The 72,089-nt window shown below is 41.5% G+C and overlaps 2 protein-coding genes across 2 annotated transcripts; one reads left to right on the forward strand and one right to left on the reverse strand.

Annotated features, from left to right (window-relative positions):
• Positions 1 to 9,761: 9,761 nt before the first annotated feature.
• On the reverse strand, positions 9,762 to 13,740 carry LOC147892669 (putative pentatricopeptide repeat-containing protein At3g15130). Its single transcript, XM_087387016.1, has 3 exons — positions 13,460 to 13,740; positions 13,206 to 13,282; positions 9,762 to 13,118 (listed from the first exon to the last, which is right to left on the reverse strand). The coding sequence occupies exons 1-3, from the start codon at positions 13,680 to 13,682 to the stop codon at positions 10,494 to 10,496; spliced, it is 2,925 nt and encodes a 974-aa protein (XP_087243142.1). The 5' UTR covers positions 13,683 to 13,740; the 3' UTR covers positions 9,762 to 10,493.
• Positions 13,741 to 41,873: 28,133 nt separating this feature from the next.
• Positions 41,874 to 43,883, forward strand: LOC147892670 (putative receptor protein kinase ZmPK1). The gene has a single exon (XM_087386763.1). The coding sequence runs from the start codon at positions 42,429 to 42,431 to the stop codon at positions 43,881 to 43,883; it is 1,455 nt and encodes a 484-aa protein (XP_087242889.1). The 5' UTR covers positions 41,874 to 42,428.
• The last annotated feature ends 28,206 nt before the right edge of the window (positions 43,884 to 72,089 follow it).

The raw sequence follows: 72,089 nt of genomic DNA on the forward strand, positions 1-72,089 counted from the left end.
GGTATAATCTTGCTTCATGTGCAAGTCCACCTAATGTTGCCCATAAAAAGCAGAGCTGGCCTCTTTACACCTAGAAAGAAAATCCAAATATACAAACAAGTTATCCCCAAAGTAATGCATCCTTGTCCAAATGCAGAGTAGCTAGTGCTAACTTCTCATCTTCCATACGCCAATCAAAAAGTAGTCCAATCAAGGAGTGGTCTAAATTCTTGGAAGAATTAAAGACGACATTTCTCCCGCTTAAGTATAAGAAGGACCAAATGTTTAAATGGGAGAAACTATGGCAATTTGATAGGGAGATAGTGAGCGAATACACTACAAAATTTTGGCATTTATCTCTAGAGTTCACAACGAAGACAGAAGAGGATAAATTATATAAGTATCTCTTGGGTCTTAGACCCAACATCTGACATGAGTTGGAACTCCTAAGTCCAACTAAATTAAAGGATGCCATTAGATTAGCCGAGGTAGCAGAAAGGAAAGTCAATCCTAGAAGGAGAGAAGTAACATATGAGGCATCAACTTCACAAAGTAGAGCCTTTGTTCGATCAGCTAAATTCAAATGAAATGGACAACATTTTCCTAGGTGAGTGGGAGTATGAACAATTAATAGCAAACCAATAGGGAAACCTACTCTAGGAGGATGTGTGAAACTTCCATTCATGTCTCCTCAAGAAAGGGATAGATTGTTAAAGGAAAGAAAATGTTTTGGATGCAAAAAGGCGACAGATCATAGATTCTATGATTGTCTAGAGTTAAAGAAGAATATGGGTAAGACCAATGTAACTAAGGCTTCTCACCGTAAGCAACAGGGTGAGCCTTCTTGTAAAAATATTGAAAATAATAAAAAGAGCAATAATGCTAGTTTGCATTACACCTTTGGTTGACACGATTTATTTAAGTTACATGGATATGTTGGGGGTCAACGTATCATCGTCCTCATGGATGATGGTAGTAAGTATGATATTATCTCAGATAGGTTGGCTAATATAGTCAAAGCTAAGAAATGGCCATTGAGGGATATGAGTATTAGTGGTGCATTTAGAGGTAATGAAGAGCAATGTACTAAAGTCAAGAACTTGCCCTTCAAGGTCCAAAAGTATGAAGATTGTAGAGATTTTCTTGTTGCTCCTCTGCAAGAAGTCGACATGATCCTAGGCAAGTCTTGGAGGTATGATTTCCAACCATCTATGGATGAAAGGAAACATACTTGTACCTTTGAGCACCAAGGTACGAGGATCACCTTAAAAGGTGAGCGAGATATTTCCCATATTCTGCTCATCTCATACTAGAGCTAAAAGAGAATTACGTAAGGGAGTGAGTTGCAGTGTGATATATGTTAGGGAAGTGAAGCCCAAACATAGTAATCAGGAACATCAACATTTAGAGTTCCTTAAGCAATTCGATGATCGATTTTCTAGTGATGATCAACATGAGTTGCCTATTTCTAGACCTGAAGATCATACTATTGAGTTGATTCCAGGGTCATCTCCTCCATGTAGAGCTCCCTATCGAGATATTTCCCATATTCCGCTCATCTTATACTAGAGCTAAAAGAGAATTATGTAAGGGAGTGAGTTGCAGTGTGATATATGTTAGGGAAGTGAAGCCCAAACGTAGTAATCAGGAACCTCAACATTTAGAGTTCCTTAAGCAATTCGATGATCGATTTTCTAGTGATGATCAGCATGAGTTGCCTATCTCTTAACCTAAAGATCATACAATTGAGTTGATTCCAGGGTCATCTCCTCCATGTAGAGCTCCCTATCGAATGAATAAGGTAGAGTTAGAGGAGGTGGAAAAGCAAGTTGTGGACTTGTTAGAAAAAGGTCTAATCAGGCCAAGTAGTTTGCCTTTTGGGGCTCCAGTATTTTTAGTAAAGAAGAAGGATGGAATCTTTAGGATGTGTATTTATTATAGAGCCCTTAACAAGTTGAAAATTAAGAATAGGTTTTCTATACCTAGAGTTGACAACCTGCTAGACTCCTTGAAATTTGCCATGGTATTTAGCAAATTGGATTTAAAGTCAGGATATCATCAAGTTAGGATGAGGGAAGAAGACATGCATAAGACTGCCTTTAGAACACAAATAGGACATTATGAATTTGTAGTTATGTCTTTTGGGTTGACTAATGCACCTGCTACCTTTTATAGGCTAATGAGAAGAGTTCTTCGACCATACATAGGCAAGTTTGTAGTTGTGTTCTTTGATGATATTTTAAGTTTTAGCCAAAATGAAGAACACAACCAACATCTTACACAAGTGATGGAACTACTTTGAGAGAACCAACTCCTCTTGAATATTAAAAAGAGTGAGTTCTTTAAGAAGGAATAGAATACTTAGGCCATGTCATCAATGAACAAGGAATTCAGGTTGATCCAACCAAGGTGAGAGCTATAAAGGAATGGCCTGTCCCTATGAATGTACATGAAGAAGATCTTTTCTTGGTTTATGTAGTTATTATAGGAGATTCATCTTGAATTTCTCTAAGATTGCATCATCAGTTACTGATCTACTTAAGAAGCAATCAATGTATTACTAGAGTGATAGACATTTGAGTGCCTTTGAGAATTTGAAGGTTGCTTTAATGACTAGCTCTGTGTTAGTTTTGATAAGCCTTTCTTTGTCATATGTACTGATGCTAGTGGTACATCTATTGGAGTGGTACTAACACAATAGGTGACAAAATATGTGTTCCTAAGGATCTATGGAGCACTCTAAGGTGGATGAAACCTATATGTGGAAACATGATGAAGAGAATGCTCATGACATGTACCTCAAGTCAATTAGGTTCCAAGATAGATTAGCTTGGACTCATAAACAGAATCTTGAGTGAATGTGCATTTCTCTTGTACTCAACAATACATGATAGGCCTCTTATATAGAGAGTGCCCTTTGAACAGTCAACATCTGTGGGATCCTCTCATCCACATCTCTCCTTGTGGATATCCTCAATCCACATCTCCACATCATGTAGTCCACATCCTAGGGTGGCTACTTTAATTCTTTCCTATACCATACCTCAGCCTTTAATCTATGTGCTCATGGCACCATATCTCAACACCTCCCCTTGGTGCCATGATCCTTTGGCTACTGCAAGGTGGTCAAATGTGAGTTACATTCCATCACCTCCCCTTAGTGCTTGCATTGCTACTTAAGGTGGTCAAGTGTGGCTTTTACATATCAATACCTCCCTTGGGAGCCTACATGGCTACTCTCAGGTGGTCAGGCTTGATTTACAAAATATAGGCAAGGTTGGCAAGGGTTTTTGTTTCTCAATACATTCCATTGATGTCACCATTTGGTTCATGGCTTGATGATGATGGCGTTTGCTTCTTTGCTTAGTGTAGCTTCATGCATGATGCTTTGTTCTTCCATGTGCCTTGATGCTTTATGTGTCGATGCCGTGCTTCATGCTATGGTCATCTCATGCACTTGAGCTTTTGGCATGCTTATGACAATGATGTGTGCATTCATGCTTTGATTTATCATTTGTTGCAAAGGTCTTACCATGAGCATTTTTGCTTCAATGGTAGTGTCTAATTGCTAACAATGATTTTGACTTCACAAGCATGTAGACCTCATTTTTCCTTTTTGGAGCATGTGCAAATTCCTCATGGATTGGAAGTTACGACTTGTCGAAGTTTTGCTCAAGAAGAGGGACCTTTGATGATGTGGCACAGAGATTCACATGCTACTTGTAGAACTGTGCTTGGCAAGGGGCCCTATGCCACTTGGCAATCTTCTGACTGAAGTGAATTTACCCAAGTTTAAGAAAACTTAACCATGGTCCGCACAACTAAACCTAACCATGGTGATCATTAAACTAGCCACAGTTAAATCCTATCTTGACACGTGTCCATCAATGGAAGAAGCCTTTGGAATTTCTGATGGAGATTTGAACTGTTTGGAGATCTCTATTGTAGGGCGTTACCGTAGACCGTGATGCCGTTTGGAGCTCTTTGGAGAGGAGTCCGAGTTGTTGCAAATCTAGAGCGTGGGCTGAGCAGGAGAGTTGGTTGACTACAAGTCTGAAGCTATGGAGAGCCAGCAGTTGAGGTAGGTTGTTGTGAACCCACCAGAGATTGTTACAAAGCTTGTGGATGAGGGATACCTTGTTGTTGGAGCCGCTAGAGCATTCAGGAGCTTCTTTTTGGCACAGTCTACATCAAGGGAGCGGTCGTTGCTTTGTTGTTGTGTTGGCTGTTTGAGTGTCGAAGGCTTTGCATGCTGGAGGCCGGTTGCCTTATCACTACTGTTGTGGTGATTGCATGAGGTGTTAGGGCTAGCTACTAGGTAAGCCTTTGCATAGAAGGAGCCTTCGTTGTTGCAACTGAATCATTGGACTAGGAGCTAGTTGCACTGGTGGAAACCGTGAGCCACTGCTCATTGATGGAGTTGCTTTGTAGTTTGTAAAGTATCTCGTTGCCTACGTTGAGGCTGTTGGTTGGAGCTTGGAAGGAGATGCGCTGGTTGAGCATCGAGATTGTGGAAAGATTGCAGGGTTGAATGCCGGCTCCATTCGATTGTTTTATGTTGGGGATAGAGCAAAGCACACGAATGCATTTTTCCTACAAGATGGCGTGCAGAGGCGAGACTGCAGTTGCAATAGCAGATGAGAGCTAATCTGACTTTAGTAGATCTGAGGCTATGGCAGAAGTAGTCATGGAATCTGGTGATGACACTGCTAGGTGGATTACTTTACAATCCTGTGTTGCTGGGTGTCGCTTGCTCTCATGAATTGCCCGTAGGGTGCTTGCGTTATAGGCTGGCTATAGTAGAGAGGCTTTGGAGAGGCTAATGTAGAAGCTTTCGATGGAGTAGGTTGAGTTGCTACTTGCCTTGTAGAAGGCCATGCTTTCCAAAGGCTTTGTTGAATCATAGATGTGCTCTCTTTTCCAAGTTCTCTATGAATAGAAGTGTCTCTTTGGAGACTCAACACACTCTCTCTCTCACTGAGAAGATGGAAATTTCAAGATCTCTCCTTCACAAAAAACATCAAGAAACCAAGAAGGAACTCTCCCTCTAAAACTAAAAACTAACCTAGGAGAACTCATGAGCTCCTAAGGCATTTCTATAACTGATCTAGGAGACTAGACCTAAGCTCTTATACCATGACAAAATGTGTTCCTCAGGATCTATGGAGCACTCTAAGGTGGATGAAACCTATGTGGAAACATGATGAAGAGAATGCTCATGACGTACCTCAAGTCAATTAGGTTCCAAGATAGATTAGCTTGGACTCCTAAATAGAATCTTGAGTGAATGTGCATTTCTCTTGTACTCAACAATACATGATAGGCCTCTTATATAGAGAGTACCCTTTGAATAGTCAACATCTGTGGGATCCTCTCATCCACATCTCTCCTTGTGGATATCCTCAATCCACATCTCCACATCATGTAGTCCACATCCTAGGGTGGCTACTTTAATTCTTTCCTATACCATACCTTAGCCTTTAATCTATGTGCTCATGGCACCGTATCTCAACACCTCCCCTTGGTGCCATAATCCTTTGGCTACTGCAAGGTGGTCAGATGTGAGTTACATTCCATCAAGAGGGACATCCCATAGCCTTTGAAAGTCAAAAACTTCAAAGTTTTGAATTAAGGTATAGCACGCATGAGAAGGAACTATTAGCCATAGTTCATGCTTTGAAGTTATGGAGACATTATCTTTATGGATCCGACTTCAAGGTTAAGACAGATCATCAGAGTATTAAACATTTTTTTTCTCAACCAATAGTTTCACCTCGGCAAATCAAGTGGGCAGAATATCTCCAAGGGTTTTGACAACCTGAGTTAGAATATCAACCTGGTAAGGAGAACGTAGTTGCAGATGCACTAAGTCATAGACCTAGTGTAAACTATGTCTCCGTAGTGAGAGAAGAATCTCTTAGTGCAATGAAGGATGCCTACAAAGGTGATAAAGAATTTGGGACTATTTATGATGCGTTACTTCAAGGACAAGGTGATTCCTTAGATGGATATGCAATTCATGAGGGGTATCCTCTTAGAGGATGTTTCATCTGTGTACCCTCCACTTTTGGTCGAATTTCCTAAGTGCTCAGAAATTAGGAATTTCTGGATAAATGGAGACCTCTAGGCATCATGATGCTCCCTATGGGTTCTTCTTTTCGACATCTAGCTTTTGAGCCATAATTCTCCAATGGCAAGGCACATTAGTCTAGGAAAGACTCATGAAAAGGTAAATCAGAGCTTCTATTGGCATGGGTCATGGAAGGAGTGTTAAACAATGTTAAAGGTCAACAAGAAGGTGTTGATAATGCTCACCCAACATGCCCGTTACATCCCTTGCCCATTCAAATAGTAAGTGGATTCATATAGGTATGGATTCAATCATTGAGAGGGGCCATATTAGAGATCATTATGTCATATGTAAGCCCCCAAATGAGGACAATGAAGAGGTAATTGATGATTCATATTTGATGTTTAGAGTAAAGCCAAAGTACAAAAGGATAATTTGATGAATCATCACATTGATTTGAGGGCTGACTCCAATTGCTAGAAATCAGGAGAAAATCAACCTATGATTGACACCTCAAATCTCGGATGGCAATCACGGAGAGATTTCGTAAGAGATTTTCCAGCCATGGAAGGACATCAAAGTAATGAGACACCTACGTTGGATTACTATTTTATTGAGATGGAGGACGAAGCTACATCGAAGATTATTCCTCGTAGACCTCATGACCTGTTTTTACAAGAGATGAATTCCTTGATGGATGAACTCTGGGCACAGCTCTTCACTACTATAAAACCCCTTAGTACCAGAAATATATTGAAGAAGGCTCATGCTACTCTAAATGTAGACAACTTGTTCTAGAGTCTTTAAACCACTTTCGAGTTATTTAGAAGCGATGAAGAGGTTGAAATCCTCAATTTTGACCAACACCCAATTATTTTTTGGCTCGACTGGATCTTTTGAACCACGTTTGGTTCAAGATGCTCCCCAATTTTTTATGAATTATAAACTTTCTTGTTATTAAGTTGACCAGGTTTTGGTTAATTTGGTTATGATTTGTAACTTGTGGCATCTATACTTTGATAGGTTTTGTTTTCAAATTATATAACGTGTACTTGTGTTCCATATATCTTGATGTTTTTTAGGTATATGTCTTAAACTAGACTTAACTAAGACAATTGGATTTCCCTTTCTCGAATCTTGGTGCGTAGATTCCTGTTTGGTTTCTATTTGAAGTTTTGATCTCGATGTGATTGTGAGTTATGGCGTTTCTTCGAGTTACCGTTTGGACATATGAAGGTTCCTATTAATTAGACTGGGATGAGTCTTGTTGGATACCTTCTTTGAATCATGTCCAAAGGTAGGGTCATTCTAATTCTCACTCTTTTAGCCCGAGGTCATGGATAGTCAGGATTCAAGAGTTGTTAGGGATGCTACCTACTGGTTTTCTTCTTTGACCTATTAATTGGGGTATTGTAACACAAGGGGTGATATAATCACATTAAGAAAAGGATTGAGAATGGATTTGCCACTCTGACTCAATCTAGGATCATCTGAGTTGAAGAGGGATTGGCTACCTGATTTACTCATATTGTCCACTGAGTTTTTTATTTGCAATGTACTTTGGTGGTATGGGACACTAAGGTATGTTACATTTAAGATTCTCTGATGTGGTGGTATAATCCAGCGTGAAATAATACCCAAGGACCTCTAGGGTGAAGTACAAGTAGGCTGAATTGAATTGGGGGCAACCTGATTAGATTTTTTACGAGGGCTGACTAAGATTCTTTACCCTGAGAGAAGCCATGTATTTTTTGGGTTCAACCCTGGAGCTCCATAGTCTAGACTCAATCTCAGGAAGGGTTACCACATCTCTTCTGATGATGGTCTGTCAGTGCCTTGTTTGGAACTTGATGTTCCTAGATAAGAGATCCTAAGAACTGGATGATCCTGTCATCAGAGCGATTTATTGTGCACAAGTTTATACAAGATATTCGATAGTGGATCTTGTTTTAAGAGATTTTGGATTGTATGTTTCCGTAGTCTTTGGATCACATAGGATGTTATTCCTATGATGGTTGACTATATACATGTCTAGAACAGTACCATTGACTAGATATAGCCAACTAAATTTTACTGATTATCCTCATGTAGGGGCATTTCGAGGATAGATCAAGGGGACCATATCTTTGGTTAGGATTTTGCCCATTGATACTTCCATGAAGATTCTTCCATCATGAGTTATGAACGGATACCTAATTGTTCTGCAATGGAAAGTCTGTCATGTATTTCAATCCAAGAATTTGAATTACAAGGGTATTCTGTTAAGGGATATTCTGAATACTGAGTAATTCAGGACATTAGGGTTGATAGAAATTGCAACCCAAAAATTGACCTCGAGGGGTTCAATTGATGGGGTTATTCGAACAATGATTCCTCGATCTCAATCTAAGATTTTGAGTTCAAGGATACTCAATAGATAAGGTTGATAGAATCATTTACCTTCAGGTACAAATTTTACCATGCTTGTGTACGGATATGTCAACGGAATTAACTCTGTGGATTCAAGCGTTACTTGATTTCTCGAGGAGACTACTCGACGATATGTAACCTTGTTTAGATTGAGAGATTTACTTTCCTTGGGTTGGTTATCACAGATTGTGGATTTGGCCTTAGATTCTCTTGGATTTAAATCTCATGGAAAGTATAGCACACTCAAACTGATAGTCAGAGTATAGTTATTGGCATTGACTCATCGTCACAAAGAGTTTTCGAGCTTTCTGGTAGTGAACTCAGGAGTGAGTTCTTAGAGGAAGGGGAGTATGTCATGTGCATGGTGTACCTAGGGTTGGATAGCAGGTGAGCATGGGTTACGAGATAGCATAGGGCTGGATGGCTATTTTTAGCCAAGATTGCTATATATAGAGATTGATTCATATATAGTGCTCGCTTTATATGGAGGGAGCTTCATAGCATTGTGCTATCTATAGCGGGTTTCCTTCTATATAGAGGGAGGGCTAGTGCTATTGTGTAGATCAATTGAGCGCTCCTCAACTGATGGATGGGGCTTGGACCCAAGCCAAGACTCTAGGCATCTACATGGCACATCATAGGTGGTGTATCGAAGGTACTCTGGACGGGCTCAGGTGGTATGGGACGCCTGGGTTAGATACGGACCTATGGATGAGTCGAGCTGTAGCCCACGTGCTCGAGGGTCATCGGGAGGATCGAGGCGCCTGCACTATGATTTTGGTTCGATTGAGGACGAGATTCTAGGTTAGTAATAGGGTCAGATCCTGCGGGGTCGTATCACCCGAGGCCCTCCAAGCCTTCCAACTTCCTTTCCAATTCCAGCAATCAACCACATGGCAACCAGCAGAGAAGCACCAAAGGCGGACTGTTGGTGGCATCTAGCAAAGAAGGAGAGGGAGAAGCAACAGTGAGGGAGAACGCGTAGAGAAGGGGCTGGAGGGTGGAGCAAGATTGAAGCCTGCGCGAAAGAGATTGAGGTGCCTATTTTGATTTTTTTAACCTTATCACAGAGTAATGAACACAGCAGACTTCTGCTTAGGTTAATTTTTCGCTTTGAGGGAGGGGGGGGGGGGGCACTAATCCTAATCAAAATTTTGACTTTTCAATGTTGGGGGGGGGGAACGAGCACAAATATTTCAATAAGAGGGACACCGGCTGCTTAGATGCACAGCACCCACAAGCACAGTTTCCTTCCTTGAAGACATGGAAGCAGTTTGGATCTCTAACCAAAATAGTTCGCTCTTCTATCTTATCAGCGCAGTAACTGCATGACAGTCATTACAAACTGAAAATTCTTCACAACACGTATGGGTGTCCCCATGGGTGTGTTGATTAGAGCACATGCTTTTCTGTCGATCTTTCTTTGCACCAACAAACATGTCTAGTGGCTACAAATAAGATATACCCTTCTTCCCTCACGTAAGCGAAAGATCTTTTAGCTCTGCATTTATTTCTTCACTTTGTGAATGTCTTGTATCCCAAAAAGAATGCACAATGCTGCCAGTGTCTGTCCACCCACTCTGTCCTGGCTTCCCCCATGCTTATTCTTTCATTCTCATTGCCTCAATCTTCTTCTCTTCCTCCAGCATGCAAGCATTTGCTTAGATACTAGACATCAAAACATAGGCCGCACCATCCTTTTCGTCCAACAGCACTGCATGTTCAAAGGCCAGCCTCGCAAGCTCCACATTACCCCACACATTCAAGTAGCCGACGGCATATGTCACACCACAAGATTAGGATGGAAAGGCATCTTTTTCACCATTGCTATTGCCTCGTTTATTTGGCCTACACGGCCAAAAAGATCAACCATGCCAGTGTAGTGCTCAATGTTTGGACTGATGTCTTAGTCTTTGACCATGGCCTCAAAATACTTCTGGCCTTTATCTAGAAGACCAGTGTGACATAATAGCACATCAATGTAGGGGGGGGGGCATACTAGCACAAACATTTCAATTAAGGCTGCTTAGATGCACTAGCGTCCACAAGCACAGTTTCCTTCCTTGAAGATATGGAAGCGCCTTGAATCTCTGACGAAAATAGTTCGCTGCTCTATCTTTGATATCAGCGTAGTGACCACATGACAATCATTACAAACCTGAAGATTCTTCACAACACGTATGGGTGTCCCCTTGGGTGTATTGATTAGGGCGCATGCGATAGCCAGCTTTTCTGTGTGACCACATAATCCATCTTTCTTTGCACCAACGGATATGTCTAGTGGCTTCCAATGCACACCTGGCATATACCCTTCTTCCCTCATTTTTAGCGAAAGATCTTTTAGCCTTGCATTTATTTCTTCACTTTGAGAATGTCTTGTTTCCCCCACCAAAAAAGAATGCACAATTCCGCCATTGTCCATCCACCAACTCTGTCCTGGCCTCTCCCATACTTGTTCTTTCATTCTCATTGCCTCGATCTTCTTCTCTTCTTCCTCCTGCATGCGAGCATCTGCATAGATATTAGACATCAAAACATAAGCCGCACCATCCCTTTCATCCAACTGGACTGCATGTTCAAAGGCCAGCCTTCCAAGCTCCACATTACCCCACATTCGACAAGCGGACAACAGCGTATGCCACACCACAAGATTAGGATGGAAAGGCATCTTTTGCACCATTGCTATCGCCTCATTTATTTGGCCTACACGGCCAAAAAGATCAACCATGCCAGTGTAGTGCTCAATGTTTGGACTGATGCCATAGTCTTTGACCATGGCATCGAAATACTTCTGGCCCTTATCTACAAGACCAGTGTGACTGCATACAGAAAGAACAATAGAGAACGTGACACCATCTGGCTCTATTCCTTCTCTTCTCATGCTCTCAAGCATATGGAAAACTACTTCACTCTCTCCTAGCTGAGCATATCCTGCAATTAGTGCATTCCATGAGACTTCGTTTCGAACTCGAAGCTCGTCGAACGCTTCCTGTGCTTCTGCAAGCGAGCCACATTTGGCGTACATATCCACCAAGGTGCAGCCAACAAAAATCTCTCCTTCCAGCTCCCTTCTAACAATCTCGGCATGTGCTTCTCTGCCCTTATCTATGGCTCCTATGATGCCACAAGCTTTCAAGCTGCAGCTAAATGTGACACCATTTGGAGAGAAACCCTCCAGTTGCATCTGTTCAAGACAGTTCAGCGCTTCCTCACCAAGCCCATGCTCAGCATATCCTGTCATTAGTGCAGTCCACGAGACCTCGTTTCGCACTGGCAGCGTGTCAAACGCTTCCTGTGCTGCTGCAAGCAAACCACATTTTGCATACATATCCACCAAGCTGCTACCAACAAAAAGATCTCTTTCCAATCCCTGTCTGGAAATTTCAGCATGTATTTCATGGCCCTTGTCTATGGCCCCTATGCTGCCGCAAGCTTTCAAGCTGCAACTAAATGTGACAGCATTTGGAGAGACACCATCCAATTGCATCTGCTCCAGACAATTCAATGCTTCCTCACCAAGCCCATGCTCCGCATACCCTGCCATTAGTGCAGTCCATGAGACCTCATTTCGAACTGGCAGCTTGTCAAATGCTTCCCGTGCTTCTGCAAGCCAGCCAAATTTGACATACATGTCCACCAAGCTGCTGCCAACAAAAGGATTTCTTTCTAGCCCCTCTTTAGAGATTTCAGCATGTATCTTTTGACCCTTGTCTATGGCTCCTATGCTGCCACAGGCTTTCAAGCTGCAAACGAATGTGACAGCATTTGGAGAGAAACCCTCTAGTTGCATCTGTTCAAAACAGTTCAGAGCTTCCTGCCCAAGCCCATGCTCAACATATCCTGCCATCAAAGCATTCCATGAGACCTCATTTCGTCCTGGCAGCTTGTCAAATGCTTCCTGTGCTTTTGCAAGCGAGCCACATTTGGCATACATATCCACCAAGGTGCTGCCAACAAAAAGATCTGTGTCCAACCCATTTCTGGCAATATCGACATGTATTTCTCGGCTCCTTTCTGCATCTTTCAGCCTAGCACAAGCCTTCAGTGCAGCCATAAAGGTATACCTGTTAGGCTGTACAGAGTCCTCTTGCATCTCCTGGTAGAGCTTAAGGGCATGTTGTAATTTTCCACATTCAATATAACCAACGATAAGAGAAGTCCAAGAATGTACATTTCGATCAGCCAACTTGTTAAAAACCTGCTGAGCATCACCCATGCTTCCAACTTGGGCCAACATTGGGACGAGGTAGTTTCCAAAACTTCTATGATCTTCCAGCCCAGTCTTGCACATGTAGGCATAGAAGCGCTTGGTAAACACCGGATCTTTCAATGTTCTGCACTTATGCAAGATCAATGTAAGGTTCTGAACTGAAGGTGGGTGGGGCATCCGTTCCATAGATAAGAGTGCCTCCTCTAAGCTGAGCACTTCCCAGCCAGTCTTCTCGGTCAATTCTTGTGCTTTAGATGCATTGCCCTTTACTCCAGAACTGAAGCCAGCCTTGTAACACTCTTCCACCAAGCCAGGGTCTTGGACGTTACCAGTGGATGCTTTGGGCCTTTTCTCCAGCATGTCTTTAACCCAATCTGGATTGTACCAGCTGTCTATCCATAGCAACTCCTTGGTAATCTTGTGCTTGAAATCTGGAGACTTTGGGCTTGTCTGTTGTTAATAAAGCGATTCGTCAGATCAGTTGATCTACAGTTTACGCGTGCAAATTTATTCTGTTCAGATTCTTAGCGCACTTACTTTGCTCTCTCGGTTGTCCCACCACTGGGAGGGATCCATAAAGTACTCCTTCCATAAGCGCTCGGTCCCCGACCTACCTGCGAAGCATGACAACAACGAAAGCCAATTGCGAGAAGTACATGTCACCAGAATTAAAAACATTTTTTCCCAACCGAAGGACAGCCGTCCTATCCGGTTTTAGAACTACAGTACCCCATGTAAAGTCGGAGGAAAAGGAAGCGATTTTACAAAAGACACAAAAATGACGGCAGTACCTGAACGCGAGCATTCCTCCACGACCGCTCTAGCGGAAGCCATTGGAGGGAGAGGGGATGGAAGCCTACGAAGGTGAGGAGGCAAAAAGTAGGAGAGAGGAACTGAGCTCTGAAAGAACCATGGGCGACGGAGCTGAGAGAGGAGGGGGCTATGTAGTTCCGTTGCGGTTGCATGAGGTGGATAACAGGGATCTCTGCCTCGTCCTGCATGGATATTGATCATCTTCTCCACAAGACCTCAAGGATGTTCATCATCTCCCCCTCCTTTCAGAAGAGACGCAATCTAGTTCACAACTATTAGTTTATGGCCTGCCCATCGGGGTCTGGTTTCCTAGCCCCCTGTGTGGGTATGCCTGAGTTCGACCCTTGGGTATGCCTGAGTTCGACCCTGGCTATGGACCCTCTGCCCATCAGAGCGACAGTTGAGGGTCTCGTATCCTAAGCCCCGCGTGTCATTATACCTGAGTTCTTGACCCCGGCTATGGACCCTCTGCCCCTCCGTCTTGGACACTGTGCCCATCGGTCCGACCATGGACCCTGTGCCGCTCGGTGAGTGTGACGCTCGTGGGCCACAAATGCGTGAGTGTAGGTTCACTCTGATTGTGAGGGTCCCAAGTGGGTGAGTGTGAGGGTCACTCTGCGTCCGATAGGTTTGGTGGGTTTGGTGGTCTGAAGTCGACTAAAAATACGCTCCACCCTTCGGCTTCATCTTGTGTTGCATCGGGAAGCCCGCGAGGCGTCCTAAGGAGGTAGGCTTCTATCATCAAGTATGGCCAATGAATCTCCCAGTCCCTTCTGTGACATGCTAGGTTTCTCATCTTTTTTCCCCAAGTGGTCCGGTGAGTCTAATGCTTTGTTTGTGAATTGCAATCTCACAAATGGTATCCCTATGTGTGACCTACTGTCGCCCTACCTAAGCCAATCATCACATGGGCACCCCATTGCTGTTGGAAATGCTTGACTTCAAAACCGTACATGAAGCTTCCACCTCATACAGCTTCTCTCAAGATCAAAGATCTTTGTTGGCTTTACAAACAAAGGTTTGAAGAATTCTGTGTTTTCAATATGCCAACGGTGGATGAGTGCAAGGTGGGTGCATTTGAAAAATGATACATGAAACTTATTGGATGATATAGGAACAAGGGAGTACTAACTAGTGCCTTTGACAGTAATGGAACATGGATAGCAGTGTGGCAATGGCAACATCGTGAGATCTGCTAAGAGGACACTTTTTCACAAAAATGCTTCCTCTAACAAAACTTCAAGTACAAGGGAATGGGCTCCAAGAGCACACTTGCTAGCCAAAAATTTTTCTCAACCAATCAGACTAAACATGACAACCAATTTTTGCATCTCAAAAGCTGTGGTTTTCCTAGTTTTACATTAAATTACCCAAAATCTTAACAAAACACAAGGTGGAATCTTAGTCAATTGCCAGTGGAAAATAAACCAAGGGATGTAGCACTGAAGGGCACTTTTCCTTCCAAGAATCTTTTACCAAAATGTGCGAGTGCAGGCCAACAAGAGGGTGAAATATGATGGTTTAACAAGATCTTTAAAAGGCTTATGAATAGATCTATGCATGAAAAGTGTTGTTAGCTATGGTAAGTTGATGTTGAAGCCTTTGGTGGTTGTTACCGGTAGGGTGTGCAAGTAGCAGTAACTTCTCTAGTGACATTCCTTCCATGCATTTGGTCTGATCACACAGCACGTGTTGCCTTTGAGTCAACCTTAGGCCTTTACATGTACCTCCTAATGGAGGTCAAGCTTCCAATTAGGGTGGTTGCGGAGTATACATAGTCCTTGCCCAAGGATTTTGTTCTTGAGACCCTGGATGGGGGCGAGTTCTAACTTAGGGTTGAGGTTTCATGACTCCCAAGGCAATGTGTTCCTTGTGAACAGATGGGACACCTAGCAAGAGCCTACGGCCACTGTATAGGTCGACTCTCCACTTAGCCCCAACTCGTTCAGGTCAATAGAGTGGGAGGGCCTTACAAACAAACCCCCTTGTAAAGATGGACAGTTGCATGAGACGCAAAGCCCTTGGGTTCAGCCTTTCGAGGGGGCTTGGACATGGGTGGACCGGAGGAAGCTCAGCAAAAGAACAACAAAGAATTGCATGTTGTGCATGCTGTTAGCAACAGCAGACGACTCCCCCATCCCAAGAAGAGTAGATAAAGAGGCACCTAAGGGCAAGGTTTTCTTCAAACTCCTAGTGGATCCCCTTCCATCAGCACCCCAAGGCTCCTAGTAATTTGTAGTCTGTTTTGGTTATTTTGTTGTTTTCTTTTAATACATGATTTAAAGAGGAAGAAAGATTTTTTTGTTTTAAAAGATACACTCTTACTATTGAGTTTTTTTACAGAAGATGGTTAGAAATAGATTTGGAGTTGTTTGGAAGCATATAATTAGTATTAGAGAAAAATCCATCAATTTCAACATCCTGGAGTACAAGAGGGACCATTGAGGAGGACAAGTTTGATCACGTTTTTTCTTCAAAGATCCCTGTGAGGTATTGTTCATTCACATAGTTTAATAGTGTTTGATAATAAGTAAATGTTTTTTTGAATTTGTAGATTTCAATCGTTAGATTTTGCATGTCATTGGGGATTTCATTTTTGCTTGGTTTGATACTTTTTTGAAACATGTCATGTTTGTATATTATTTATTGATGTCAATGTTATATTATATTAGGTGGAAAGTGCATGAAATCATACAAGCCACTTGGAATTTTAAAAAGGTGGATATCCATTTTCAAATAGATGCACAGAATGCACCATTTTTAAAGAGGAATGAATCCTCCTTAGCAAGTGAAACTGCTTTAGTAGCTCTTCGAAATCAAGGAAAATCACATATGGATTTGTGGTTAGAAGGGAGAATATATCCAATAGATCCACAAACTTGTTAGACTCCTCAATTCCATGGATTGACCAACTTAATAAAGTTCCTATGTAAGGGTGAGAATGGTTTGCTAGGATATTATTGAAGGTTGATTGGTCATGGAGCAAGTAGCCTTCATAGCCAATATCAATTTTGCTTCATGAAAGAGACAAAAGGATCGCAATGTTGGAGGCTTGGAATCAACATTTGGTATCATCTATGCAAGCTACAAGTGTTCAAATGTCTGCATATGATGGCATAGAGAAGAAAAATCAAGAATTACAAGTAAAGGTTCAAACATTAGATGCTCAATTGGGAAAGAGCACTATAAATGCAATTCACTTACAGATGCAAAACATAGCTCTGAAGGATGAGATCAAGAAGTTAGAAAAAACATCATCATTCATGAAGGATACTCCAATGGGTCCAAGACTATGTAAGAGGAAATTGCATCCAATGGATGATATATCCAAGAAAAGTGGTCACTGGAAGCATAAAGTGAGAGCTTGTAAGAGTGTTTCAGAACTCATGTCTATCCATGATGAACACTATGGTGCTATGGGTGAAGTGTTTACAAAAAAAATGTTGAAGCCTGTTATACAACATCCAAAATTTAAAAGTCTAAAATCAGAGATAACATCTGAGTCAATGAACAAAGTTGTGGAGCATTTCAATGCAACTAGTGCACGGGGAGTTTGTGATACTGCAGGGATAAGTACGAGGGCATATCAGCTCATATTTAAGAGCTTAAAAACAGCATGTCTTTCTGTGGGAGCAAAAGTTAAAGCCTCGCTTCTCAGATCAACTGATGTTGATAAGGCCAGGCATGCACTCAATTTGGGCGTCTTAATTTAGTCGGTGAGCCCCAACATGTATGTAGTACACTAACTTTGAAAACAAAGGCTGGAGAGACTAAAGAATTGGAATTGACAATCAATAATAACTTTGTGATGGATGTTCGAAGAGTTCTCCAAGCCATGGTGAAGTTTTATAATATGCCTATGGAGGAATCCAAAGGTACTCTAAAGATTGTACTAAAGCTTGATGAAAGTGAGGTGGTCAAAGGTCAAAAATTGAAAAGAGTTAGTTTGACATTAATGAATAGAATAATGGACCTTGAAGTTGAGCTTGATGATGCAAGACAGTTTAGTGTGCAATCAAAACAGGAGATTTGGTGGTTGGTTGCCTTTGAGGTATGATGGAAATTTGTATTTTAATACAATAATGCAAAAATACTTAGAATATTTTGAAATAACATGTGAGTTTTTTTTGCAAGTGTTGAAAGAGTCACATTCAATTTTGAAGTGGTTTTTTGACCAAACCGATATCCCAAGTGTGATCAAAGTAGTTCATAACAATGGTGAGCTACTTGAAGTTGAGGGCTATGGATCCTACCATGTAGAATGGCATTTAGCTGCTGACCTCAAGACTATAAAATGTATGTTTAATGTGGCACATGGAGCAAATACAAGCCATCCTTGTCCACTGTGCATGCAAACGAGAGTACCTGCAAAGGGTGGTAAAAAGATTCGAAAGCAATGGGCCTCTGAACTTGCAGAGATAGATCAAACTAAGGCACCGGATAGGGATGCTCCAGGGAAAGATCCATCATGGAGCCCAATTTTTGAAATCTCTCTTGAGCGAGTACACATTTGTGTGCTTCATGCTATCGTGAGAATAATTGAAAATTTGGTGCATCTGTACATCATTGATGCATATAACTTGAAGCCCCAACAAGAGAGTGAGAGGATGATTGCAAGAATTGAAAAGGTTCTTTTAGATATGGGACTACACTCTGGGCAAGTAAAGATTACAAAAGATGAGAAAAGATCTGGAAAAACAAGCAATGTTCCTTGTAAGCCAAGATTTGGCGGTGTCAAGGCTTTAAAATTCCTTTATGGGACTACATTCTGGGCAAGTAAAGATTGCAAAAGATGAGAGAAGATCTGGAAAAACAAGTAATGTTCCTTGTAAGCCAAGCTTTGGTGGTATCAAGGCTTTAAAATTCCTTTCTGCAAAGAAGAAGAATGACAAGCTCAAATGCACTAATGAGTTTGATATATGGAGAAAGTTACACAATGCCTATTGTGAATGAGGGAGGAAGGGACAAAAAAGATTGGAAAAGGCGCGAGTGTGGTTAGCTCTTGATAGCTTGGTACCTTTACTACAAAAGAAAAGATTCGAAGAAGATGATGCACAGTGTTTTATCAATGCTGTGAATGACTTTAGCTGGAATATGGAGATAGCCTGGGGAAAGAATCACTTCACACAGTACATGGTAATCTCTAACTTACATTGAGATGTGCATATTGAATGGTCCTATATTTACTTATTTGTTTTTCTATTTGGCAGCACATATTATATGCTCATGCACCATACATGGCATGGAATTATGGAAGCATCGGAGTGTGGTCCACTTACAGCATGGAAAGATCGCATTGGCAAGCATGTTGTGCATATAATAGAGTGATCCAACACAGGGGTGGTAGAACTAAGTCAAGCCCAATGGTTCAATTGGTTCAATGGTGGTACAAGCATATCGAAATAAGAGCAGCTACAACACAAAGAGTCCCTAGTGTCCCATGTAGTGCAAGATGTTAACGTGGAACGTCGAAGAAGAATATACAACTCATCGAATGCAAGACAGAATCATGCAAGGCGGTGTGCAACTTATCATAGACAAGGGCACATATGGGTGGAAACAGATGAAAATGATGGTGTAGACTCTTCCAATGTGGATGCCCATGCATAAGTTTTAGAATTTATTTGTAATTTTAGTTATGTGATTTGGAGTAAAGCCAACATATTATGGACATGAGTTGCAGTATAAATGCGAAATTTTGTGTTATGGGATGTTAATTATAAGCATTTAATCAAGGTTGCACTAATTTTACTTTTTAAGGGATTTTATTGAAACAAGTATTTAAAAAATTAGGGTTTTTGTCCCTATATAAGAGAATGCGCCCTCATTTTCATTTAATTGTTTAAAGAGCTCTCCACTTCCACACCACCTCGCACTTGCTCCTGAGATTTCCACCCTATCTCTCGCACCCTCACCCTTTCTCTTACACTCTCTCTCCATCCCCCATGGCCACAGGCCCAAGATCAAGGCACCATGGAGACTCGCACATCTAGCCCCACCTCCAGACTCAGAGACAGAGAGTGATAGCACCCCCCCTCTCCCCCCGATGATCCCCGTCAAAGGGAGAAACCGCCAATCCGGAAGCCAAATAGGGAGCAAGAGGGACAGAGGAAGGCACAAGAGGAGGGACAACAGAAGGCACAAGAAGATCCTCTGATAGAGATGGATGACTTAGAGAGCATAGAGGAGGAGCGTGTGGAAGAGGAACAATGAAGAACAGGGCAGAGGACCAAGGCAAGAACATACAATTAGGGTCCATGCCAATAGGGGAGAGGTGCATGAGCTCTAAGTGCAGGTCAAAGAGGCCCTCCACATCAAGGACAAAGAGGCCCTCCTCCAATGAAGCGGTAGAGATTCAAGCGAGGGATAGTGGCACTTTGGGAGATCAGAAAGTTTCAGAAGTCCATTGATCTGCTCATCTCGATGGCCAGCTTCACAAGGGTGGCACGCGAGGTCATGTAGGACCTCAACCTTAGCCCAATGTCCCAGTTTTACAGGCACGGAGTTGTGGAGGCTCCCTAGCGTATTTCTACAGATGCCTTGCTTGCCCTACAGCATGCATCTCAGGCCTCTCTAGTAGACCTCATGGATGATACCAAGTGCAAGGGTGAGTGGAAATGTGTGTGTGGTGTGTGCACATGTGGCATGCATGGTGCGTATACATGCATGCATGCAAGCGCGTGTGCGTGCGTGCGTGCATGTGTGTGTGTGTGTGTGTGTGTGTGTGTGTGTGCACATGCACGTGCACACATGCATGCATCCATGTATGTATATGCATACCTACGCATGTATGTATGTATCCATGAGCCAAGCCATGAGCATAGCCTTTGACCTAAAAGGCATGAATCAAGTCGTTAGACCATACTAGCCTCGGATCCAAAATTAAGATAAACAAGACCCACCTATGCAATGGAGGTGGAATACGAGGCAAGTTATGGATGGGATGCACCAATCAGATCACATGCTATAAGGTTCACTCTAGTTGGTGGAGCACCATAGCCATGACCAAAAAGTCCCAAACCTGCTAGATCCCAGGTCGTACAAGGCTTACCAATACCAAAAACCACTACAACTTTTGGTCCCATTGCACATACTAGATGTACTATAGTAGTTGGTCCCAAGGCTCAAATGGGGCGCCCAAGACCAAACCACTTGACCCAATGGATACTGACTTGTTTGACATGAAACCCATGCCCCTCATAAGAAGGCTACATAGCCTATCACAGTGAAGTTCTGTGACTTTAAGAGTGTAGATGATGAAGATCCTTACATCCATCTATGGAGTTTCTTTCATATCTATCATACTAATGGCACCACAGCTAAGGGGGAGTATATGAATTACTTCTTGTGCTTCTTTGCAAATCGGTAAGAAGGTATCCAAAGTTATGGTGTTAAAATTTGAGCAAAGAGGTTCGCCATCAAGCAGAGAAGCAAAGAGGAAGGCAACAAGTACCAAGTTTATGAGGCTAGCAAGAAGAAAGGAGGCAAAATTTCTTGTAAAAATGGATTGCACATTAGCAAGGGAGTTGATGCTCAGGGAGAGGAGGTGATGACTAGCTTGCTATGAAATGAAAGGATCCAAACTGCTAGCAAATTCTCCATGTGAATTCTCCACACAAACACATGTGTATGATAAAGTTACAATCCAAAAAAATCTGCGGCACATGTAAAGGTGAATGCAACAAGTAGGAGGTCTCCAGCTCCAAAAAGGGTTCTGCATTGACCAAAAAGGAAAGAGGAGTCGTAAAAGACAAAATCTATGAAGGGTACTAGGACTAAAAACAGAGTAAAAGGCAAGTCATAGGGAGCAAAGATGCACCGCATTGGCCATTGAAAGGAGTATGAAGTGAGTAGCGAATGTAAAGGGAATGTGATGATAGAGAGCAATACAACCAAGTGTAAGGGTGAGTGGCAATGTGTGTGTGGTGTGTGCACATGTGGCATGCATGGTGTGCATACGTGCATGTGAAGAGATTGGGACAGAAGTAAGGAGTCTCACTTGCAGCTTTCTCACATACATAATGGGGGAATACACACAAAGGTGGAGGCTGAAAACAGTTTTTCTCTTCTTAGTTGTGAAAGCCAAAAGAAGTCTCTCTAAGTACAAAAGGAATAGATGAACCCTATATGTGGATCTCAAACCAAACTCAGCTAACCTAGGTGGCATACTAACTGAGCCACTAACTAGAGTACATAAAGATAGCTGTCATTCAGCTATTATTCATGGGCGGTGTACCAACCGCATCTGCAACTAACAAGTCGGTGACATAAATGCACAACGGTCACCCTGGCATATCACGAGTGGAGCTCAATATCTCAACACTCCCCCTCGAGCTCAATACCAATTCCTGCACACCAAGCAGGTCTCTGAACTTGTGCAGCTTCTCTGCACCCAATGCCTTCGTGAATATGTCAGCTACCTTATCCTCTGTGTTGACATAAACCAAATCAATAAAACCTACTAGAACCTTCTCCTACACATAGTGATAATGCACCTCAATGTGCTTTGTTCTAGCATGATAGACTGGGTTATTTTCCAAGTGTATACGGCTCATGTTGTCACAATAAATGACAATTAACCCATCTGTAGGCTGATGCATATCATAAAGTAGCTTATGCAACCAAGCTGCCTCACATGCAGCCATTGTTGCACCCCTGTACTCAGCCTCTGTGCTTGACAAGAGGCAATTGTAGGCTATTTCTTACTGCTCCAAGTAACTGCAGCACTCCCAAAAGAGAACACATCTCCACTGGTAGATCGTCTATTAGAAATACTACCAGCCCAATCAGCATCAGTGTATCCATGCACCTGTATCTAAACCCCAGTCTCATAAAATAGTCCATACTACAATGTGGACTTCGCATAGCTTAGTATGCGTCTAACCGCATCCAAATGCGGTTTCCTTGGAGCCTACATAAACTGACTTACCAACCCAATAGCATAGCTCAAATCTAGCCTAGTAATAGTCATATAAATCAAACTTCCTTGCTATGTGTCTGTACATAGTAGGGTCTTCCAGAAGCTCACCTACATTTGTGCTCAGCTTCACATTCTACTCTAAAGGAATTGAAATAGGCTTACAGCTTGTCATCCCATATTTGGATAGCATGTCCAATCCATACTGCCTCTGCAAGAGCCATATCCCACTTGTGGATCTAATCACCTCAATGCCCAAGAAGTAACGCAGGTCTCCCAAATCCTTCATCTCATTAGCATTTTTACATGAAGGATATCTTCATCACTATCACCTGTGATGATCAAATCATCAACATAAATGACAAGCAGCATAATAGTTTCTCTGTTTTTCTCACATAAAGTGAGAAATATGCCATGGAAATCTGAAAGCCAATAGTGACAAGATATTGTCCTATCTTGTCAGACCATGCTTTGGGTGCTTGCTTCAAGCCATACAAGGCTTTTTCCAACCTGAAAACAAACTCAGGATGAACAGCATGCACATAACCTGGTGGCTACTCCATATAGACCTCTTCTTGCAAATCACCATGCAAGAAGGCATTATTTACATCCATCTGATGTAAAGACCATCCCTTTGATGCAGCCATAGCAATGCCTGCTCTTACGGTTGCCATCCTTGCAACCATACTGAATGTTTCTTCATAATCAATGCCATATGTCTATGCATACCCCTTGACAACTAATCTTGCCTTGTATCTGCTCACAGAACCATTTGCACTGTGCTTCACCTTATAGAGCCACTTGCAGCCAATTGCATTCTTGTCTTTAGGGAAAGGCACTAATTCCCATGTAGCATTTCTTCCAAGGCACCCATTTCTTCATCCATGGCTTTCTCCCATTTTTCTTTTCCCATGGCTTGCTCAAAAGAAGTGGGTTCTGCTGTAGAGAATAACCAATAAAGATGCACTTCTCAGCTTTTGGATCCAACTTGGATCTTAACTCATCTGGCACATGAACATAGGCAATGCAACCAAAAACTTTCAACTGAGAAATATCTGGTTTCCTACCATTATACCTCTCCTCTGGCATCATGCCATGTATTGCTGCAGTGGCAGTCCTATTCATTATGTAGATTGCTATAGCAACTGCTTCAGTCCTATTCATTATGTAGATTGCTGTAGCAACTGCTTCAATCCAATAATAATATGGCAGGTTTTTTTCATTGAGCATGGCACGAGATACCTGTCCAATATGCCTGTTTTTCCTTTCTGCAAGTCCATTTTGTTGTGGGGTATGACTGCATAAATATTGCTGCTTTATGCCATGCTCCTGCAGGAACCTTGCAAACTCATTTGAGAGGTACTCTCCCCCTCCATCTAACCTTAGGCATTTTATTTGCAGGCATGTTTCTTTCTCAACCATAGCCTTAAAAGCTTTGAAATTCCCAAACACTTCACTTTTCTTTTTCATAAAATACACCCAAACTTTTCTACTGTAGTCATCAATAAAAGTGACAAAATAATGACAGCCTCCAATAGATGCAGCTTTAGTAGTCCACACATTAGAGTGGATTAATTCCAATGGCCTCTTACTCTCTTGAACATGTCTAGGAAATGGTTTCCTTGCCTGTTTTCCAAATTGACAGGCTTCACATACCTTATGCATTTCTGTAACCTTGAACGTAGGCAATCCTGCAACAATATTTTGGGCCTGCATTAATTTAAGTTGCTGTACATTAACATGACCAATGCATTTATGCCAGATATCAGTATCAGGTGTGCCTATGAAGCTCTGTGCTGAGGTGGCAAATGTGTGCACAGTGTGCTTGACAACTTGGGACTATGCCTGCAGAGGGTCAGTGCTAACTGGATAGCTGAGGTGGCACTGGCTGAGGTGGCACTAATGACGTGGCAGTTGGTGATGTCATCATTGCCACATTATCTGCCACATCATCAATTGCCATGTCATTAGTGCCACCTCAACCAGTGCCACCTCAGCTATCCAATCAGCACTGACCCTCTACAGGCATAGTCCCTTGTTAGGCACACTGTGCACACATTGCATGTGCACATAGCTGCCACCTCAGCACAGAGCTTCACAGGCACACCTCTTGCTAAGCACAGTGCCCCACATCATCACTGCATGTGACTCACAGTGACACATCATCATTGCACCCTTTGAGGGTGCATTCCAAAAAAGAAAGTCGCTCATTTTTTTGTGCTCTACGCGCTTGTCACATCATATGCACATTTTGGTGCAAGTTACACTTACATTTGAGCCTCGCTGGCAAAACCATTTCCTTCATGCACATTTGCCTCTACATCGATGCATCTGACCCAGCACTTAAAAAGAACAAAAGAAAAGGAATTATTTGCTATTCTTTCATCGATCGACGGTTGGTTTAGATCTAGATCAGAGTAGACTTAGAGGGGATGCTTTGAATTTCCCCAAGTTGCCAATCTAAGCCATGCCCAAAATTCTCGACTAGTGCTTACTCGGAGTCAGTCCATATGCTCACATACGGTTTCACATCATTACATTACCTGAAACCTTACGTTCATTAGTTCAGTGAGCAGACTTCACAGTTCAGAGGCATTGCAGATTAATTCAGTGGGCAGGTAGCATTTGATTTCACACACACATGCCACCATTGTAAAGCCTATTCGGCTATCTCATGGCATCATGCACATCATTTCAGCCTTGTAAAGCCTCTTGGCTATTCTGCCTTGTAATATAGATCAAAAATTATATACTGCAGTTCTATCTTCACCGATGGTTCATAGATTTCACTTGGCATCTTCAGTGTATTTGCAGTTGACTCATACAGAGATCTTCACGACACTTTTGAGTACATTTCTTGCACCATGTTGACTAGGAACCTGAATCTGGAGGCATCTGCTAAGTTAGACAACTCCAATCCATAGAATGATGCTGATGCTGATTTTTTTGTCCTAATGGTTTCATCTCTATGAACCATTCTTGATGATTTGTCATATGAGATGATGCATCGTTGTCGATATACCAAGGATCTTGTTCCACTTGGTCGACTCAAAATGACTGCAGTGCTCACAAAATTCAAAATTAGAAAAACTCAAATGCGGTACATAACCCAAACGGCATAAGAGTTTCATTCCATTCTGGCTCATGTGCCCCAACTGGCAATGCCACAAAGAAGTACTTGGCTGCTCAATTATTGCAACAACATGATCAGACACCCCTGATACATGTAAGGGATACAATGTCCCACACTTGGCACCCCTTGCCAAAACCATAGAGCCCTTTTGAAATTTCTAACTCTAAAAGCCAAGCGTCGTCTGAAAACTAGCATCATCTAGCTGACCCGCCATTTCTAGCCAATTTAGTATTATTTTCACCAATTTTGGGTATCAAAAGTTCATTTCTATCAAATCCTGAAGGAATTTCACTGTCGTGTAGAAGGAAAAAGTGTTCGAGACATCGCTGGGACACTAGAAAGCCCAAAACCTGCCATGGTGCGAATTTGGGCATTTTGGACTTGAAGCGTCTGGGATGTCGCAAGGACCCAAGAAAGCCAAAACCTGCCACGGTGCAAATTTGGGCATTTTAGCAAGTCAAGAATACCCAAATTTGCACCATGGCAGTGTGAAGAGAGTGGGAGACAAGTAATCAGTCTCACTTGCAGCTTTCTCACATACACAATGGGGGAATACACACAAAGGTGGAGGCTAAAAATAGTTTTCCTCTTCTTAGTTGTGAAAGCCAAAAGAACTCTCTCTAAGTACAAAAGGAATAGGTGAACCCTATATGTGGGTCTCAAACCAAACTCAGCTAACGTAGGTGGCATACTAACTAAGCCACTAACTAGAGTACATAAAGATAGATGTCATCCAACTATTATTCATGGGCGGTGTACCAACCGCATCTACAGCTAACAAGTTGGTGACATAAATGCACAACGGTCACCCTGGCATATCACGAGTGGAGCTCGATATCTCAACACTCCCCCTCAAGCTCAATCCCAATTCCTGCACACCAAGCAGGTCTCTAAACTTGCATAGCTTCTTTGCGCCCAATGCCTTCGTGAATATGTCAGCTACCTGATCCTCTGTGCTGACATAAACTAGAGTAATAAAACCAACTATGCTAAGTGTATATTGCTCATGTTGTCACAATAAATGACAACTGGCCCATCTGTAGAATAATGCATATCATAAAGTAGCTTACACAACCAAGCTACCTCACGTGCAGTCATTGTTGCACACCTATACTCAGCCTCTCTGCTTGACAAGGCAACTAAAGGCTGTTTCTTGCTGCTCCAAGTGACTGTACCACTCCCAAAAGAGAACACATATCCACTGGTAGATCGTCTATCACAAATACCACTGGCCCAATCAGCATCAGCACTGTATCCATGCAACTGTATCTGAACCCTAGTCTCATAAAATAGTCCATACTGCAATGTGGACTTCACATTCCTCATCATGCATCTAGCCGCATCCAAATGTGATTTCCTTGGAGCCTGCATAAATTGACTTACCAACCCAACAGCATAGCTCAAATCTAGCCTAGTAATAGTCATATAAATCAAACTTCCTACTATGCGTCTGTACATAGTAGGGTCTTCCAGAAGCTCACTTGCATCTGCGCTCAACTTCACATTCTGCTCCAAAGGAATTGAAATAGGCTTACAGCCTGTCATCCCATATTTGGACAGCATGTCCAATCCATACTACCTCTGCAAGAGCCATATCCCACTTGTGGATCTAATCACCTCAATGCCCAAGAAGAAATGCAACTCTCCCAAATCCTTCATCTCAAACTTCTGCTTCAATAGCATTTTCACATGAAAGATATCTTCATCACTATCACCTGTGATGATCAAATCATCAGCATAAATGGCAAGCAACATAATGCCTTTCTCTGTTTTTCTCACATAAAGTGAGAAATCTGCCTTGGAAATCTGAAAGCCAATAGTGACAAGATATTGTGCTATCTTGTCAGACCATGCTCTGGGTGCTTGCTTCAAGCCATACAAGGCTTTCTTTAATCTGCAAACAAACTCAGGATGAACAACATGCACATAACCTGGTGGCTACTCCATATAGACCTCTTCTTGCAAATCACCATGCAAGAAGGCATTCTTTACATCCATCTGATGTAAAGACCATCCCTTTGATGCAATTATAGCAATGACTACTCTTACGGTTGCCATCCTTGCAACCAGACTTAATGTTTCTTCATAATCAATGCCATATGTCTGTGCATACCCTTGACAACTAATCTTGCCTTGCATTTGTTCATAGAACCATCTGCATTATGCTTCACCTTATAAACCACACATCAGAGTGGATTAATTCCAATGGTCTCTTACTCTCTGGAACATGTCTAGGAAATGGTTTCCTTGCCTATTTTCCAAATTGACAAGCTTCACATACCTTATGCATTTATGAAACCTTGAACTGAGGCAATCCTGCAACAATATTTTGGGCCTGCATTAATTTAAGTCACTGTACATTAACATGACCAATGTGTTTATGCTAGATATCAATATCTGCAACTACACTGGTCCCATGTGCAAACATTGCTACACTGAATTCAGGCATGTCTACATCCAACGTAAACATCTTGCCCTTCTTCTTCCCTTTTGCTATCAAGCGACCTTTATTTTTCATATCCTCAACAAAGCATCCATGAGGATTAAATCTGACCTGCAAGCCCTGCTCAACCATTTGACCAACAAAAACCAGGTTCTTGGTGATATTCGGGACATGAAATACATCAGACAGGTATTTCTTTTTCCCATCTTGCATAGATAGGACAATAGGATGTGCAGTATCATCACCAGTCTCCACAAATCTTGGTCTTTCCATTTTCCTTGCATATTGCATCCATTCTGCATGACCTGTCATGTGGTTTGACGCACTTGAGTCAACATACCACACATCATTGCCTTCTTTTGCACTTGTCATAGAATTGGTCATGTGCTGCACCATAAACAAATGCTCATTTTTGTCATCACCCTGTCTACTAGAGGATGCATAATTGCCTTGCTGCAATTTTCTAGTCATGATGTCATTCTGCTTTTTATAGCAGTCTTTAACCTTTTGACCTATTTTACCACAGTAGTAGCATTCAACATTGTTGTTTGCATTTTGGACTCTCTGCCATCCACCACGACCTCTTTGGCTCCCCCTGCCTCTAAAGTTACCATGTCCTCCTCCATAGGACTGGTTTTCTTGAATTTGCTGCTTTATGCCATGCTCTTGCACGAACCTTGCAAACTCATTTGAGAGGTCCTCTCCCCCTCCATCTGACCTTAGGCATTTTATTTGTAGGCCTGTTTCTTTCTCAACCATAGCTTTAAAAGCTTTGAAATGGCCAAACACTTCACTCTTCTTTTTCAAAAAATACACCCAAACTTTTCTGTTGTAGTCATCAATAAAAGTGACAAAATAATGACAGCCTCCAATAGATGCAGCTTTAGTAGTCCACACATCAGAGTGGATTAATTCCAATGGTCTCTTACTCTCTGGAACATGTCTAGGAAATGGTTTCCTTGCCTATTTTCCAAATTGACAAGCTTCACATACCTTATGCATTTATGAAACCTTGAACTGAGGCAATCCTGCAACAATATTTTGGGCCTGCATTAATTTAAGTCACTGTACATTAACATGACCAATGTGTTTATGCTAGATATCAATATCTGCAACTACACTGGTCCCATGTGCAAACATTGCTGCACTGAATTCAGGCATGTCTACATCCAACGTAAACATCTTGCCCTTCTTCTTCCCTTTTGCTATCAAGCGACCTTTATTTTTCATATCCTCAACAAAGCATCCATGAGGATTAAATCTGACTTGCAAGCCCTGCTCAACCACTTGACCAACAAAAACCAGGTTCTTGGTGATATTCGGGACATGAAATACATCAGACAGGTATTTCTTTTTCCCATCCTGCATAGATAGGACAATAGGATGTGCAGTATCATCACCAGTCTCCACAAATCTTGGTCTTTCCATTTTCCTTGCATATTGCATCCATTCTGCATGACCTGTCATGTGGTTTGACGCACTTGAGTCAACATACCACACATCATTGCCTTCTTTTGCACTTGTCATAGAATTGGTCATGTGCTGCACCATAAACAAATGCTCATTTTTGTCATCACCCTGTCTACTAGAGGATGCATAATTGCCTTGCTGCAATTTTCTAGTCATGATGTCATTCTGCTTTTTATAGCAGTCTTTAACCATTTGACCTATTTTACCACAGTAGTAGCATTCAACATTGTTGTTTGCATTTTGGCCTCTCTGCCATCCACCACGACCTCTTTGGCTCCCCCTGCCTCTAAAGTTACCATGTCCTCCTCCATAGGACTGGTTTTCTTGAATTTGCTGCTTTATGCCATGCTCTTGCACGAACCTTGCAAACTCATTTGAGAGGTCCTCTCCCCCTCCATCTGACCTTAGGCATTTTATTTGTAGGCCTGTTTCTTTCTCAACCATAGCTTTAAAAGCTTTGAAATGGCCAAACACTTCACTCTTCTTTTTTAAAAAATACACCCAAACTTTTCTGTTGTAGTCATCAATAAAAGTGACAAAATAATGACAGCCTCCAATAGATGCAGCTTTAGTAGTCCACACATCAGAGTGGATTAATTCCAATGGTCTCTTACTCTCTGGAACATGTCTAGGAAATGGTTTCCTTGCCTATTTTCCAAATTGACAAGCTTCACATACCTTATGCATTTATGAAACCTTGAACTGAGGCAATCCTGCAACAATATTTTGGGCCTGCATTAATTTAAGTCACTGTACATTAACATGACCAATGTGTTTATGCTAGATATCAATATCTGCAACTACACTAGTCCCATGTGCAAACATTGCTGCACTGAATTCAGGCATGTCTACATCCAACGTAAACATCTTGCCCTTCTTCTTCCCTTTTGCTATCAAGCAACCTTTATTTTTCATATCCTCAACAAAGCATCCATGAGGATTAAATCTGACCTGCAAGCCCTGCTCAACCACTTGACCAACAAAAACCAGGTTCTTGGTGATATTCGAGACATGAAATACATCAGACAGGTATTTCTTTTTCCCATCCTGCATAGATAGGACAATAGGATGTGCAGTATCATCACCAGTCTCCACAAATCTTGGTCTTTCCATTTTCCTTGCATATTGCATCCATTCTGCATGACCTGTCATGTGGTTTGACGCACTTGAGTCAACATACCACACATCATTGCCTTCTTTTGCACTTGTCATAGAATTGGTCATGTGCTGCACCATAAACAAATGCTCATTTTTGTCATCACCCTGTCTACTAGAGGATGCATAATTGCCTTGCTGCAATTATCTAGTCATGATGTCATTCTGCTTTTTATAGCAGTCTTTAACCATTTGACCTATTTTACCACAGTAGTAGCATTCAACATTGTTGTTTGCATTTTGGCCTCTCTGCCATCCACCACGACCTCTTTGGCTCCCCCTGCCTCTAAAGTTACCATGTCCTCCTCCATAGGACTGGTTTTCTTGAATTTGCTGCATATTCTGATTTCTACCACGGCCTCCCGGCCTGCTCTACTTCTGCCTCTACCTCTTCCAGCATTTGAGTGAAAGATAGTTTCTTTTGAAGTTCCTCCTGAAGAAGATGCACTACCATTTCTCTGCTCTTCAAAAATTAGAAGAGCAATCAACTCCCCAAAATCAAGAAAATTCTCACAGACGGCAATGGATGTCCAGAACTGTGCATAATCCTTTCCTAGACCATTCAAGGTCACAGAAACTAAATCATCATCTTCCACTGGTGACCCAATGGAAGCAAGTGCATCTCCAATCTTCTTCACCTTCATGTGGTAGTCATTGATGCTCATATTTTCTCTCTGCACATTATGCAACTCCTGCTTGAGCTACATTTTCCTTGCTTGCGCATTTGTGCTATATATTTTTGTCAAAGTATCCCACACCTCCTTCGGCGTGCTTGCATCCTGAATATGCACAATCATAGAATTTGAAATACTGATAGACATCCAGTACATAACTTTCCTAGCTCTCTCATGCCAGCCTTTAAATGCCTGTAACTCCTGTTGGTTGGGAACATCAGGAATAACTAGTGCTTGTTCTCAGCTCCAGTAATGAACTCCCAATAGCCTTTTCCCTTAAGGAAATTTGTCATTCTAAACTTCCATGCTGGGAAGTTGTTCTTGTCAAGCTTTTTAGTGACTATCTGTGAAAGAGCATCAGAAGCCATTACAAAACACTGCAAAAATATTCTGTCACTGCAAAAAACACAACTTCTGCCTTACAAGGGCAAATCTGCAAAACCGACGAAAGTGGTATTTGACCACACAGTCACTTCCTAGTGATGATTTCACATCAATAGGTAATAAGAATGATTTTGTCACTCCCAATATCTCTGCGCATAGGCATATAATGCAATTGCTGCAGCAACTTTTCACTGACCTACAGAACAGTGGTCACATAGCAAAAACAGGGCACCTTTCTAAGTGCCTACAGAAAACTTCCACCACCAAAATGGGCCCCAAAATGGCCTCAAATCAAAAAAATAATGACACCAAGGGCTTTGCCCTTGCCCGCAGCATATACTACCTTCTCACCATACTGCAAAGGGCATCCCAATCTGAGACAGTGCTCTCTTGCACTACCTTCTCACCATACTGCGAAGGGCATCCCAATCTGAGCATATACTACCTTCTCACCATACTGCGAAGGGCATCCCAATCTGAGACAGTGCTCTCTTGCACTTTTCAACTGTGCTACCTGTAGAGATTTGCTCCCAAACTCGAAAAAGGAAAGCAACACTGATCCTGTTACCAAGACACCGTGAACTTGGTTTGCTTTCTTGAGCTCCTTACCATGAACCGAGCTCTAAAACCATGTGAAGAGATTGGGAGAGAAGTAAGGAGTCTCACCTGTAGCTTTCTCACATACACAATGGGGGAATACACACAAATGTGGAGGCTGAAGTTTTCTTCTTAGTTATGAAAGCCCAAAGAAGTCTCTCTAAGTGCAAAAGGAATAGATGAACCCTATATGTGGGTCTCAAACCAAACTAAGCTAACCTAGGTGGCATACTAACTGAGCCACTAACTAGAGTACATAAAGATAGCTGTCATCCAGCTATTATTTATGGGTGGTGTACCAACCACATTTGCAGCTAACAAGTCGGTGACATAAATGCACAACGGTCACCCTGGCATATCACGAGTGGAGCTCGATATCTCAACATTGCATGCATGCGAGTATGTGTGTGCATGCGTGCATGTGTGTGTGTGTGTGTGTAAGTGTGCACACACCTGTGCATGTATGTATCTATCTATCTATATGCATACCTACGTATGTATGTATGTATGTATATATCCATGAGCCATGCCATGAGCATAGACTTTGACTTGAAAGGCATGAATCAAGTCAATATCCCAGACTATAGCCTCGGATCCAAAATTAAGATAAACAAGACCCACCCGTGCAATGGAGGCAGAATATGAGGCAAGTTATGGATGGGGTGCACCAATCAGATCACATGCTATTCGGTTCGCTCTAACTGGTGGAACACCATAGCCATGACCAAAAAGTCTCAAACCTACTAGATCCCAAGTCGTACGAGGCTTACCAATACCTAAAACCGTTGCACATACTAGATGTACTTTAGTAGTTGGTCCCAAGGCTCGAATGGGGCACCCAAGACCAAAGGCTCGAATGGGGCACCCAAGACCAAACCACTTGACCCAATGGATACTAACTTGTTTAACAAGATACCCTAGCCAATGTCCCTCATAAGAAGGCTACATAGCCTATCATAGTGAAGTTCTAGGATTTTAAGGGTGTAGATGATGAAGATCCTTACATCCATCTATAGAGTTTCTTGCATGTCTATCATATTAATGGTAACACAGCTAAGGGGGAGTATATGAATTACTTCTTATACTCCTTTGCAAATCAGTAAGAAGGTCTCCAAAGTTATAGTGTTAAAATTTGAGCAAAGAGGTTTGCCATCAAGCAGAGAAGCAAAGAGGAAAGCAACAAGTACCAAGTTTATGAGGCTAGCAAGAAGAAAGGAGGAATTTTTTTTGTAAAAATGGATTGCACATTAGCATCCTGGAAGGCTCCACAAGATCCTCTCGCACAATATGAAGCTTTCCAAAAATTGGGAGGTATGTTGAGCAACAATCTCATGGTGACACTCGAGATTATCTTGGTGGTTTTTCAATTGCCTTTGATTAGGGAGGAAGTTGCATACAAGAAGTATGTAGATAGTGAAATGCACAAGGACTTTAGACCGCCTGAAATGCAGAAAAATTATTTCTTTGTTAGTAATGTGCAAGATACAGGCCACCGCCAACAACTGGTGTGGTATCTACAAAGAATGCAGCTTTTGGTAAAGCCAAACACAATGAGCCAGGACTCCTATGCAGTACTCCGTGTAGTCGAGAAGGGCACACGAATATGTTGGGCTCACCTATTACACACACATCTCATGGGAGACATAGAAAAGAAAGATTTGACTATAATGCACATTCCAAGATTGCACCCTTCATTATAGCATCCACATGTGTTTGTGTGGAGAATTCCCATGGAGAATTTGCGAGCAGTTTGGATCCTTTCATTTCATAATGAGCTAGTCATCACCACCTCCTTCTCTTCATGAGCATCAACTTTGCTATATGCGGCACTGTACATGCACTATGGTTTTTCTTCCTTGAGCACTTCATGAAGACCTTGAAGGGTTTTGTGAGGCAAAATTCAAGGCTCGAAGGTAGCATGGCCAAGGGTTGGTTGGTATAAGAGTCACTTGTATATATTTCTGAGTTTCTTGTTGATGTGGACAGCTCTCTCCCACGACCATGGAGAGATGATGAAGACCTAAGGACGACCTCTAATGTGCCTCAAGGGAAAGGACGGAGCTAAGTAATAGACACGGAGTTGCTTAATAATATCAACCTCTATTTCATGCGCTTAATAGTGATGTGATGAAAAGATGGGTGACAAGATACAAGGATGCAAAGGCAAGAAGACAAGGAGAAAGGGCCCTCTTTCGTACACACCATGGATCTCGTGTGCCATACTGTTAGCATCTAAGAGCACTTCCAAAGGATATTCATGTGGATTGGCTACTTGACGGAAGACTTGCGTACTAAAGCAAGCCAATCTTCAACCGTTTTTGGTTTTTGCTGAGGTCCAAAGAGACTTTGAAGTTGGAGAAGATGGCCGTCATAATCTGTTTCTTGAGCAGTGGTTGGGGGGGTTCATCATCTGACTCTGTCTCTTCACTCTCTGCGATGACAATCTCCTTCTCCCCATCTAGGCTTGTTCGGGGGCTCTTTCTTGCCAGAGTCAGGGACTTCTTGCTGTGACCCATGTCGTCATCTAGAAAAACAGCTCTGTGAAGGGGCTCTAGCGATGCCCCTTGTGTTTTGGAAGGCAATGGAGTTGTGAGCCTCAAATTACACTTTGGAGCCATTTGAAAGGAATTTTGTGTGGAGAAGCTGTAGTTCACTAGGTCTATGTGGAGATTCATTGGTAGTCTCACATGTGCTGGACTGGCCATTTGAAGCGGTGATTGGGTGTGTGTATTAGCCAGCTCCCATCCCTCCTTGCTTATATAAGTATTCATCATGCAGTCGGTATGGCATGTGTCAATGATGATGCTTTTCCTCATGGTGAGGGTATCGTTTGTGTGAGCAGCCTTGTCGAATTTGCACCGTAGATTTTGTTTACATATGGGCATTGATGGGTCAGTACGGCTAATCTAGTGTCCTTTGTGAGTCGACGGACTAAGGGTAGAATGGGGTCAGATAAGGGGAGCATAGTTGGACTTTGTTGCGATTCATGTGGAGAAGCGGAGTCGAACTCAATGGTCGGATAGTGGTTGGACGAAAGTTGGACTAGAGTAGGCGCATCTGAATACGCAAACAAGGCATTGGACCTCGATCAAAATCCAAAAAGTCAAAAAAGACACATGCAGCACGTGTGCGATAGATCATAGTCGGATTTTCTTAGTTTGGTCCCCATCGAAACCGTGGCAGAGTTCTCAGTAGGTTTTTTCAAACTTTGTTCGGAAACACGTTGGACTATTGTTAGAGTGGAGCTCATTGCGGCATCATCTTGTTGTTCTCTTTTCTCACCTACAAAATCACCATTGTTTATTGTAGGGTAAGTTGAGTATATCTGAGTCGTTTTGAAAGTCAACATCGTCGTTGCATTGTTGGCAAAATCGGGGCGAAATGTAATTGTAGCCACTGTTCATGTGATTGATTGCTATGATGTTTTGCAGAGCAGCCACTAAACTCTTTTGAATTTGTCTTTGAAGGGTGCTTTGAAATGTTGCATGATACCCCATTAGTGAGCTGATAGGTTGAAATAGACACTGTATAACTATGTACCTTAGAAGGGCTTTGCAGTGAGATTGTGTTGATCTTTGCCTGTGTGGGATCAGGACCCCCAATGTAAGGCTTAAGTTTAAAACCATTGACTAGTTTCTCAAAGGAGTTGCCATGCAGGTCTACCAAGAGAAATGTCCCCTGCTCATATGTATCAATCACCTTGAATGGACCATCATATCTTAATTTGAATTTACCTGGAATTTTGCCCAGTTTAGTGTTGAACATCAACACCAAGTCTCCTTTTTTAAAAAGCTTGAATTTAATATTTCTATTGATCCATACTGCCCTCCTTTTCTGAATAATGTCAGTTGTATGCGAGCGGCCAATCTATCTTCATCCAATTGTAAAAGTTGCTCCAACCTAGCGTTCATGGAGTCTTCTGAGGAAAGTTTGTTGTCAATTGCTACTCTGAGACTTCTTGCAACAAACTCCATGGGTACTACTGCTTCACAACCATACACTAGCCTGAAAGATGTCAATCCTGTGGCCACCTTGCATGCTATCCTTAGTGCCCAAAGCATTGAGTCTAAATGTTGATCCCAATTCTTTGGGTGGTTAGTAATTGTTCTTATGTAAACCTTTTTCATGAGCTTGTTGGAGCTTTTGGCCAATCCATTGGCTTGTGGGTAATATGCTGTGGATTTTTTGTGCAACATCATGTGCATCTTGCAACTAAGATCATGAGTTGATTCTTGGTCAGAACATAGGCCAAGGCCGTGGTCCCATTCTTACTCCACCTTTGACTCTCAGGTAGATCTTCTTTGTTATTCTCAGTTTGAGACATGTGCTACCTCTACACTAGATTCTTGTCTTCTATTTGGGGATCCACCCTCCTGGCTTGGTCCATGAATAGACTCGTTGGACTCTTTAGAAGCTAAACTCTCTGTTGATGAGACTGCACAAAGTCCTCCCACCAAAACTTGAAAGTCACTTCTTTGTCAAAGGCCTCAGGTAGTCTTAGATATAACTCAAAATTTTCTTCTACCTTGAGCTCTCCATGTAGGGTGGCTCTTTGCTACCTTCTCTTAGATCTAGCATTTATCCATTACTGGCTCAGAATTCATTGTAGCATCTTGGTCATCCAAATTTTGTGAACTTCTTCTGCTTCAACGTAGGTGCTCTTCTCTCCTAGCCATGTATCTTTGTCTCCTTGTTGAATGCAATTTAGACATTTTGTAGCACTTTAATGATACAAAGAATTTCTTGGGAACAATCCTCAGTCCAGACACTTGTCATCAAATAGCTCTACAAGATTATGAAATCCATACTCAGAGATGTCTTTTGAAATAATCCTTTAATCCAATCAATTGTTGTGGCTCTGCTTGGGTCAACTTTCAGAACGTCAATCCCCAATAGGATTGCCAAATGTTGATGGTCCTTTTCTCACCCCTCGGTTTGATTGATAACCCTATGCCCAACTCAATGTGCGTGGTCAACTGAATAGGAAGATGCAATCCTGAGATTGCTCTGCCAAGCTTTCCTATGTTGCTCAGGATACATAAATAGATATTAATAGAAACACTAACAATCACAGTTTGTGTACTGCATGGGTGAAACCGTATGAAGACCAATGGTTAAGCACTCAATCAGAATACAAGTAGTGCTTAGACATACAAGAAGTAACAACTCAACAATGCAAACACACAATTATATTAATTGATAATATCTATGAATTATAAACGGCCGTGGCTGAACTGGACCAACGCTCTAATGACCCTCATACTTGCTTGCCTCTCCTTGAGGCACATGATTCTATGAAAGTGAACTTGACTCAATTCTTCTAGCCTATGCATAATAGAAATAGACTATAACTAACAAGAGAAAAGAGGCCATTACAATCTGCTAGCAATATCCATAAACTAGGAATCGAAACTTGAACTCAGGTGGTTGAGCTATGCCACCTTCCTAATCATTCATTGGAATCTGTTGAACTGCTGACTGTGACTGGCTGGTCCACGTTCATGGCCTTTCGCCCTTCTTGGTAGCTTGGGATACACCATCTAGCTATTAGTGTTAGCCAATCCTACTCATGAGCATGGTCTTGATCCGCGACTGACCTAACTTGATTTGTGACTTGACTTGAGTCCCTGTGTTAACTAGGGTTGACAATATATTATTGGATGTGCTTTTTGGGAGGAGTGTTCATATCTTAGCCTATGTAAAGTCTTGTAATCTCACAAGAAATGGAAAGCTAACTTACATCCTTAAGTGTGGTATTTCCTGTCCTCTCCTAGTTTTGTTGTTCTCTCTCCTACTATCCATAGTTCAAAGCTACCCTCAAAACTTGTTCTAGGAGCTGATCGCCATGCTACAATCAAGCATTTCCTTCTTCAAGCTATGAACCTAGCTTTGTGAAGCTCCTATTGTAGGTCAATTTGTTTGTATAATAGGTCATTTTCTCTAGAGTGTCGTTTTTGTCATCTCTCGCTAGGTCATGTTGACTTTTCGATGGTAGGTCGTTTTGCTATAAAGCAGGTCATTTTTTAAACCAAGAATGTCATTTTGTTATAGAGTAGATTGTTGTTACTATTGGTTGTTTCTTATTGACTCATATGGCATATTTTTTCTCTTTTAGGACCATTAACCAAAGGACTCAAGTTTAAAAACCATAAACAATTGAAATATCTTCAGATCCCTGATTGTATGGTCAATGTAGCCCCCAAATAGAAGGACTCGAGACCATTTACAAAAGATCCTAAATGTTATACCACAAATGTTATACATGCCAGATCCTAGGCTAGCCGATACTTAGAAAACCTCCCATAGTCATTTCTCTTTTTCTTTTTTTGCAACAAAATGATTTTATTAACAATAAGGAAAAAGAAAAAGAAAAAGCATAGTGGCAATGCCATTTGGTGACTTGTAAGGCCTTATAGGCAATGACAAACTCAAAGCACCAATAGCTAAAATACTCAAGCTGTTCTCTCTTCAGCTCTATCGCAAAACCACTCGTTAATTTTCCATGGTGAAAGACAATCCATCGCCCCATGTACTATATGGTCCCTGCACAAACAAGACCACACACTGTATGGGGCTTTAGTCAAACAACCTTTGTCACCCAAGATCTCAATCTTTTGCTTAAAAGGAATGAAAATGTGAGCCTTAGGGCCTTAGCCTCCCATTATCGTTTATCCTTGTTGTGTTGACGATTGGTACACGTGGTTTTCTTTCTCATGTAAGTACATACTTTTTCCCGCTTCTCCTAAGTTATTGTGCATAAACTAGCTTTTTTGAGGACTGGGTGCATTCAAAATTAGGTGACTGATATTTAATCATTCATAAGGCCTGTGCAAGATCAAAAAAATCAAACAAAAAGGAGTCCACTAGAAATGGTGCAGGAGATAAAGGGGAGAGAGAGAGAGAGGGGGGGCGGGGGTGCTTGGGGGGGGAGGGAGAAAAGGTTGGAGATGGTGTGTAGGAGATAAAGAAGTGGGGAGAGAGAGAGAAAGAGAGAAAGTCAACCACTTTAAAGTCTATATTCAAGTCCAATGAAGAAGAGAAGCCACATATCAACATATTGTCCAATAGGAAAAATGCACTTCCAAAAATTCAAAAAATGCCTAATTTCTGCTTTGCCCAAATTGCATCGTTGCTAAGGCAGGGTTCAAACTAGGCTAGTGGAAGACCTCCAAAAGGAATGTTGAAGGGGTGTTGTCCCTCCGTTGTCCCACGTTGACCAATCAAAGTCGCGGGCCCAAATGCTCAAAGGGAAAAAAGTTGTTCGGTGTAAGAAGGCTACCCAAGCAAAGGATTTCTGAAAATGTTGAACCACGAATGAATTTTATTGGGTATTGAGCTTGGGTAACAGGGTCTACACCCATCTCCTCATCCACCAAGCCAATAAACTATCATTGAAATTAGATGCCCATTTGTCTTTTATGTCTTTTCCGCCGGGTGGTGTGAACCACCACATGGGCGGTCATGTCCTTTTTCAAAACCTTGAGGCCTCCTGTCGGCCTAGTTGAACTGGGCCTAAGGCTAGCCTAGCAACTACCCGACATCTGCTAGTGTTGTCTCATCAAAGAGAACAACAAAATAAATAAGCTGAAAGCTGAGAGCTACTAAAGGTACTTACAGTCAGAGGGACTGCAAGTGACCCAAAACTAATGAAATACCAAGCAAGTATTACTAAAAAGTACCAATTGATCAGCATAGGCAGAAAGCTAATCAATAGAAAGGTTGCACTCTTCTCATGTCCAAAATCCCAATCATGGGCAGCTCTAGGATCTCATAACTCGGTGCCACACGTTTTCAGTGTTTGGCAATGATGGCACGGATCCACCGATGAAGATATGGGTGCCAGGTGTGGGGTCTTGGGGGCCTGGACCTCTGTGACCTAGATATGGTGATGGCTTGGTCCAAGATCACACCACCAGAGTGTGGCAATCTGCCTGTGTGTGATAAGGTGGTGGTGGCGCCAGGGGTTTCTAATGGTGGGGAGGGCATAAAACTAGTTGAGGTGCTGGTAGTGAAGAAGTCTCTGAGTGTACTTTTTTTGGGTGGGGCTGGTCTCGGCTGTCTGTCTCCCAACAAAGTCTCTCTATGTCGCTTGAGCTCTAATAAAAACAAACCCAAGCATTTTTTATCTTCGTAATCCATCACCTTACGGAGTGGGCCAAATCCCTCTCTGAATAGACAGTGGTATCTTCCTCGGATTTCATAATATACTATGCATCTACATACGTAATGCTCCTCTGTCTCCTCCTCCTGCTGGCATAACTGACATATCTGATCCTGAGGGGCTGTGTGGGTGTATCTCGTTGTCTCTATCCTCAACTGATGTGATGAGGTTTGAATCTGGCCAATAATACTATGTAGCTCGTGAAGAAAATGGCTCTGGTAATGTGCCATCTTCTACCCTAGGGGCTCATGTGGTTTAGTCCAGGTTCTCTCAGTCTCCAACTTGACAATATCAGCTCTAATGATCTTGTTTCGGTCATGGCGAGACAAGTCTAATCCAAACTGTATTGAAAGGGTGGGAGTGCATCCATTGTCAACTCATGCTCTACAAACCATCTCTGTAGCTGAGCATACCAGCACCATGTTCGACCCTCCTCTGCTAGCTGCCTGGATGATATCATAGCCAATCGTGCATATCTGGAGCTAGGTAGATCCCACAATCTATGTATGCAAGTTACTGCCTGGAACAGAGCCTCAGTCACTAGTGGAGCAACTACTAATTTAGCTCGTATTATCGGATGTGGTACAGATGACTTGCTTCGGATCATGCAGGCAAACAATGTCACTAATGGCCTCTCCAATCTCCTCCACTCAGTTGCACCCCCTACAATGGGGCCCCATATAGCTGCACCATAAAATAGTGTGGGCACCACCAATGTCTCAAACAACCATAATTTTGTGCGTGGCTCTTGGAACTGTACATATGCACATTGTCTCTCTAGTGCCCCCAAAGCTGCATAGCCTCTATGCAATCTGGCATCAATCGCGGCTCTCAGCGAAAATTGTGGACCAAAAAAGGTCACCCCGAGGTACACAAGATCGTACCTGCTCCATTGTCTCACCTTTGAAAGTGAACTTTTGTGCTGAGCGCATCACCCAAGCCTTTGTAGTGAAAGAGAGGTGTTTGGGGGGGGGGGGATCACGCATTCAAAGGAGAGAGTGAAAGAGAGAGAGAGCGCGAAAGCATTCAAAAGAGAGAGAGAGAGAGAGAGAGAGAGAGAGAGAGAGGCACGGATTCCTTAGCCAGTACGAATCTAAAGAGCAAAGCGCATATCCCTTTGCTTATACATGCTCTAAAGTACCAATCTTGCAAGACGGGGTACACTTACCTAAAACGCAAGACGAGAATCGATTTCGGTGATCCTGCTGCACTTTCAAGCAAAGAGGAAAGAAGCACGCTAGAATCTTGGTGCAAGGGAAAGGAGGACACGAGGGAGGATTACTGTTATGGACTTGCTCAATGTGCACTCATGCCAGGATGCTTTTGCTTTATGGAATTTTATGGAATTGAGAAAGTCGATGATCAGGGCAAGGAAGGGACAACTTTTTGGGCGTGAGAGGAATATATCTGGTAATGAGAGGGAGCAGCAGAGGCAGACAGAGAGCAATTGCTGTGATTGTGGAGGTACTCTAGGAGGGACAGAAAATCTCTTTCACATATACACACACACACACACACACAGCTTGATTATGAGCTGCAAGTCCTTGGTGTGTGTTGTATCAAGAGGAGCTGAGAGGCATTGCGGATGAGATTGCAGCAAGAATTTGACAAGAAGACAGGAACTTGAGTAGCATCATCTTGCTGATGAGCTTGGGTAGAATCATTGAAGGGCAAATAGAGAGGAGCTTGAGTAGCATCATCTTACTGATGATCTTGAGTACAACCATTTGAGAACATAAGAGAGAGGAGCATCATTTGAGCACAAACAGAGAGGCGCTTAAGGAGCATCCATATCGTGCTGGTGATCTTGAGTAGCATATCGTTTGAGAGCAAATTACAAAGAGGAGCTTGAGTAGCATCATCTTTGCTTGAGTAGAATTATCTTGCTTGCGTAGCATGATCTTGCTGATGAGCTTGAGTAGCATCATATGAGAACAAACACAGAGGAGCTTGAGAAGCATCATCTTGCTGCTGGTGAGCTTGCAGCCATAGCTTGATCATTCTGAGTTCGACATGGCAGCTGATCCAGCTTCAGCTCATCTCCTTGCCATTCTTTCCTGCTTCTTACTCCTCCTGCTTCATTCCCTCCCTCCTGCCTCCTCCTGTGGTACCTCCTCCCAACCATCTTCTTCATCGGATTCCCCTCCCTCCATCTCCACCACCCTCGTCACTGGCTTCTCCTCCTCCCGTTCCTCCGATGACATCTTCTCAGACGTTGGCCCCCTCCTCCTCTCCTCCCCCAACTCCTCCTTCCTCCTCTCCCTCTCTAGCTGCCGCCTCGTCATTCTCCACAACGACACCGGTGTCTTTCAAACCGTCGTCTGGTCTGTTTCCTTCCCCAATTGCTCCCTCTCTCAACGTCATACCCTCTTCTTTCAGCTCGATGGTAACCTCATCGTCAACACCACCTCCTTCGATGGCTCCTCCCTCACCTCCTGGAGCACCGATACCTCTGGTCGCGGTGTCGAGTACGCCCAACTTCTCGACTCCGGAAACCTCGTCCTTCTCACTGACCAGAACGTTCCCATTTGGCAATCCTTCGACCACCCCAGCTCCGTGCTCCTCTCTGGACAACGATTGCAGCAAGGCATGAGTCTCAACGCGGCTGATCCCTTGTCCAACATCAACTACTCCCTCGCGATTGAGCCCGATCGTGCTGTCTTGTACGCCATCGATCACTACGCCGAAGATCAGCCCAAGCCCTACTGGCAGCTTCGTCCCACTTCTCGTGATGCCATTGTTGCGTATGCGGCCCTCGACAGCGGCAATCTTCAGCTGTTTGATTCCAATTCTAATCCTCTGGTCGCCAATCAATCCGTCAACACCACTCTCGCCAACTCGTTTACTCTGTGGCGCGCGGAGCTGACAACAACAGAAGGTACCGAGGCAGGCACAAAACGGGGAGGCAATCTGGATATCTACTACTGGTCCATGAAGGATGGATGGCACTTGAGCTCCCAAGGGATCACGAACCTCTGTGATTTCCCCAACGCGTGCCCTCGATACGGTACCTGCGATCCTTCTACTCAGCTATGCACTTGCCACCCACCGTTGGTGACTACCAGCACGGGCTGCGACCTTCCTCGATCACGAAAAGCAAGAGGTTTGCAAGAAAATTTCTGTTCCTCTGCTCGAGCTCCAAAACGGCTACGCTTCGTGGAGCTTCCAAAGACCTCCTACTTTCCTCTGCAGCACGGAGGGACGGGCTACAACAGCACCTACATCGAGTGCGAGAGCTACTGTGTGCAGAACTGCTCCTGCGCAGCTTTTGTGTTTGCAGACAATACAAGATCGTGCTACCCAATTCACGAGCCCTCTGATGGAAGCACATTGACATTCGTGAGATTGGATGATGCCCAATCAAAAGTCTACGTGCGAACAAGCTCAGGAAGCTCCCTTTCACTGTCGGGCATGGCTTTCATAGTGACGTCCATTGCCAGTGTGCTGCTTTTCTACAACCTTGCATAATAGCTCGGTGTGTTCTTCTTTGAGGGCTCCAATCCTTCAGTATTTTGAAATTAGTTGTATTCCGCATACCTATGTATTTCACCACATTGGTGTTGTTTGCCTTCATTTGTTGATTTGCCAATCATAAGAGACTTGTGATATCATCCATCTTGTGCTGGTTGGCCAGATCTTCTCGACAACGTCTTCCAGATATTCTGAAGTTCACGGCAATCCAACCTTATTTCTTTGGCTTTGCCTTTAAAGGTGTATGCACTTTGAGACTTCATAGTTCTTAGTTTATGCACTTTAAGACTGCATAGGTCTTAGTTTAAAAGTCTAGTAACAAAAACCTGACTTTAAGACTTCATAGTTCTTAGTTTAAAAGTCCAGTAACAAAAACCTCAATGGCATGAGCCAACATTTTTGTGTTTTCAAGTACAAAAATGCCAATGCAAACAACCCAAGTGAAAGAGTTTTGTTAAATATATTAATTCACTCCACATTAACTTAAAATAGTTGGTTCTCCCTCTCCCATGAAAATTTGATTAAATAACCTAAGTTAGAAGCCCCTCTCCATAACCTAACCCTTCCACTCCCCTTTGCCATCTCCACCATCTCTTAGCTCTGTTTCCCCGTCCCCCTTCCATCGCTCTCTCCCACTCTCCCTCCCCCCTCTCCCTTCCATCGCTCAGCCTCTTAGAGAACTCCCCCTCTCTTTAATCGCTCAGACCCTTAATGAGATATTGCTCTTCGTTAGCTCACTAGTTAGAACCACCTCTTGTCCACCAAATAGGTTGAGCCGAAACCTACACCAAATTGGCTGATCATGCTCACATCTGCACTGGCCATGAACTCTTTGGTGCTAAGCCATGAACTCCTTGGTACTGAGCTTTGCAATGGTTCTAAGATTATTCATATAATCTGCACAACTTTTAGTGGTCAGAAATTCGAGCGTGTGAAGAGGTGGTGGATAGAAACATGCAAAAACCAAACGAATAGAAACACACCCATTTTGTCATGCCAATGCCACTATCAAAAATTAACAACATGCTATTTGATTTATTGGGGACAATGTGGATGAACAATTCTGGTGTTTGCTTTTATCCATCAAACTCTCAATTTGGATCTTATCTAGTGCCTAAGAAACAAATTCAAGATGACTTAAACCTCACAAGGGCATCTATTTTCACCATAAAGTGATAAGTTTTAGTGAGAAAAGGTGTCGGTATTGACCTCTAGAATCACTCACCTATGCCATACCAAAGTTTTCAAATATGTATAATCGTAAGAGGTGACGAGGAAGATCTTACCTTTCATTGAGATTAGTTGTAGATGCCAAGCCAGGTTGCCACTCCCCTTTTTGGCTTGCACCTTGAGAGGTCACTTCCTATTGCTTTGAATGAGGAGACATGTAAATTTTTTCCATGCCCCTTGCTCTTCAATAAATTTGGTTGCATCAATTTATTTGTTTTTTCACCTTTCATCTATCGGCATAGGGAGAGGAAATAGTTCGAGGCCCTATGCACGAGCATGCTATGCAATATCATCCCCCTAAATCCTAGCTAGTAGTGAATCATACCTGTATTATTCTAAGGGAGAAGCGTGCCAACAAAAGAGGTAATCCCCCTTGCATGAAGGTAATGAATAGGAGCATCCATTGAAAGAAGATGCCACAATTAATGCAGTCATGCAAGATTTAATTCACACTTACTTGACCCATGGCATTCTATAGACATACATGAAGAACATCTCCATGAGAGGTTTCCATGAGTCCAAAGAAGGAGAGATTATGAGAAGGGGTGACCAAAATTCTCTTTGAAGGGACAAGACGATCTCATCTTGCAACCAATTTATTGATTCTAAATTTCTATGCAAGTTATGGATGGTCGATGAGACTACTCTCCATATTCTTGCTCATTGAAATCCTTTTAAAAGTCATGTATCTTTTGGATCTAATGCATGCATATTCAAGAATGTGGTTAAAAATCTATGGAGGCATACCATTGGTGATAGAGACACATTGAAACCCATGAAGACTTGAAAAAGATGGGCATGAAGAGAAGCTTGCAACTAATAATAACAAATGGCAAGGTTATTTTTACCAAAGGCATGATGGGAGCTTACCAAATTATAGGCAAACTATGAGGGATCATACAAGACATTCTCCAAGTGAAATTTAGAGAATTCAAAGTATTAACATCTGATGTCAAATGGTTCAAGCTTGTGTGTCAAGGGTCTCATTATTGCTACAGTGAGGAAAGATTTGAATGGTGTTTTTGCAATTTACTCAACAAAATTTTGGGATGATCTTACAGACGTATTCATTCTACCCATGCATTGTGATAGACACTTTCTATTATATGGATGCATTTATTCTAGGTAAGCATTGTGACCATGTGAGCTATGAGCTTATTGTGGATTGTTCTCTGTACCATTAGGTTGCTTTTCAACCTAATTGCATCAATGGTAAGGATGATATGTGATTCAAGTTGCACTTTGAAAATGCCATGTATTCGAAGATGTGGAAGTGAAGCACTCCATTAAAGAAAGGGAAAGAAAGGACATGGAAGCTAGTACTTCTAATAGTTCTCCTACATGTTCTTTTGAGAATGAGGATACTTCAAGCTCATTCAAGGACCTTTCACATATTCATGAAAGAATTGCAACTATGACTTGGGAGATTTGAACTTGAATCCACAAGATGCCCGAGACTTGGTTGGGGATGATAGAGGCTCATCTAACACTTATTTGAACGAATTACATCCAAATATTTCCAAATGACACACATTATACAATGAACCACAATTTATCTTCCAAAAATTGTGTTCATCAATTCTAGCCCCTATATTGACACCTCATTGACACATTTTTGACATTGTGAAAGTGTTATTGTAGCAAGACTTTTGATTTTTATTTCAATGTTTCTATTGATGCTTATGTTGCAAAAAGTATTCTTGCTTCATTGGACACCCTTCAAATGGATAAAATATTTCAATGTTTACATTTCCTAAGTAAGAAGCATGAAAATTAGTGTCACATTTTTTAGTAGTAATTTAGATTAAAGGGTTCTTACATTCCTAATTCAAGAGTTCCTTTTTGGAATCAAATCCCCTCCAATGTATCCCCCTTTTGAAAAGAACACACGAAGGCATGCTACAAGTTCCCAAAATGATTCTTTTATGTCAATCATGGATGTTTTTATTGGAACTATACTTATTTAATAACATAAGACCTTGGCAAAAGTTTATCAATCTAATTTTTTTGGTTTCATAACATTGATAGAACATAGTACGCTTTTACATATTTTCTTCATAAATTTTGAACTAAAAGATGTAAATCCTGGTGAAACCCTCGCTCCCTCCCTCCCTCCCTCCATCTCTCTCTCTCTCTCTCTCTCTCTCTCTCTCTCTCTCTCTCTCCCCCTCCCTCCCTCTCTTTCTCTCTCTATGTCCCTCCCTCCCTCCCTCCCTCTCTCTCTCTCTCTCTCTCTCTCTCTCTCTCTCTCTCTCTCTCTCTCACACACACACACACACACACACACATACACATACACACACACACATAGTGACAAACGTGACTACATTCTGATATTCCAAATGAAAATTCTGACGAAAAAAATGAAAAGGTGCACCCTACGTGGCATGCGCCTCATGTTCCACCATCCCTCATGTGCCATATGTGGGGGAAGGAGAACATGCGGTGTACGCTTCATGCTGTCCCCTCTCTCACATATGGTGTGCGCCATATGTTGGGAGGGAGATCTAATTAATTTATTGACTAATTTTTAGATTAACTATAAATCATCTTGTTTGATTAATTATTGATTAGCTTGTTGATTGATTATGGATTAATTCTTAGCTAATTACTAATTAACTCTCTAATTAACTATTACTTAAATTTATTACTAACTAATTGATTCGTTAACCACTAATTAAATCTTTATTTACTTTATATTACTAACTATTTATAAGTGATAATCTCACTACAAGGCATAGGCCATTTTCCGACGAAAATACGGACACTTTTTACATTAAATTTTTTTTTTTCACGGGCGCAAGCGTCGCTATAAGTGTCGCTAAAAGCGTCGAAAAAGGACCGTCGCTATAAAGCGTCGCTATATAGTGACTGGCAATCGTCGCTATATAACGACGATGCAAACGTCGCTATATAGCGACGACGCAAACATCGCTATATAGCAACACTATTAATCATCGCTATATAGCGACACTGGTAAACATCGCTATATAGCGACGATTAACAGAAGTTAAAAAAAAGGGTTAGTGGGGCTAAACAGGGCTTCCTTTTGGCCTTGTTTAGCCCCACTAATCCTTTTTTTTTTTTGTAATTACAAAAGAAAGTTTTTTATAACAAAATTTCCCTTGCTTGCAGGGTGATACAAAATTGTTCTTGTGAAATGATGAGTAACAAATGCATATACATGTCGGACATATACAACAGTGTTTGTAACAAAATTACCCTTTCGAAAGGGCGATACAAAATTGCTCAAATGAGCGGATATATAAAATGCTACTACCACTACTACTCATCCGAATCCGAATCCGAATCATCTTCGTCTTGTTGGCCTATTCCTTGGTCCTCGACACCTGCGTCTTCTCCCTTGTCGTCGCCACCTGCATCTGATCCTTGGCCCTGTTGATCGCTCGCCTCCGATGATGGGACGCTTGAGCTTTGACCCTAAGAGTGAACCATATAAATCAAAAATTAGATTGGAACTTAAATTAAAAAGTGAGATTACAAGTAGGAGTAAACTTATACCGTACGAGCAGCCACCTCAGCCCAATCGACCATCGCTCCCATTGCCTCTTGCTCAATGAACCACGGCTTTGTTCCTATCCGAAATGCACGTCGTGTCTCTGCATCTATAGGAAGACGGCCCATTACAGCTTGTTGTGGATCCAATTTACGAGAGTTAGAGTTAGCTAAAGTGCATGTAATATATGTAAGTAAAACAAATAGAACAATACATTAAATGAGAAGAAGTAGACTTACCACGATTGCCTCGAATGCATACTGTCCGCCTGCACCAAAGTACGAAGTACCTACGACGTCCAATCATCTCTTCGTAGCCCTCCTCTGACCCTCGAACATTTCGGGATGGTCCCTATGTTGCTTCTTGAAGTACTTCCAATCAGCTTTGTCTGCCCAGCTGGGTTTAGCCAACCCCTTTGTGATGGAAGTACGCAAGGTTGATCTACGATGCTTCAGGACCAAACCCATGCACTCTCGCATATAATTGTCATTAAACTCCACATTTGGTGTATTAGGGTATCTTCGTTTTAACTCATCGATCATCGGCTGCTTCTTTTGGCCATCTTGATACCGCCAATCGGTATTTATGCCGCTCTTGAAGTGATGACTCATCAACCTCCTCATGGTGGCCATCACTTCTTTGCCCTTTTTATCTTCTATTATCTCTCCAAGCAGATGTGATTTGATAGAAGAGATCCCCTGATGAGTAAGGGGGACTGACGGTAGCAGAGTCTGAAGGAGTGGAACGTGCGCGAGCGCTTCCGGAGTGAGGAGTAGCAGTGGGACTAGGAGAGGGAAAGGGACCTGACTGATACTGTGTCTCTGGACCAAGTGGAGACCTAAAGGAGCGTGAGTGTGCTGACTCGTCTACATCTCCCGAGTCAGCACAACATGAGCTGCCTATCCTACTCTTCCTTCCCTTGCGAGAGGCATGCGCAGGTGATGATCCCGCGGTCGAAGGGGCGTGAGGGGATGGCTGGGCAGTACGTCCACCCGTCAGTGTAGGGGAAGGAATTGCTGAGGTCCTCTGAGAGAGCAGAGAGAAGAATCTCACTGCCTCCTTATCGCTCATCTGCGCTACAAACTCGTTGGGACTCCCGACAAAGCCATGTGCGGCTAGTAAAGGAGTTCCCCGAGGGGTAGTCGCAGTGCTACATGGAAGATGAGTCAGACCAGGGGTAGTCGTAGTGCTAGGTACGAGAGGAGTCGGACCAGGGGTAGTCCTCAGGGTAGTCGCCTCAGAGGAATCAAAGTCCTCTGGAGCATATAGATCGTGAGCTCTCCTCCTACGAGGCTATCCGTACTCGTCGGATGAGCGATGTGATCCCATGTCTAACATAGACACAAACACGAAAACAGAAAACAAAAAAACAAACATAAGCATAGGCATAGGCAAGAAGAAAGAAGAGGGAAAGGAAAGAGGGAAAGAAGATGGAAAGGAAAGAAGAGGGCAAGGAAAGAGAAGAGGAAGAAAAGGGAAATAGAGAATAAGAGTTAGAGAGAATAAGCTCATGCTTATGCTTATGCGGAAATAGAGAATGAGAGAAGGGGGAAATAGAGAAGGGGAAAGAGATGAGGGGGAATGAGCTTATGCGGAAATAGAGAATGAGAGAAGCATAAGCTGATGCTTATGCTTCTCTCATTCTCTATTTCCGCATACGCTTATGCTTATGCATGAGCTTATGCGGAAATAGAGAATGAGCGAAGCTTCTCTCGTTCTCTATTTCCATATAAGCTCATGCATAAGAGAAAGCTTGTGCGGAAATAGAGAAATAAAGAAGGGGGAAAGCTTATGCGAATGAGAGAAGGGGGAAAGAGATGAGGTGTAATGAGAGAAGCATAAGCATAAGCTTATGCGGAAATAGAGAATAAGCTTATGCGGAAATAGAGAAGGAGAGAAGCATAAGCTTATGCTTATGCTTCTCTCATTCTCTATTATGCTTCTCTCCTTCTCTATTTCCGCATAAGCATAAGCATGAGCATAAAAGTGGGAAATAGAGAATGAGCTTATGCGGAAATAGAGAAGGAGAGAAACATAAGCTTCTCTCATTCTCTATTTCTGCATAAGCTCATGCATAAGCATAAGCTTATGCGGAAACTTAAGCATAAGCTCATGCTCATGCATGAGCATAAGAGAAGGAGCTTATGCGGAAATAGAATGAGTTTCCGCATAAGCTTCTCTCATTCTCTAATTCCGCATAGAGAAGGAGCTTATGCTTAAGTTTCCGCATAAGCTCATGCATAAGCATGAGCTTATGCGGAAACTTAAGCATAAGCTCATGCTCATGCGGAAATGGAGAAGGAGCTTATGCGGAAATAGAAAATGAGTTTCTGCATAAGCTCATGCTTATGCTCATGCGGAAATAGAGAAGGAGCTTATGCGGAAATAGAGAAAGCTTGTGCGGAAATAGAGAAATAAAGAAGGGGGAAAGCTTATGCGAATGAGAGAAGGGGGAAAGAGATGAGGGAAAAATGAGAGAAGAGGGAAATAGAGTGGGAAATAGAGAAATAAAGAAGAGGGAAAGTTTATGCGAATGAGAGAAGGGGGAAAGAGATGAGGGGAAATGAGAGAAGAGGGAAATAGAGAATGAGCTTATGCGGAAATAGAGAATGAGATCCGCATAAGCTTCTCTCATTCTCTATTTCCGCATAAGCTCATGCATAAGCATAAGCTTATGCGGAAACTTAAGCATAAGCTCATGCTCATGCGCAAGTAGAGAAGGAGCTTATGTGAAAATAGAGAATGAGTTTCCGCATAAGCTTCTCTCATTCTCTATTTCCGCATGAGCTCATGCATAAGCATGAGCTTATGCGGAAACTTAAGCATAAGCTCATGCGCATGCATAAGCATAAGCATGAGCTCATGCGGAAGTAGAGAAGGAGCTTATGCGGAAATAGAGAATGAGTTTCCGCATAAACTTCTCTCATTCTCTATTTCCGCATAAGCTCATGCATAAGCATGAGCTTATGCAGAAACTTAAGCATAAGCTCATGCTCATGCATGAGCATAAGCATGAGCTTATGCATAAGCATAAGCATAAGCTCTATTTCCGCATGAGCTCATGCATAAGCATAAGCATAAGCTCATGCTTATGCTCATGCAGAAATAGAGAAGGAGCTTATGCGGAAATAGAGAATGACTTTCCGCATAAGCTTCCCTCATTCTCTATTTCCGCATAAGCTCATGCTTATGCATAAGCTTATGTTGAAATAGAGAAATAAAGAAGGGGGAAACTTAAGCATAAGCTCATGCTCATGCATGAGCATAAGCATGAGCTTATGCTTATGCTTATGCTTATGCTTAAGCATAAGCTCATGCTTATGCTCATGCATGAGCATGAGCTTATGCGAATGAGAGAAGGGGGAAATAGAGAAGGGGGAAAGAGAGAAGGGGGAATGAGAGAAGCATAAGCATAAGAGAATATTATGCTTATGCTTAAGCATTAGCATAAGCGTAAGCTCATGCTTATGCTCATGCATGACCATGAGCTTATGCGAATGAGAGAAGGGGAAAATAGAGAAGAGGGAAAGAGAGAAGGGGGAATGAGAGAAGCATAAGCATAAGAGAATAAGAGGGAAAGGAAATAAAGAATAAGAGGGAAAGGAAAGAGAGAAGGGAAAAGAGATGAGGGGGAAATAGAGAAGGGGGAAAGAGAGAATAAGAGAAGAGGGAAAAAAGAGAAGGGGGAAAAAAGAGAATAAGAGAAGGGGGAAGAAGGAAAGAGTGGGAGGGGAAGAGAGGGTTCCTACGCCCATCACTGCAGCTAGCGCTTAAGGCGCTAGCTATAGGCCAATGCAAATAACAAAAATAATAAATGGAAAAAAGAGGAAGCACTTACCTGAAATAGTATGTCCTGCTCGGTGTAGTGGATTGGCCCTACAAAAGAGAGAAAACAACCCATTTTTTCAAATAAGATGTTAGTGGAAGGAGGAGATTACAAAAGCAACTTCTTGAAGGGAGGAGATTGAGGAGACAAGGAAAGGAGGAGATTGAGGAGACAAGGAGAAAGAGAAGGAAGAGAAATACAGAAAAAAGAGGCGAGTTTTCTTTCTTTCTTGAAATCTCGTTTTTTGTTTCAATCCTTTCAAAACAAGCATGAAAACTAGTTTACAGGTTCAGCAATACAAGAAGAAACACTCACAAAACTAAAGCTAACAAACAAACAACCTACATTGTTGAAACAAACTCACCTCTTGAAGAACTTTCTTTCAAGAAACCAAAGAGGGAAAAGGATAGAGAAGGAGTACAAGAGGTAGGAGAAGGGTGAGGAGTGGAAAATAGAGTGAGAGGTTGCTTGGAATAGGTGGGAGGTCATCGAAAATAGGTGGGAGGAGATTTTGGGTTGCTTACTTGAGAGATTAGGAATGGAATGAGCAAAATGCCACGCGTTTCGGCGTTTCGGGTTTTAACCCACAGCGTCACTACATAGTGACGCTAATCCGTCACTATATAGCGATGTTTTTAATTAAAAACGTCGCTATATAGTGACAGAACAGAGCAAAGCGTCACTATATAGCGACACTTACTGTCATTTTTTTGATGTGGCATCAAGAGAAGCTCAAACATGCTTTTTTATAATTGTCAATATGTCCTCCTCATGCTTATGTTGTGATTTTATAAGTGTAGATGGAAGGGACGAGTGGAAGCTCGTCCGATGATGCGCCAATGCCTGGGAGCACGAAGTGGCTTACGGAAAGGTTATACTATCATTGCACTCATTGCAAGCGAGAAGTACAACATCAACATCGTATTATCATGCACCACTTGCAGATGTATGGGGAGGAACCGGGACCAGTACCCCCTGTTGGTGTTGCACATGTTGATGGCTCATCGGTAAGTCAAAGCTATTTAAGTTCGCAATCTTATTGTATACCCGGAAATAGAAGATCTTATATTTACACAAAATCTTAAAACAGGATGAGGAGGGTGACGAGGGTACACATATACCTTCTCACTTTCAGCAAGACTATAGTCTCTCGGATGACGACGAGGGTATGGTCGACATGATGGATTCCATTTTTAGGGGCACTACATCCCACGTACACGTGATGTCAGAGTCTGAGGTCAAAATGTGAGAGTTGCAATCAACACAATTGTACAAGGGTGCTAGGATGTCTAAACTACATGCTTGTCTCTCAATCTTGAATCTACAAGTACAGTATAGGTGGTCGGATACAAGTGTCTCGGCCTTAATGAGGTTAGCCCTTGCATTGATTTGACTCATTATTTGTATATTGTTTGTTTTGAGAATCATCATTTGGATACTGTCTTTGTCATAGGTTGCTCCAGAAGATGTTGCCTGCACCAAATACCATGCCTGCATCAAGAGACGAAGCGAAAAAGATGCTAACAATGGTGGGTATGGATTATGATACCATCCATGCTTGCCGTAATGATTGTATTCTCTTTCGTCATGAGCATGGAGATTTGGCTAGTTCTCCAAAGTGTGGGGAACAACGATATAGAGATGACTTGCAGAGAGTGAGCAGATACCGGTAAAGGTCTTGAGACACTTTCCCATCATTGCAAGAATACAACACATGTTTCGATGCAAATCCATAGCGGAGTTGATGACATGGCATGCATCTCATCAGTCCACTGATGACACATTGAGGATTCCCGCAGATTGTGCAGCTTGGAAGCACATAGATAATTAGTGGCCGGACTTTGTGAGGGAGCCACACAACTTACATCTTGGGCTAGCCATGGACGGCGTGAATCCTTTCGAGTTACGCTCGACATCTTGGTTGACATGGCCCATAGTCGTGGTGAATTACAATATCCCACCATGGCTAACAATAAAAAAGGGACACCTCATGCTTGCACTACTTGTGCCAGGAAAGTACAAGTCAAAAAATATGGACGTGTACATGGCACCTTTGATAGAGGAGTTACAGATATTTTGGAGAGGAGTGCAGGTCTTTGATATTTCCAGAGCTCCTAGACATACCAATGATATTTTGGTCAGGGGTATCTTGATGTGGACCATGCATGACTACCCAGGATATGGAGAGTGTGCAGGTACGTGGTTGTGTCTTTACATGTACAATGAGGGATTATGCTTTTTTTACTCTCTTTTGCACGCATGTCTTGTACTAACACATTCATGCACGCGTGCAGACTTGTTACAAGTGGGTACCATGCTTGTCCTGTTTGTGGACCGGCTCTGAAATCGCTTGCACGCTACTCCAAACATATGAGGAAAAATGTTTATGAAGGTCATGCTCGATACCTTCCGCTTGACCATCTCGCACATGGAGGTCAGCTTGATCCACCACCATCATATTTAAAGGCAAGTGATTGGATTCAAGCTTGGAGGGCGAATGGAGAGGAACCTCCTCCTAGTATGAAGAGGCTATCGATCTTTCACGAGCTTCCTTATTGGGGTCAGTTACAAATCAATCATCTCTTGGATCCCATGCATATCTTCAAGAATGTGGGGGCTACTATTTGGGCACACTTGGTTGGTTCCAAGGACTCGAGAGGAGTGTAAGAAGACTTGCGTGCTATGAATAGGATGTCTCGTTTGTGGCCCCAAGTGCATGCTTCGGGAAAAGTTTTCCTCCCGAAAGCAACGTGGATCCTCTCTACGAGGGAGGAGGCAGCGGTCAAGGCAGATATTGCCTCTTTTCAAACATAGACAGGGTACATGCGTTGCTTGAAAGGAGCATTTTCAAAGGACAATAAGCTTAGTGGCCTCAAGTCCCATGATTGGCACAAGGTCTTACAGGTATTCTAAGTAGAATTAGTGTACCAATAATAGTGATGTGTTAGCGTAATTATTATTATGTTATATTGTTGACATGACTTCATTGTTGCTTTGATAGTTCATCCTCCCAATTACAATAAAAGGGTGCTTACAAGAAGATGTTAGAAATGCTATATTCAAGATCTGTAGTATTGTGAGGTATGCTTACTATCAAATCGTATTATGTATTTTCTTCATGGACATGTGAAATACGTGGATATCTCAAATATCTTACATATGCATGGACATGTGAAATAGGTGGATATCTCAAAAAGAGATCTCTATATCGAGCATCGAGAAGGCTAGGGTGGAATCCATCGAAGCCGTATGCTTGCTTGAGAAGCACTTTCCCTCGAGCATTATGACAACTCAAGTCCACTTGCTTATGCACATAGTTGATGAGGCGGCTATAGCAGGTACCATTCAAGTCGATGGATGTTTTTTCTCGAGCGATTTATGAAAACTTTAAAGGGGTTTGTAAGACAAAGAGCAAGACCGGAAGCAAGCATGGCAGAGGGATGGCTTGTGCAAGAGCTCGGGGGGGTCACTTAGTGTAATATGTCTATATCATGTGCGTGCAAGGGTTCTTTTCTAAATCCCTATGTAACCTATTTGTAGTATTTCCTGGTATCCCCTCTGTAAATTTTGGGAAATTTTATAAATCCCCTTCTGTAAGTATATTTATTTTCCTAGAGGAATTTTAAAAGTCCTTATGTGAGTCATACACTACTACTTTTGGAGTCCCTTTAGGTAGGATGAGATATTTAAACTGCAAGATCTCTACATCACCTGCATTATTTGAATCTACACACAAAAAATTGAGGTACCGACTGCAATAATGGGCAATGCATAAGTTTAAGATGGGTTTGTGTACTGATGATGCCATAAGGCAAGAGAAACAAAGAATAAAGACATATGTGTAAAAATTAAGAGGAACAAATATCAAACAAGACAAATCATGTGTGCCGTACACCAAGAGCAAAGAATTGTGCAAAGCCACTTGAAACACGTAAAGAGCTCAAGAAACAACCTTTATAAAAATACTACATGAAAGATTGGGAGCTTTTATAAATGCTTTATATCTTTCAATTTTTTACAAAACCATATGTATGGGTGTTTTAGCTAAGAGAAGGGATGATAGATTAGCCAATTTTACAAAGCATTCAATGACGATATATAATATTTATTTCTTGCCAAATACAAACATCCACTAAGTCATATCAAACCATGAAACCATGGTATTAAAACCATAGAGGCTACATTCATACAACATCTTGTTGTACCCGATGCCAAAATAGCATTTTTAAACTTGCTTAATGGCATTCATATAAACAAAAGTACCCAGGCAGTTGCAAATCATCCACTTGTGTGATTCAAGGTCCTGCAAAAAAATAATTTAAAAAATCCATCAAGAGAAATCAAACTAAACTCAGCACATAGTAATAATCGTAATAAAGCTTTTATCATATTAGAAAGATAACAAAGAAGCCCCTACCAAGTGCGTTTAATGCCCCTTTACAAAGTCATTGAATACATTCCAATCATTCTCATCTAAAGTATACTTATTGCTATTACACTCATAGGTGAGGTTTGCCAATGCAATTACGCTCTCAATATTTATCATGTCAAGGTCTGTAAGGTCATATGTGAAGCATCTTGAACCTTTTGCCTTTTGATACCACCCAAGCTGGACTTCTACTCCAAAAGGTCTATCTGAAAGGTTGAACCCTCTTTTATATTCCACATACCCCCACCAACCTTTCTCCTCATTTTTTGAACTCGTCCAAGGTACCATATAGCTTGTGTTTTCTTTTTTTGCAAAGATCTTGGATTGCATTTCCTTTTGCTTTTCCTTGTTTTGTGTTCTTCATGAAAGAATACGGCACAATCGGAACCTATTCCAAATAGGTTCTCATTTGATGTAGCAAGAGGTATATCTTCCTTAGAGTAGTATACTCCTTGGCGAACCCTTGTGAGTCTATCTTTAGAGAGTGTGGGATTTCCATTGAGTTGGCTTACCAATGTGGACTTGAAGAGAGTTTTACCATCAATGGCAACAACTGGGCTCACTGCTTCTTGTTCATCTAGGAGAGAATCCACCACATGTCTGATTTCACTTATGGAGGCATCGTTGTCATTATCATCTATTTCTGACACATGATCTGCTTGACATTGGTCTTCTTCTTCAGAATCAGATTCTTGTGAATATGCATCTGCAAATCCATTTGACCAAGGTTCCATCCACCACTTCATATTCTCACCCTTTGGCTTCATATGCAAACTTTCACACCTTTCTTGAGCACTTTTTAGTCCCTTCTTCAATGCTTCGATGATTTTATCATCAGTTGACACACACTCATAGTCCCCTAGATTAGCTTCTCGCATGTTCTCTTTGAGATTCAATTCTCTCCATACATGTTCTTGCTTCTTATGTGCCCTTGTAAATAGAGGACTATCCTCTTTGCATTCAAAGTGTGCAAGCCTATTCATACTACCTGCACTATGTAGCATATCCATCAAGTCATAAGCGCGTTCTTGTCCCACCATGCTTCCAATCTTACTGAAGAAGATTTCAACTGCATCTGAACCTGTAAGATGTAAAGGACACCTTAGGCCTGGACAAAATTCTCTAAAGTACTTGATCAGTAGGACCACAAAATGGCATGAGAGTTGCACATCTAAGAAAGCTTCCTTAGTTATGAAGTTTCTATTCAACGTATAGTTGGCATGATGAACAATCCAAGACCTCCAAATTTGAAAGAAAAAAGAGACTTTGCCCGCAAGATAGACTCGATCCACAAGATTCAAATGTGGAGATAAGAAGATGTCGATGTAGTCCCCAGCAATTTCAAGATAAGCTTGTGTTCCTAGCATGCTCCTCTCTTTTCTATGAATTCCATTGTTTGCCAATTCTCCCAAGCACCATTGCACTTGTCTACTGCATATTCTTTGAGCTCCAGCCCAATTTTGGCGGTCATCTCGCCTAATGTCTCCCTCCCTTAGCATATGCTTGTCGATAGAAAAAGCATCATACACAATAATGACATGATTTAAGGTGATCCAAACATTGCCAATAGCTAATTGACGCTTAGGCTTGTCAAGAACATTAACTAACTTTTTTCCATTATGTACAAAATCTTGATCATGCAGCCCAAAAACTTGATTTTCTAAAACTTTTGCTGAGAGAGGCCATCCATCCCATTTTATCCCAAATCTACTACCTCTTTTATCTAGATAATCTGAGATCATCAATGTTCTTCGTCGACTATCACCATCAGATGCATGTCCAATAATTGGACCAACCGTGGTCTTTAGCTTCTCATTCCATAAGTTTAAAATAACATCCCATTGCTTGCGGACAAAACTTGCATCAAATCGGCCGCAAGTGTAATGAAGTGCAAGAACCAAGCGTGGGAGTGCATCATGCAATGGATTGGCAAGAAAAACTCTTGCACGTCCACCAATGACACAATTTTGAAATGCATCAATAATCTGATCATATCCTTTTTGTCCTTCTCCCACTTTGATCATGCATGTGGTCATGCACTCATGATCATCTACTTTATATCCATCAAAACCCACAAGCATGTCATCCTTTGGATTCCACCTACAAGCAATAATAAGCACAAGTCTGTAAGATCATATGCAATCCTCTTGCATTCAAAAACAAGATTTAGATTATGAAAATAATTTAGAGAAAAAGGAGGTTACCTTATCCGCTTCTTTATTGCAGTTTCATCTTCCACTATGATGAAGGGAATCCTTGACATGATTCCATGCTTTTCTTTTTCTTTTTCATAAATTTCAGTGATTGCATCAAAAAGATATCCATGTATACCAGGTACAAATTGAGTAGCAAGTCTTTGCCCTCGCTTTGTCGTTGATAAAGAAGGTCCATTGAGGTTGGAACTCAAGAAGTCATGTAACCTTGGACCTCCCCACATCCTTGCAACTCAAATATTGCCTTTGTGTTCTCACTATATCTTTGTCCAGCACTTGACTTGATTATGTTTGTGGCAACATCTTGTAGAAAGTCCCATAAGGCAACTTTACCACCAAACTTTTCCAATCTATGGGCTTCGATTATGTTGTTGCAAAATCGTTTTACATCCTTTCGATTGAGAGACTCTATGCTAGCTTCTCTTAAAGTGCGGACTCTTACTGAAAGAATGGCAACCTGAGACTTTGCCCACCATAGTTGCTTAGAAAGGTCTCTTACTCGTCTTTTAGCAAAAAGAGTTGCATTTCTAAGCTCACTCTTTGTAAGATAATCTAGCCTTCTTCCACAACCGGTACCCCTATCTCCTCTCTTATTCTCAACCTTCTCTTCTCTATACAATCTCATTCTAAAGTCAGCAAGTTTAACTATCCCCTTGCAATGGTGACATGTAAAGTCTTTAAATGGTTGCCCATCTTGTGAAATGCGTATGCAACTTATGTGATGAAAGCATCCATCCACATGAATATCAGTACATCCATTATTTAATGTCGCCTTAACATGACGCTCTATAAACCAATACTTCCCACCACATTGGTCATCTAAGAAAGGCTTTACCTTGACATACTTGTTACCTACTTTGACCTCATGGCTCCAAAGGCCCCAACATAGCAAGTCAAAATTTACAAAAGAAGATTCATTTTCTCTATTAAAACTTGAATCAACAGAGAAAGCACTCGTACTTGGGCTTCTAGTTTTTGTTGAAACCAAAAAGTTGCTAAGAGATCTTTGCTTTGGATCATGCTCCTTATCCTTTCGAGGACGCCCTCGCAAGCCAGTGAGTGCTACCTTTGGATTTTCATCTTTTCTCATGAGCGACTTGATATGAGAGTTTGACTTTGTGTGTTCATTGAGAACCGTGTACAAATCTGATCTTGGAGGACATAAACGCAACCATGCATCATCATATTTGCATCGCACCTTCACCAAGCTTTTGTCCTTAAAATCATGTATTGTAGCTTCAACAACCTCAAAATCCCAACCTATTGAAACGATAGGAGATGAGTAAGAGACTTAATGTAAGAAGATGGCAAATACTGATTGAGGAATAAAGGAACAAATAATACCTTCATTTGTGGACATAAAAGATTTCATCTTCTCTATCGCATCTTCTATCTCTCTTTTGTCATCCTTTGTCGGTTGATGCACTACTTTGGGCATATCTTCTTTTCGTAGTCCTCGAGCAACCATATACTTGAGCTCATGCTTTTTACTTTCCAATATGTGAAATCTCATGAAGTTAGAGAAGCAATTGTATGCTGCATGCTTGCCTTCTATCAATCCTTTACCATAAAGTTCATTACACTCATGACACCAAATTCGCACATGGGGCACCCCATTGAAGTCCTCAGAATGCAACTCAAACTTATCATCCCTTGACACTACCATTTCCTTTAGCTTTGATCTAACTCTATCAGATTCACGTTGCCAACATTCAAGAATAGTTGGGCTTAGTAATCTACTAGAAAGCTTTGAAGACATGTGCACTTGGGCATCAACATTTATGTCATCAGCTAGTTGAGTGCAATGTCTTTTACATGGATAAGGAGTTTCCTCTATGCAGCATAGACTTCTCTTGATGTGCACTAAGAGTTGATCATTGATTGTCCATCGTTCCTCTTGCCGTTTGGTTATTATATATTCGTCCTCAACAAACTCAAAGGGTTCCAATAGAAGCTCATCACCTTCAATTTGTTCACGAACATGAGAGAATGTGGGATGACCTGTGTCTCTTGTCACCCTAACAACACCTAATTCCTCCTTATTATCATAGTCAATCACTTGAATCCTGAAAAAAGATGCCATGATAGGAGACCGATGTACTTCAAAATAAAATGAGAACCTTAATTATAACCCCCCTCCACCTGTGTGTGCATGACCTGCAAAATTTAGATTGCCAATTTGTGCATAACTGGTGAGTTTAAATTTAATCATTATAATAAAAATTTGTATGCATGACTCATGGGTTTGAGTTTAACCATAATAAACACAAACTCTTCCCAAATTAATACACAATTCCAATACAAAAATATAAAATTTTGAAAAAAAATAAAAATACACTCTAAGACACTTTACACTTTATTAAATTCAAATACTATAAACACATATACTAGTATTCAAAATGTAAGAAGTTACAGCACGAAGATAAAAATTTGAGAATTTAAAAAATATATAGATTATAGTACTTTATTGAATTCAAATAGTATAGATGCATATACTAGTATTCAAAATGCATTGAAAGAGTAAAATTATAGTTTATAAACATAATTGTCCAAGAGTAGCTTTATAATAAAATCGGATTAATAAAACTGAGGCATCATCTCAACTGCAGGCCGCAAGGGTTGAGTGTTAAATCTTGCTAGTCGATTATTCATCTCGGCCAGTGTCATTCTATTTTGTTTTTCCACAAACATATAGTTAGTTGCATTGAAATAAATCTGCCGCAACTTGCCACTCCATGCTGACTGTTTTGTGTAATCCTCTTTGAAGTAGTATTCCTTACACTCCTTATAAAAATTAATAACCTCTTTAATCATGTATCCCATGGCAAACACATCTGATTCTTTACTATAAGCATTGGTGTTCTCAGGGTCGATTATTTCTGGAGCTTGCCAAGGCCGGAGTCGATTTTGTCTTATTGCTGTACTCTTCTTGATCTTATAAGTCACATCATCCATATCTGGAGTACGCTTCACAAAATTAACAGCTTCTCTTGATTCACTGTATCGAAGCAGCAATCCCCAATCAATGATGCCAACCCGTGGACTATGATTCTTGGTAAAATCTAGCATGACATTGAAAGGTTGTAGATCACAATGTATAATGCCTTCTTGGTGTACAGCTGCTAATGCTTCAACCAATGCGTGTATGATGTCTGGGGTAGCTTCCACAAATGCCTTTAATCTCGTAAGCTGTACATCACTTAGTATTGGATCTGGTTCTCTCCTAGTGACTCCATTGCCTTTCAAGCATAACACTTGCTTTCTGAAAGTCCCTTTCTCAAAGGGTAGCTGCATCATCATGTCTCCAATACTCCCTCCATTGAAGTATGGAAAAATGTTGATCCAAGGCAAGCTTCTAGTAAATCCTATGCATCTGACAATACCTGGATGTAAGATTTGCATTCCATATTCTTTGTCAAATGACTTTAAGGTGTGAGACATGTTCCCTTTGTAGCGCTTTGCCGCATAAGTAATACTTCGAGGAAAGAAAGAGATGCCATTAAAAGTGACTTTAAAGCATACTCCAAATGAGCCAGCACCAAGATTCTCACCCTCCTCTATAGCCTCATGGGGGATACCTAACACAATTGAACAATCACCATTCCTAAATGAATGTGCTTTGTGAGAAGCATCCCCGCGACTACCATCAATAGCTAACCATGCCTCAGAAGTTGGATCACATGAATGTTTTGATTGCTCATATCGCACTCTCTTCGAAATAGTGAAATGTGAATCTATGTCTTTTGCCCTCTTGCTTCTACCCTTCTCCTCTTTCCACTTCAAATCCCAAAAACCTAATTTTTCCATGTCAATATTAGGAGGCACGTCATCTCGCAAGTCTTCTGCACATTTCTTCATATTTCCTATGATGCTATTGATCATGTGACGTACTCCACCTTCATTCATTTCACTCTTGGGCAATGTCTCTCCCATTGTGTTGGCTATGACCTCATTGTAGAAACACTCTATCCGTATTGCATTGCTAGTTATGTCTGTTATTTGCTCCTTGCTCATCTTACTTATCCCTATACAAAGATGCCGCCTAATGACTTTGAGCCAATTTTTCCTTTCCTCTGCTTGCATCTTTTCACAAAAGGATTTCTGGCAAAACATGCATGAAAAAACCAAGTATTGAGAGAGAATCTAAAATATATTCATATTTTAAATAATCAATGAACACAAAGTTAATTACAATAAAGAACACAACAAACTCCATTCTTATGAAATTTGCATCATGCTTACATGGGCCTACCATTTGAGTGTGTGGAGAAGTGTGTGTTAGACACTAGATAATCAACATTGGAAGAGTATTTCAAATAATATCCAATGGTTGATGACCCACAATTGATTAAAGATAAGATTCAACTTAGAATCCTTATACATAAGCAGCTTTCAAAGACCCCATGGATAGGCATTAATGAAAGACACAAATATCATTGGTTCTAGCATTGTTACCTTAGATGTATGAGCATGAATCTCTGATGTATATTTATTGGAAAGTTTACAACCTCTACACACTAGCATTTATGCGATGGTCCCCTATATTCTACACAAAATATTTCCAAAGAGGACAACAACATCAAAAGTCGAATAAACGACCAAGTGTTGAAGCCGAAACTATCATACAACACTGATAACCTACAACGACACTGAAAGCCAAATAAATGACCATGTGTCGAAGTTTAAACATTTGTTTTATGAAATAAGCTACGACAACACTGAAAGCCGAATAAACGACCTAGTGTTGAAGCCTACTTATTTTATAAATTATATATCTAAGAAACAACACCAAAAGTCGAATAAACGACAAAGTGTTGAATTCTATTACTCTTCTAAGGTTGAGAGATGACACATACAGTCGAATGATACAACCAAGTGTCGAGCTAGTTTCAAAACAATGAGAAGGAGTCCTTGTAACGACATCAAAGGTTGAATATTACAACCAAATGTCGAAACGCAGACTTACTTACTTAACTGCACATATAATCGAGTAATACGATCCAATGCAGAAAGATAAGCACCATGCAAATGCATGGCCCAAGTAATTGACTCAAATATTACATTACAAATCAGATGATCGACGTATTATGTCGAAAGGCTATATACGACACTACGTCGATATCTAATAGTCATGTAATATCAAGAATAAAGAAGTTATGACATTGACATACTATATGAAAAGACGACACTACATCGAACATACGTGAAGAAGAAACCCCCCCCCAAAAAAAGCTTATCAACTTATCGAAAATTTGCCAACGAATGGGTTATTGAGCAGAGAAAGAAAAGCTATCATATCTTTATTTCAATTATAGTCATTCCCAAAACTGCCTTTTCGAGATGCAGTGCTTTATGAACAAACTTATTAGAGAGCTTATGTAAGGTAAAGGGAAAGGAGTAAGGTAAATGAGGAATCCTAAGCTATGGATGAGCAACCCAAGTTGCATGCTCAACCAGACAAGGAGTCAGCAGGAGTCAGGCAAGCGAAGAGAGAACAACCGAAGCCAAGCTGGGAGCATGAAGAACAGAACCTTCTAAAGGGAAGGGTGCCCACAAAAATTACATCGTGAGCAGAGTGGTCTAATATCAAGTCTCCAATAAACCGTAAAGGGATGGTAGTAACCACATTATCCTACAGCTCTTCAATGCTACCATATTTTGATGTTATGTAGCAAGCGCAAAGCAAGAATGACCTAGAGAAAGGTTGCCATGCTAGTGTCTCCGCAACCTAGAGTTCTTCATAGCAAACTTTGTAATAACTTAGAACTTCCTATGAAAAGCCAGGCAAGTGATGTGCCTACGTGACAAGGGGAATGAAAAGCTCTTTTTTGGGACAAGTGACACATCCATATGCGAGCTAGGTGCCATCCAAGACTGAGATTTTATGTATTTTGATGGACTGTTTCTGATTCCACGTCCAACGCTCACTACTTCATCGAGGAGTTGCTGTGCTAGTTTTAAGTACTTCGAACCAGTGAGGGAACCTCCAGATCCTGACCACCGTTGGGACATTTAATTCTACCTGCATGTTCCTGCTACTTACATCATTCATAGAATGCTGGAAACTCGTTCCTAGCAGTCCATCTCGTGAAGACGCTCGGAAATGGCTCAAGTTCCCTACCCATTTGTTTTGGGCTCTTTCTCCCCTATCACTGTTGCTTTCAGCAGCAATATGATTTAAGCCAGGGGTGCTACTCATGCCTGAATCATCAGGTTGAATGCTATGGTATTGCAATTGCACTTGGTGCTGCTGTGGTGAAAGAGAAAGAGAGAGACCCTGGCTAGGCCCAGTAGAGGCTTGTGAAACAGCATTTCTATTCAGCATTGAAGCCTGCTCGTCATGGAGGGGCTGATGTCTCACGTTAAACTGGAGCATATCAGAGGTTGAATGCTGACCTGAGTTCATGGAAAGGAGCCTAGCAACCAATGACTGATTAATTTGTGCCACATCATTTTGTGGTAGGAATGAAAGCTCATTCATTGTAGTCCAGTTGTATGGATGATTGTTAGCTCGATTTGTGAAGAGACTTGAAGTACTCTGTCGGCCCAAAGCTGTGCTGTACATGGTCGTTAATGTGGATGGTTGTCCCAAAGGACTCGGTGCTGCTGCAGGAGGCGAAGGAAATCCAATATATTGCTGCTGTTGTGGATTGTTGTTTCCAGCTGAATTATTCTGTCCGACACCTGCAGGACTGACAGACACCAGGTTTTCAACATTTGAAGCGTCTGTATACCCAGCATACCCGGGATTCATAAGGTGGAGTGTTTGTACTGTATCTGCTTGCATATTCGATCGTGAGAAATAAGAAGCCATGTGGGCTTCACCGTTCTTTACAGCTTCACTAATAAGAAAGCTTCCTTCACTAATAAGAAAGTGTTGTTATTGCCTATAGCGATGCCAGAAAACAAGCATGAACTCACACAAAACTTCACACAGCAGAGATCCGCGTGCAGGGTAGTGAAGTTGCCAAAGTGAGGAGGAATTAAGGGTGCCAGAGAATGGCCCATAATCTATAAAGTCCTAATGAAAGCACCAAATGTAAGATAAATTCAAATCATCTCTCCATTGTGTGCGTCTACTTACCACGCTCCATCTTAGAAGTTCCAAAGGTTGAATGGCTCTGCAGGAATCGCTCCCCCATCGCCAGTGAACTGCAATCCCAGCGAATCAAATGCAGGAACCCTCACTCCGTTGCTAATGTCACTCCCACCCTGCAAAGTAATGTCCTCTTGCAGCGTTCGTATGGGGCTCCTACCCTGGAAAGTGATCAAGAGAACTTCATCATTGAAACTCGATCAACAGAACCTATAGACTAGCGTGTAAACCTGCAGAAAAATGCGTGTGTGCAGAAACCTGCAGAAAAATACGTGTGTGCAACTAGATAAGGATGCAACCTTCTCGCTGCCACACTTGGAGGAGGAACTAGAACCAGGGTTGCTCCGAGCTGACGGGGAATCGTAGGTGAAGAAGCGGCCGCTCGAGCTACAAGAATCTGAATCTCTTTGGTGGAGAAAGAACAATTTGCGGGCACTTGAGGAGGCGAATTCGGAAAATTTAGATGCGCATCGGGGCCTCGAAGGCAGACAAGTGCGAAATCATAAGCACGAGCTGCAGCGTATCGAAGAGAGCGAGTACCTGGATGAATGGCTTGCCAGCGCAGTCAAACGATTGCAAGAGAGGGAGACTACAGTGAGCTCCCAGAGAGAGGAAGGGAAAGCTCCGGTAAGCCGGTTGTCTGCTAGATTGAGAGTTCCATGGCGGAGGGCATTGCCAAGGTCCGCCGGAATGGGGGAGAGAGTCTTGCTTTAGCAAGAGAGGATCGTGGAGGATGGGGGAGAAGGAGATGGCGAGGAAGATGGAACAAGATTAGGAGGGGATTTCAAAAGCGGCGGCCCATTAAGGGCCATTAAATGCAGCAAGATTTAGCAAGATTTGGCAAGATCAAGATAAGATTGCACCTTCATAGCTTGTAGAGAGCTTGCAACCGTGTTATTCATATACCATTTTACTCCATATTCAAGAATATTCTCACAATATTGCACAACCTAGACATCATGGTTGGATTGATTTTGCGATTGCATCATCGACAATTCTTCCCCTATGGTTGACAGTGAATGGGAGAGGACTTGTGAGAATGTTCTAAAACAAGATGGCTTCATTGTTGAATTTTACAAGGGATTTTGGCATGTCATTTAGGATGTTTTGGTTAGTATGCTTAATTTTATGTGTTACAATGGTGTTCTATTAGAAGGCACGACTAATGATTGGAGCTAGTAGACAGAGCGCTGATGCTCATCATGGAGGCACCAAGGCTCCAATATGAGGCGACATTGAGCCTTGCAACAATGGCTACCCCTCTAGGCCAAGAGCAGATCAAGTTTCCTATCATTGCTCTACGCTAGAGGCACGCTACAAAAGAGGAGGAGGGGGAGGAGTAGGGCAGGGTGAGACAGGGCCCTAGCCAAAGAAATGAAACTTTGTGATCGATGATGGCAGATAGGTTATGAACACAAGAGTCACATTATCATTGGTGTATAGATGATAGACGGAAGAGGATGGAGATATAGGCATTTAGCAAATGTAGATTCCATCCCATAAGATCCATAGCTTGTAATGGGTGGAATCAATGTCAAGAATTAAAAATCTTGACAAGGCAATAGCTGATTAATGGCCAAAAGTTCATGTCTCGTACATGTGGACCAATGCATATTTTCCATAGTTTCCACGCACACCAAATATTTGTGAAAATTATTTTTCCCTTTCATAGGCATATAACCATGGTGGATGCCTCTTGGCCTTCTTTGTCCCACTCTCTTCCAGTCCTGCTAGCAACGCCTTGTGTCTCCCCTTGCCTCATGGCAGTAATAGCCCTCTTGGCGAGCATTTGCTCTCCCCCCTACACCGACCTCTGCTCGTCCATTGCTTCAACTCGCCTAGCCATGTGATTGCCCTGCCGTCCACCAAGGTTGAGCCAAGATTCCTAGCTATGGTGAAAGGGAGGTGGTTCAATAGGTTTCCTTGTGCCCCCCTCAACCCTGTGTACATTAGATTAGCTACTTCTTGTTAGATTATGCTAGGTTTCATTAAAACTGTACATTATGTTAATCAAAATAGCTTATGTCATCTTCTATTAAGAAAAAGTGCCAATACCTTAATGCCAATTTGTGAAATTTAATGTGAATTGGTTTTATGCATGTGAATTTTTTACTTAGAAAATGAAAAATATAGGTGCTTGAATCACTCTCATATCATCTAGATTACAAGAGTTACAAATTCTCAACAAAATGCCCACAAAACGGTACTCATTATGTTCGAGATACACTATGCAAAACAGTGCAAAACTACAATTAGGCCCATTAAACAAATTTCTAGAACTTTGCAATCCGGAAACAAAGATTTCTCTTCATGGCATGTTATGAATTCTAGTCATCTATATGTTCTATAAGTTGTACCATGAGACGCTCTTGGAAAGATATTAGTCACAAAAAAAAACAGCCTTAATGTCATACCACACTCTGATACACTCCACCTATGTCAAGAAGATGTAGACTGAAAGTAATGAAAAATAAGTTGCCAAGAAGAATGCAACTCATAATGATTGCAACAAAGAAATTAATCGAGTAGCCACATCTTCCGGTCTTCTACATCCCTTCATCACAAAATCAGCATCTAATACATGACAATAATATAAATTATATATGCACATAGCTTATTGCTTCATCATTGCATGTATGACTACAATATAAGTGCATTTGGGACCTATGCTCCAACGCCATGCTAACACCTATGTACAACCACATCCATGACAACTCAGGGAGATTTTAGCATTGTCCTTCTAATAACTAATCCACCACTAGATGCCGCAAACAACAAGATGCCATTTCTAGGCATTTTTAGGCATTGTGTAGCATGAGTGTAGCATATGCTGCAAACAACAAGATGCCATTTCTAGGCATTGTGTACCGTATATAATACCTCGAGAAAAGATATGATCTAAGAAGCTAGAAAGGGTCTTCTTTAATCTTTGAAGATACCATATATAAGAGCCTTCTTTAGCTCTCAATGTATCAGACACAAGGGCTTATGTTCTCCTAACCTAGAAATAGTTTTATTCTTTCATTTACTTTGAATTGATCATGTTTACCATATTCTAGTTCAAACTGTCACTGGTAATGATGCTCATGGTACTTGCTAATCTACAACTCTAGGCACAAGTGCGTGAGAAACCCTCAAGCATAATGGGATTCTCACTCAATGAAAATTTTTCCTTTTGCTTTGATCCCTTGTTGCTATATGGATACTATATTTTCCCAAGTGGGAGAATCCTTTTGAATAGGGCTATCTTAAAATAAATACCTTACTTCTTTACTCTCACAGGTTTTATCCGATGGATTTAATTATAGAAGTGGCTCTCCACTATTTATTCTTTTTTAAATAATAGATCAATTGTTTGAGAGCCTGAAGGATCTTTACAAAGGCAGTGCTAAATAGACTGAGTAGAACCAAAGAAAATCAAGTATAAGAGGCATCAACTTCAAAAATAGTCCTCCACCATTGATTCAATGCAATCCCTCTGTGGATAGAAAGAAAAAAAAAGAGAGTGACGGGATAAAAAATTTTCAAAAAATAAATTCAACATTAATGGTGTTCATCAAGATTAGAGATCAATGTATGCAAGAAAGCATAGCATCCTCATAGCATCCTAATCTCATCCTAATGAAAAGGCCAAAAAAGAGTAATAAAGAGAGAAAATCATAGCATCATAATCTCATCCTAATGCAAAGGCCAAAAAGAGCAATAAAGAGAGAAAAGTTTTTAGAATTCTCTAGAATTCAAGAAAGCATAGTATCCTACCTCATCCTAATGCAAAGGCCAAAAAGAGCAATAAAGAGAAAAGGTTTTTAGAATTCTCTAGAACTTAAGAAAATGCAATAGGAGCACTTACTCATTTCAAAAGGAAAATGCCAGTAATAGCATTTCAAAATGTCCCATGACATAAGCCACTCTACGCAAATATCCATGTCACATGTTGCAAGCTTCTAGAAAATTTTCAATATAAAACACCCTTCTGTATATTAACCTTTGGGTATTAAATTACTTCCTTATGTATATATAAATATGTAAGTAATTGAATTAATAAAAACCCATCTGTTGAACTCACGTGATAGGGTTACATATGAAGAGTGACCCCCCCAAGTGCAAGAGTCATTAATATATATCATAGAGTTACTTATGAGTAGTACTTCCATTGCATCACTGGCGTGTTGTCCTGCATGCTAAACTGGACGTAATGTGGATTTGTGTGCCCTATTTCCTTATTTTAAATGTGGCTCTATGAATGATCTCCAATCTACCATCCTCTGTAAGATAACCACTTCAGACTCTTCTTTTCAAGAACTTTCTTTGTTTTTTGAGTTCTTGATTAACATGTCACCCCTCGTCATAACATTCCTTGACTTCAACTCTCCAAAGATAACACTAAATATTTAATCTATGTCTTCATGTGTATGGCTGACCAAAAGAAAACTATCTTCCAGTTCTTCAAGTATTTTCAAACCAACCACCATAGAGCACAAACCAAAAATTTATCTATTCTTATTTTCTCTCCAACAATTATCAACCTGTATATGCAAGTTGCTAGGTAAACATCCACATGCATCCTTAACCTTTCGTATTTCTTTCATGATAAATGTTGCCACTTGGTTATCATCATGTTCATGCAAGCTATCAATCCATACATCATAGAAGCGTTGGTATCTGTGTAGTAAGAGTCTAGAGACGTGTGGTTTTAGTCCACATTTTCCCTCCAATGGAGGTGGGGTGTGTTTGTACCTTGACAAAGTTATTGTATTCTGATCCATGCCATTAATGGTGATGCATATAGACTTATCCCCTTTGCACAAGTTAGCAATGATGGTGGAGTCAAGATTTTAAGCTTGCAAGGAGTTCAAAAAGTCTTAAAGAAAATGGGAGAAATTGAGGCATTTCTTTCTGGATACTCGAGGAACCTCAAAGTACTTGCAAGTTCAAGCAACAATAGAGGAACTATGTGGAGGTGAAGTCTTTTATTCAAAGGTGATCACCAAAACCATGCTAACTAACATAAATAATAATTTTGAGTACAAGTCTCCACATCGCTTAGGCCAGGTTGGAACACACTTACTGATCCCCCAACTTGTAACTCACCTATGACAAATGGATGAGGAGTGAGAAAGGCACATAAGAAATCCAATGAAGCACACACAAATGTGATTTCTGATGACATAAATAATATTATGGATAATGCTAAAGCCAAGGCTGAGTGGGCACAATCTGAGGGAGTTGTAGCACAAGGGATTTACAAGCACGGTTGCAAACAAAGGTAGCCAAGGAAAAGGCAAAGGAAGTCAATTTCTTTTTCTAAAAGAGTAATTTCAATCACAAAGATAATTCTATCCTTTAGAAAATTGGCAAGGCACATCTTGAATTGCTTGCCTTGCTAGTATACTATGAAATTGGGAAGCATATATTTTGAGAAGGAGCCCCTTTGGTGGAGTGTTCTTGTATGAAAATAACCATCTCTTCTTGTTTGATACTACAACATTAACCATTTTAAATATCCTCCATTTTACAATGACATGGTTTTGTTTCTTGATTTCAGTTGGGTAGGCAAATTGAATCTCCTTCACACCATCCTTCAAACCACACCATTTGGCACAAATGTACACACCACACCATTTGCCACAAATGTAGTCAATGTGGTTCCACTCAACACCTCCCTTTAGACAAATCACTAGCTCCCACCTAGAACTTAGTGTGTCAAACTTGGTTGGCCTTGCAAATATGACAAGGACCCAAGTGGAAAATAGGACAAGACATGGGCATCTATCTCCATGAAGCAATACCATGGTATGGAAAGATATGTAGCTATTCAAAGCTTGCAAGGCTAGTTCAAAGTCTATATGTATTAGTTCAAAGTCTATATGTATAGTTCAAAGTCTATATGTA

The sequence above is a fragment of the Dipteris shenzhenensis genome, chromosome 16, assembly GCF_047967505.1.
Source record: "Dipteris shenzhenensis isolate YYH24624 ecotype China chromosome 16, Dip_SZ_1.0, whole genome shotgun sequence".
Lineage (NCBI taxonomy): Eukaryota > Viridiplantae > Streptophyta > Polypodiopsida > Gleicheniales > Dipteridaceae > Dipteris > Dipteris shenzhenensis.

What these genes read in the sequence shown, in the direction of transcription:
- LOC147892670 (XM_087386763.1), top strand. Translation starts at nt 42,429, where the DNA reads ATGGCAGCTGATCCAGCTTCAGCTCATCTCCTTGCCATTCTTTCCTGC.
- LOC147892669 (XM_087387016.1), bottom strand. Translation starts at nt 13,682, where the DNA reads ATGATCAATATCCATGCAGGACGAGGCAGAGATCCCTGTTATCCACCT. An exon ending in GGAGGAATGCTCGCGTTCAG is followed by an intron (nt 13,283 to 13,459) that starts GTACTGCCGTCA and finishes CATGCTTCGCAG; the next exon opens with GTAGGTCGGGGACCGAGCGC. An exon ending in GGGACAACCGAGAGAGCAAA is followed by an intron (nt 13,119 to 13,205) that starts GTAAGTGCGCTA and finishes TATTAACAACAG; the next exon opens with ACAAGCCCAAAGTCTCCAGA.